We start from the raw sequence: 72,089 nt of genomic DNA, 5'->3' as shown, positions 1-72,089 counted from the left end.
AATGGAACACCGAAACCAGAGCAGCGCACAGAAGCGCCATTTACCTACCCGCCAGAGCGGTACCTATTTATCTACTTGCACTTTTTGGCATGCTTTCAAACTGCTAGGTTGGCAGGAACTGGGACCAAGTAGCGGGAGCTCACCCCGTCGCAGGGATTTGAACCGCCGACCTTCTGATTGGCAAGCCCAAGAGGCTCAGTGGTTTAGATGACAGCGCCACCCGTGTCCCGTCATCTGACAGTTTAATTGGGACTCAAATGCTGTTGTGGGACTGAATCACCCTGGGTGGGTGCAGAGCCTGGGGAAACCCAGAGGGCAGCTCCTACCATTTCCTCCCTGGGGGTGGGAGGAGACCAACAGTGCCTCCTATTTGCCGATAAGCCACTGAGGAAGCAGTGGGGGGGGGGCTGCTGAGGCAGATCTGAGAAACTGAGATAAACTGAAATAGACAGAACAAAATAAAATAAAAGATTCCTTCCAGTAGCACCTTAGAGACCATCTAAGTTTGTTCTTGGTATGAGCTTTCGTGTGCATGCACACTTCTTCAGGTATCTTCTTCAGGTATTTCGTGTGCATGCCCACTTCTTCAGATACCTGAAGAAGTGTGCATGCACACGAAAGCTCATACCAAGAACAAACTTAGTTGGTCTCTAAGGTGCTACTGGAAGGAATATTTTATTTTGTTTTGTTTTGACTATGGCAGACCAACACGGCTACCTACCTGTAACTGAAATAGACAGATTTACCCAGCCCTATATAAATGGTATTCATTGAACCTGGGTCTTTTGTATCCAAAGCAGCTGCTGCCTGACTGATCTATGCTCCATTCCTCACTCAAGACTGCAGTTCACTGAGGGAACCAGTCCAGAAGGCCATCATTATTCCACTGATATAGTCCAGCAATCTCAACAGACCAACATATTTAAGTTAAATCAGTTTATTCCATAAGTGGTTTACAAACAAACAAACCAACAAACCAACCCCAGCAACTCTGAAGCCCTCTGTTTTATTTTGATGGCTATTTAATTATAGGAAAGCCAGAAACAACCATTCGGTTAAAGCTGAGAAGGCTATTCATTCTCATAAAAGAAGGTTTGCTCATTATCAGCAGCACCATCATTGGGCAGCAAGTGAAAGGGAGCCCAGGAAGATAAAAACAAAACAAAACTGAGGCCATAAAAATGTTGATGATCATCTGACCCCAGTTGGGGCATTTCGGCTGCATCTGAATAGAAGTATTAAATCAGGCATAATGAGCTTTATTTTTGGGTCTGCTCACAAAGTCTGCAAATAGTGCTAGGGATTTATTTGCTTAATACTTACTGCCACTTATCTCAGTTTCGTTCTTCATAAAGAATTCATTTTTCAAGTTTGGGTTTCACAATGGTGGCCAGAGGGTGGGGAATCTTTCTGTAAATTCCAGTATCACAGTATTAAGGATTCATTTTTGACACAGTAGGAGCCACCAAACTGGTTATTTACTGTTCTACACTTAGTTTCCAGGTAAGAACTGAAAACAAAGGCACTTACTGCATGCTATACAGAAATTGATATAACCAACCCAGAACCAGAGTTGGGGGATCGGTGCCCACCACCAGATGATACTGGACTCCAACTTCCATCATCCCCAGCCAGTACGGCCAATGGTCACGGATGATGGGAGTTGTTGTCCAACAACATCTAGAAGACATGGAATTTGCTGATCCCGTTTTTGATCTAATAGAGCTTCAACATGGGTCTATAAACAGCTTTTAACCATGATAGCTTCCATATTGAGAGCTAATATGTCTTTGACTAGACAAACTGGGGATAAACAAGAGGAAAGATCTGCTGCCTTAATGTTTTGCCTGTGAAGTTCTCAGAGGATTTCTGAACAGCACTCCTAAAATAGAACTTTCATTTTCTGTTGTGTTGGATGGCTGTCCTTGATATTCTCTGTAGAAAGGCACAATAAATATCTTGAAAACAAACAGATCGTCAACAGATTTGAATGGTCAATTTGGGAAAGGAATTGTGTACTAGATAGTTATTTGATGTGAACCAGCTGAGTTCTTCTTTACTTTCTTTCGCATTTACCACCAAAGGACACGATCCTATGAGATGGAAGGAACAAAGTGGAGCTTGCTTAAACTTAGGATCATATCACGCAACTCTGTGCAGTTCCTGATTTGAAGAAATCAACTCACAAAGCACTAGAGTAAATGTTGTTTGTGGCAGCATGAGAGTGTGAGGCCTGAAACAGGAAACGGGATTAGAAGCTGTCAGTTTTGACATATAAACCCAACAGGTGGATCACACCATTATGAGTCGAACATTGCATCCTGAAAACATAATATCCTTCTTCTTCATGCATTCTTGTTTAAAGCTTGTGAAATTTCTCCCTCCCTTTCACCCCATTTTTAAAAGTGCTTCAGACTACCCTAGAGGTCACGTGACCCTGACAGCATGAATGAACCTAACCCAGAGTTGCTATCGCTTACAGGAGAAAGAATAAAGGGAAGAGGGCTGAGAGTTTGCCGCTTGTATTTGTGATGTTAAGTTTGCCGGGGATTAACTCATGCTATCGACTTTGTTCTAGCTCAATTCTCATTTTACATGCACAGGACTTTGACCCATGACATAATGTAGTGGCTCAGACCAAACAGGAGCCCTGGGAAACCGCAAGCGAAAGATGAAATCATATTGGAGAGAACGGCCATTTCTCAGATTATGTTAAGTATCTCAGGCTATAGTTTGTCTGCTTTTCATCTTCTTTCGAATTTCAATGAATGCTTTGCATAGATTTGAAGGGGCCTTGGTGAGAATATATAACATGAGTCCAAATTCTTCTTTGGAATGATCTTATTACAATAAAATAGCTGTCAGGTGAATAAATTCATTCTGAGTCAATTTTTTAAAATTAAACTTTTATTTTTATTTTTAAATTATTTTTATTATAATTTTACAAGAGGTTTTAGCATAATCAAAAATTCAAATTACATTTTACATTTTCAATTACCCCCCCCCCCCGACTTCCCTTTCTGGTTTATATATTCCAGATTACAAATTTGTTATAAATTTCTCTTTAAACTTTGACTTACCGCCTTTCCCTCCATGCTGTTCTTAATCTCATCCCATTTACATACTGCATTCTTATTTTACCTAAGACATGTTCTTCTGTTTCATATAATATCGTTTCGTATATTATCAATCTTCTACCGTTGCTCATATTTCGAATACTGCTTACAATTTCCTCTGATTATGGTATTTTTTCAGATACTCCAAAGAGGGATTCCATTGGGATGAATAAATACTTCAATAATAAGTCAACAAAATAGGCCAAATGCTACGCAATATAGTCTAATGTAAGTCAAATGTGTTTCGACACAACGGACTTCATCAGAGGTCCGTAGGGGCTGGGAGGGTTTGGGTTCACCCTGAATTTTGGAACAAACCTTCCCCCTTAGACACAAACATGGGTCGGAAAGGATTAAGTCGCATAGTCAGTGGACAACACATGGGTCCGTACTGTACTTGTGAGGTGGTCTGAGGTTTGATTCTTACTTCCTTTAACATTATACAGCTGCTTAGAGCAGCTGTGTGGCTGTGCAGTGTTGAAAATACGTGGAACCGTGCGGAGAAAAAGATGGCTGCCCTCATGTACATAAGGAGGCAACCAACTCCCCCTACCCAATAGGTAGGTACATAGGAACACCTTGTGATATGCAGTCACTTCCTGGGAGCATTTCAAAACAGATTCTTTTTCTTAACTGAGTGACCACAGAGCTGCTCCAAGCAGCTGTAAAATGTTAAAGGAAGAAAGAGGCAAACTTTGGACCACCTCAGAAGTACATTTTGTTTGTTGCAAAACTGGGTGGATCTTGTTAGTGTTTTTATTTTAAAAATCCACCCACAAATGGAATGAAACGGAACCAGTCTTGTAAACAAACAAAACCAGCACCTGAAATGTGTTCTCTCCGTTGACTTCAAGGCTCCTTAATAAACAGCCAGCTTGGACAAACATATTGTAATAATAATACTAATAATAATTTGATTTATATCCCAACCTTCCTCCCAAAGGAGACCAGAGCAGTAAACACAATGAAATAATTGAAACATTCTAGCACAGTTTTTTTTTTAAAAAAAATCACAACAACTATACATGAAATCATATAATAAAAGGCACATAAGAATGCTAAAATCAGAAACCAGCCAACTATTAAGGAAAGGTGTGTTTTTAATTGCTGGCATAAACCTGATAGAATAGAAAAGTTTTCAGCAGGCATTTCCAAGTCAAAAGAGAAGGTTCCCAAATCTCCGTTCCACAAGACTGGGTTAATGACACAAAAGGCTCAGCTCCTTGTTTTTGTCAAATGAGCCTTGGGGAGTGACTAACAATCTTTCAGATGATCTTTGTGATCCAGCTGGGATAGAAGGGTTCAGGCAGAACTGGCTAGCCATATTGGGACTCGTACAGCAACACAGACAGTTCTACACCTACAGTCTTGCAGCTCATACCAACCCGGGGGGAAGGTGTGGGTGGTGGTTAAGTGGGGGGGGGAATCCTCTTCACTATGCCATCTTCCAAGCGATCATGTGATGGTATCAGAGCCATCATAGGATGCAGCTGATCCTGTGCTGGCTAAAGCAAGCCCCCTTCATGCGGTTGTTAATGTTGCATATATGGGAAACAATAGGATGAATAGAAATATTTTATTTTTGAAATAAAAATTGTTCAGTCCAAAAATACGGTACCAAAGCTTTACTAACAAGACTTGCTCCAAAACAGACACAAAAAACAAATAATGTTATATCCAAAGAGTCATGTGCTTGTCCAAGCACAGGTACAGCGTCTTAGAAATATAAAATTACTTCAAACAAAACTCTGTCTCTCCACACAGCCTGCATTCATGCCTGAGGCTATGTTCTCTCAGAGAGAATCATTAGCACATGTCCTTTCTTCTATGGTGCTTGAAAGCAAACAAAATGCAGATTTGCAATACCCTTCTCATGTGATCTAATGTTAAACCGATGTAGCAGAGATACATTCTAAGTTAATTATCAACCTGTTAAACTCTCTGCAACATTTATGTTTAGCTACAGTCGAAGTTTCTATGCTATGCATTTAGCAGCACACATTCAGAGTTATTTTCCATTTCAATGTACAATTAAACAATTATATTTAATACTCTATGCCTCCCATATAGCTCCCTTTTGTGGTTCCTGCTGGCTGCGACTGGTAGCTTCTGTGCATGTGCCATTTGGTTGGTTCTCCTTGGGGCATTCCTCAGCAACAGGGCTTCCTCATTGACAGTGAAGCTCCCCACCAGAGCTGAATGGAGGAACACCTCTGGTCCACCCAAATTACTTCCATTGTGAATTTGGGTTGTTGTGCCTATATGGATCCAACCCAGTGATGCCTTATTCTCCCCCCCACCAGGGCCTTTGCACTTGCATTTTATATTTTCTCTGTCTGATTGGGTGACGTTGTTTCGGTTGCATCATTTCAATTTTAATTTGACCCCAATAGTTGCTATAAATCACCATGGTCTGCATATTGAACCCAAAGTGGCACAGAAAACGGTGGGGGGGGGAATGAAAATTAAAAATCCAAGCAGAAGTGAGCACCACTGATTCCAATGAGAGTTACACCCTGGTAAATAAGTACAGATTTACATCCTTGAGCATGTTGATAAATAAAATAAAATAAAATAAAATAAAATAAAATAATGTCCCGGTAGGCCTCTGTGGCTTCTTTCATAAGCTGGACTCCTGATTCCTTTCCCTATTAATAAATGCTGGAGCAGTAGCAGCAGGTCTTGTTTGTGGAGTAACACATGCTGATTGCCTGGTGCATAACCTAAGAAAGTGGAACATTAATTCAAATAGGGAGCTACACCGATCATGTTAAGATTTCTGAGATATGAATCATGTCTTGGTTTCCCCTATAAGTAGGAACATTATGTTAAGTCATTACTGAGCTGCTAAAGCCATAACTGCACTGCACTGTTTGGCTGGTTCTTTCCATCCTTTCTAATATGTGATTCAGCCATTTCATATTTCTCACCGGGGAGCAATGCTGGCACACAAATCAGTCATACATTAGGCAGTGGAGCCATGAATCCAGCAAGCCCATAAATTAAGCTGCTTTTCATTTCAGACGCATTACTAAAAGGTTCGTTTCTGCAGAGTTGGATGTGTCAAAGGTGGTGACCTGCTCTAATGAACTATTCTCTGCCTTGGAGTCTGTAGGGGTAAAGTAACTGACAGCAATATAAAGTTTTAGAGGCTTGGTTCCCCCCTCCCCCTGCCCCCATCTCCAGTTAAATGTTTCACAAACTTCCCTAAATAATGATTTTTATCAATTATCATAATTACAGGGACTCAAAACGCAAGGGAAAATATGTCTAACATCAAACTGGTATAAGGATGAAAGAGGTGTTTTAACCAAAAGCTAATTCTGGGTTTACTCATTGGTCTTGGCTGCTATTTGATGAAAATGTTTTGAATTAAGCAACTTTATATTTGCAAAGAATCTTGATTCTGGATGGCAGCTTTTTGATAAAATTTGTTCAGACACAAACCGCAGTTGGAGAAGCCAGTCCTAATGTTCTGCATTTCAAGATATGCACAGCATTACAAATAGGCAGCAGTGGCTTCTGTTTAAATAGAGGAATCTGAGGCCAGCCCTGCCATTAGGCAGGTGGTAGATGTGGAGGCTAGTGTCCCTCCCCAACCATTTATCCCAAGCCCCTCTCCCCAACCATTCACTTCCTCTTGAGCACAGATGCGGGAGAATTCAAACCAAAATGGAAACGGGAGCAGAAACCGGTGGCATCCACTTATTCAGCCCCTGTCTGGAATGGAAATCTATCAAGTGAATATGATCTATATTTGATCTTGTTGCTTTCAGTCCGCAAACGATATGTAACTGAGTACATTCTGACCCTCATTTGTGCATTGCATTTGCCTTGCATAAAATCAAAGGGGTGGAATAACCTAATGGCAATGTAATTTACTTAACTAATTCCAGAATTTATGTAAGTTTTGCAATTTCGCCACCGCGGACAGCAAGGCAAATAACGTAGTTTTCGGTGGGAGACAAACTGCAGCGGAACAGAAACAGTGCAATATGTGACAAATGCAGAGCAGAACAGAAAATGAATGCCTTTTCACGTCTCTCTAGTTTTGCTCTAGGATTCTTCCATTTGCTGCATTTTTTTCATGGAAAGCCACATGCTTGAGTAAGCAGAGAACAGCAGCTAGTCTCGCAATGCACTTCACAGGCATCACATGTATACATGCATCATTCAGCTCATGTGATGCACATTAGTGACTTATTATTATTATTATTATTATTATTATTATTAATTTCTTATACCCCGCTCATCTGACTGAGTTGCCCTAGCCACTCTGGGAGGCTTGCAATGAAAATACAAAAAACAACAACCCAAAAACAACAACCCAAAAACAACGCTCCCCCCAAACATTAAAAGCTTCCCCAAACAGGGTTTACTTCAGATGTCTATGAAAATTTATATAGCTGTTTAACTCTTTGAGATCAGCTGGGAGGGTGTTCCACAGGGACGGTGCGACTACTGAAACGGCACTCTGCCTGGTTCCCTGTATTTTCACTTCTTGCAGTGAGGGAGCCACCAGAAGGCCCTCGGATCTGGACCTCGGTGTCTGAGATGGACAATGGAGGTTGGCCTATAACTATGATCCAATAGGATGAAGCAGAATGTCCACTAACTAACCTATTGGAATTTACCAGCTGCTGAAGCTTTGGTTGTTGTGGCAGAAAAATCCTGCCTAGAACTATGGTTTGACACATTATATATCTGTATCTCTCTCTCTCTCTCTCTCTCTCTCTCTCTCTCTCTCTCTCCCTCCCTCCCTCCCTCCCTCCCTCCCCCTCCTCCTCCTCCTTCTTCTCTCTCTCTCTCTCTCTCTCTCTCTCTCTCTCTCTCTCTGTGTGTGTGTGTGTGTTCATTTGTGTGCAATGGTGTCCGCCTAAAAAATACGGTGAAGACTATTTGAAGAAAATGCTGGAAAGGGGAGAGGCTGAGGTGTGTGTGTGTGTACTGTGTGTATGAAATCTTTAAAGAAAAAAAAGTATTTTGAGAAATTTCAGCTCACCGCTAGTGGAAATGCAACTCCAACATTTCATAAATAAAGAATTTGCTAATGGACAAACATTTTTCAGTAAAGAGAACTGCAGCTAAAGTGGGGCAGTTCAACACCTGGACCTGGCGATAACTTTGTTTGCCATTAGTCTCTGGCTAAAATGACAGTACAAAAGCTTTTCTGTGGTTTCCCAAGACCTGATAAATCTTCCTTCTAACAGTTATCAGCAAGTCCACCTGGGTTCAAAACCATTTGAGCTATTTCCCAGGTCCCACTTGTTCACACAATATATGTGCTGTAGCACCAATTCTTGGCACAATTACATTGAAAGTAAATATTTGGAGACGTTAAGTGACTACGCTGAAAGAGACCCCTATCTTTATAAGCTAATATTGCCTAGGAATGAAATGTGTAAATTGCTTCAGGTTAGAGATATTCTTCTTTGCAAATATTTCCTCATAAATGGTAGTTTTGTAAGGTGGAAGCTGAAAGAAAGTTGGCAGTTGAGGGGGAAAACTCCCTGCTATTTTAAAGAAACATTATTTGCCACTGCATTATACATTGGAAGGAGGCTAATAGATGCTTTTTTTAAAGACACACACACACACACACACACACACACACAGTACCTAGCAGCACAGAATGGTCATAACTACGGATTAAATCTTCATCATGAAAGAACAAAGTAGTTCACTTCCTGTTATGGATGTTTCATGTGATACCAAAGCAATTTAAAGGATCTTAGCCAAATATTGACTGTCTGTGGAGCTGACATTACGACTTGAGCTCTCTGTGCAGAGATGTTTATTTAATACAGGTATGAGTAGCCCTACCTATAGCAATACAAAGCTTTAAGCAAAAGAAGGTGTGTCTGAATACCAGGTTTCAGACAGGCTGTCTCTGTGTTCCCTATTGATGAAAGGGGTGGGGTGCGGAGAGGGATTTAAACCTTCTGAACCAGGGGTTCTGTGATCAAACTTTGGAACATATCTTGATTCCATTTGTGCTCTTTAGCCACATGACAAGGCCAGGCTAGAACTGGAGGCAGCTTGGCCAAATGCTGGCCAGAAATGTGTGCTGCATATCCTCCAACACTTTGAAGGCCAAATCCGTAATGTCATCTTCCTGAACACCATCTTCCCAGTTTTTATCTTGAGAGCATAGTCACAAATGTGTATCCCACCCATATTTTGTATGACACCTCTTATTTCTGAATCAAACATTCAGTTAAAGGTAAAGGTAAATCGACCCCTGACCATTAAGACCAGTCGCGGACGACTCTGGGGTTGCGGCACTCATCTCGCTTTACTGGCCGAGGAAGCCGGCATTTGTCTGCAGACAGCTTCCGGGTTATGTGGCCAGAATGACTATGCCGCTTCTGGTGAACCAGAGCAGCGCACGGAAATGCCGTTTACCTTCCTGCCGGAGTGGTACCTATTTATCTACTTGCACTTTGACATGCTTTCGAACTGCTAAGTCGGCAGGAGCAGGGACCAAGCAATAGGAGCTCACCTTGTCACGGGGATTTGAACCACCGACATTCTGATTGGCAAGCCCTAGGCTCTGTGGTATAGACAACAGCGCCACCCGCATCCCTTAAAACATTCAGTTAGATAGGAGGAAATCATGATTTAATCTCAACTCAGCTTTCTGTAGAAACGCCACTGGGGTCCCATAACCCAATTCCCTTATTATTAAAATGATAAACAAATTTCACAATTCAATGCAGTCCTAGTTAGAATGTGTTGCAACACCAGAACCAGATTTGCCAAATAGAACCCATAACAAGCAGAACATTGTGCCAAAGCCTTTGTTGATGTTACTGTGATTGAGAGATTTCCAGACCAATGGCAATGTCAGAACAAATGAATTTAATGAATTACTAACACTGATCAAACATTATTTTTAATGATGGCAGTCAAAAACTCCTTAGCAATTGAGTTTGATGTTGCTGTGGTTTGACAAAGACATTACTGTTTGATGCAAGGTGGGTTTAAAGTTAAGCAGTGTAAATTTCAATCAAAACCCAGCTTTTTACTCAAGAACAAGGTGGGTTAGTTTAGAAATGAAGGAGGAGGTAGAAATTGCACTCCACATGCAGATCGGAGGAGAAATTCAATTCAGCTCACATTTCGAAGTGAACATAACTAATGCACACTTTCAACAACAACAACAAAAAGTGATCGAAACACAGCTGCTTCTCCAAATTTTGCAATGCAGTTCTCCAGACAAGAAATGTGTGGAAAAATGCACATCCAAGGATGCAATAGTGAAAATAACGTATAACGTACAAGAATGCATTGTTTTGGGGAACACTGCTTGCAGAAATGTGAGTACTGTATTAGGAGAAAATTGCACTAAAATGGTTACGAATTTTCATGTAGACTTAAAAAACATACACCTGCCATCTGATTTTGAAAAGAGGAGAACAGAACATAAGATTCAAAAATTTGGAAACTAGCAGAAACCCAAAATGATATACAGTGGTGCCCCGCTAGACGAATGCCTCGCTAGACAAAAAACTCACTAGACGAACGGCATTTGTCTAGCGGAAGCCGCCCCGCAAGGCGAAAAAGTCAATGGGGCTGCTTCACAAGACGAAAAATTTTCGTCTTTTTTTCGTTTAGCGGAGCGCGGCTGTCGTTGCCGCTTCGCTAGACGAAAAAACCGCTAGACAGAAAAATTCGTAGAATGAATTATTTTCGTCTAGCGGGGCACCACTGTACAGTCATACCTTGGAAGTTGAACGGAATCCGTTCCAGAAGTCCATTCGACTTCCAAAACGTTCGGAAACCAAAGCACAGCTTCTGGTTGACTGCAGGAAGTTCCTGCAGCCAATCAGAAGCTGCAGAAGCCCCATCAGACATCCGGGTTCCAAAGAACATTTGCAAACTGAAACATTCACTTCCAGTTTTACGGCGTTCGAGGCCAAAATGTCCAAGTACCAAGGCGTTCGGGATCCAAGGTACGACTGTATCCATTCATTTATGATATGTCACATCTCAGCTGATGGATGACACCAGAGTTCACATTGATTATACCATCTGTGAGACATGTATCTTCCATGATGTGGTGCTGAAAGGGGTTTGCCAAGTTGTTCGTGGTAAAAGAGAAAAGAGAGACCATCAGAAGGAGTCACTCTGCCAATGATTTAAAAGCAGAGCAAGAGAAGAAATGCAGACATCTGGCAAAAACAGGCTGGCAAATAAAAGCATTCCAGTGGTTTTTGTCACAGAGAAAGAAATATTGAAGGATTTGCCCTCCTTTTTGCTGAAGATTTAAGTTACAGATATAAACAATAGTATACACACACTGCCCTCTTACTTGCAAGCGAGTTCACATTCCAGCACAACTCCAGCTAGGGAGAACAAGAAAACTAGCCCACATTTCATACTTCTTTCCCAAGTCAGCTGCAACCATCTTATTAAACAATCTGCTACAAATGTTGGTTTCATTAGCCTATGATGAGGATAAATGCAAGGGTGTCCACAAAAACAATTCTTTTAGGAGGAAGGTCTATGACATGCAACTGCAGGTTGTTGACTTGAGTATTTGTAGTCTTTATACGACTGAACCTCATACACCATTGTTACATTGTGCTGAAGGGAAGTGGTGATATACAATGTTGGTGATTTACTGTATTTTTAAAAACTGTACGTGGCAAAATGTGCTTGGACCTGTACAGTCATTTCTGAAGCCAAAACTTTCTGTAGGGGTCCAGCGTTGTGTAGGCAGCTCAAGTTTCAACACAGAGGATTTGCTTTCAATATGTAGTGCCCTAAATCCAGCTTTTCCCTCTCCCAACCTTGCCCCACTCCCTGCATATGGAACTCTGATCGCAGCCCCAGAGTCTTGTATGCAGCTCATTCCTATTCCTCATATTCATTGCTTCCCTTGGGAGTCTGATCACTCTCTTTCCTAGTCAAGCTGTGCCTGTGCAAAGTTGTTGCTACGGCACTGTTAACAAGTGACAGCTCGGGAAAAATGAAGGCCTTTCTCTTTTCCCTCCCCTCCTCTTTTTTCTTTTCCAGCATTTGAAGACAAATGCTACTCGACTTCAATGTGCCTGCCTTTGGATCTCCATAAATCACACTGTTTTCTTCTGCAGCCTGAAAAGGAGAAATCTCTGTTTACAAGAAAGCCCGGCTCACAGAGTTGTTTCTTTTGTTTTCCTGGCTCGTTTGTCTTCCCACCTATCTTTTTATCTGGCTTCTTTACCCAGGACAGCCGAGGAGCTGGACTCTCTGCCATTCTCTGCCTGTCTCTGAGGTATTCAGAGCTCCCTCCGCTTGTCAAAGACAGAAGCCTGATGAACTCTGCTGGCTCAAACGTCGAACCGTCTCTCTCCCTTTCACACTGAGCTGGATGCAGACGAGTTAACCAATTCATGTTGAATGTGTGTAGTTCCCAAAGCTGTAGGAGATGGGGCTCAGTAGTAGAACATGCAGAAGGTCTCAGGTTCAATCCTCAGCATCTCCAGATAGGGAATGTCCCTCATCTGAAATCTTGGGTCACCACTGCCAGTCAGTGTAGAGAATACTAAATGGAATGGACCAATGGTCGGAGCTTCCTATGCTCCCAATGCACTTTGCAGCCATATCAACTGAAGGCCATTTATAGGGGAAATGGTCTCCAACAAGAGAGCTCTTCAGCTAGAGGACTGCTCTCTGCAAGGTAGGACACCTGGCCACCCTAGAGCCCAAGATTATAACAACAGCCAGCACAAGTAAATGGATGGTGCTGATGGAAAACTTACGTTGATGGAGCCGCATCCTTATGAAGAAAGGCTGCAGTGCTTGGGAACTTTGTAGTTACAGGTGGGTAGCCGTGTTGGTTTGCCATAGTCAAAACAAAATAGGAAATTCTTTCCAGTAGCACCTTAGAGACCAACTGAGTTTGTTCTTGGTATGAGCTTTCGTGTGCATGCACACTTCTTCAGATACACTGAAACAGAAGTCACCAGATCCTTAAATAAGGGAACTTTGTAGTTTAGAGAAAAGGCAACTACAATGATGGAAGTTTATAAAATTGTGAATGGCAAGGAGGAAGCGGAAAGCTTTTCTTCCTCTCTCATCATACTAGAACTCATGGACGTCCAATGAAGCTGAATGTTGGAAGATTCAGGACAGAGAAAAGAAAGGACTTCACAAAGAGCATAGGCAAACTATGGAACTTACTCCCACCTAGATGGCTTTAAAAGAGGATTATACAAATTCATGGAGGAGAGGTGTATCAACAGCTATTAGCCAGGATGGTTGAGCATTACCGCATCTGACCTCCACAGTCAGATGCGGTAATGTTTCTGGATAGCAGTTGCTAGAAACTGCAGGAGGGGAGAGTGTTCTTGTGCTCGGGTCCTGCTTGTGGGATTTCCACAGGTATATGATTGGTATATGAGACCAGGTATAGGAGATCAGGATACTGGAATGGATGGACCATTGGCTAATCCAGCAGCCTCTTCTTGTGTTCTTAGATCTGTGCCAATGCTATGTGTGACTTGGAAGTCCCAGCAACGATCCCTGGTAACAATTGGGGTCCTTCTAAGAGTCATGTAATTTTCAGGCCCCAAACAAGGGAACAACTTAAGCTGGTTACGTGGGTAGGTGCTCATATGCCCCGGGTCCGCTTTTCCTGCTAGCAGCTGCTTTTGGACAGAGAAGAGGTGAGTCTATAAACACACACGCACAAAAGCATTGAGCTGGGCTTGGGTTGGAGCCAAGCTGAAGTGGACATATCATGTGGTGAGGCCTGCTCAGTGGCCTGATACACCAGCCCAGGCTTGCTCTTTTCCACCATCTGTTTCGCATACCACCAAACGTCAACTTGCTTTTTTTAAAGCTTACTCATGCACCACAATGCAAAGGCTAACTACAAACTTGCATTGCCTTATTATAGGTTTCAAGCGCGCAAGGTATCATTTTCTTTATTGCATGATTCCCTTTAGTTATGCGACACTGTGAAAGTCAAACGGAGAGGCATTGTCCGTGGCCTGAAGCTGGTTCCCAGAGCTTGGATGCTAGCAGCGGTTTCACGGCCCTCATTCTCATGCCAGTGACCCAGAGCGATGTTCCAGATTGTGGCTGCGATCTGTGCTCAGAGCTGAATGTTTGGTGGCAGACACATGGCCCGGAGAGTCCCAATTATTGCAAGATAGGACTGGGATGACGTCGTTTGCAAGGAAGAAACGGCAAGTGGGGAGAGGCGCCCAAACTTTCTCCCATCTACTGACTTTCCCAGGGGTTGGAAGGGCCCTTGCTCCAGTGGTGCCTTGCATGCAGAAGGTTCCAGGTTTGATCCCTGGCATCTCCTGGTAGAACTAGGAATCTCCCCTCCTTGAAGCCATGGGAAGCCACTGCTAGTAAGCATAGTCAATCCTGAGCTAGACGGTCTAACTCTGTATAAGGCAGCTTCCTATATGCCTATGGTGTGACTAACATCATAGGGTTAGAATCATAGAATTGTAGAGTTGGAAGGGACAATGAGGGTCATCTAATCCAGTGTTTCCCAACCTGGGGCCTCCAGCTGCTTTTGGACTACAGCTCCCATCATCCCTAGCTAGCAAGGCGAGTGGTCAGGGGTGATGGGAGTTGTAGGCCAAAAACAGCTGGAGGCCCAAGGTTGGGGAACACTGATCTAATCTACCCCTCTGCAATGCAGGAAACATTTGCCCAATGTGAAGCTCGTAGCTACAACCCTGAGATTAAGAGTCTCATGCTCTATGGACTGAGCTATTGGGGGAGAAGAAACTGAGGAGTGGGTGGCAGGGGAGGAAGCAGTGTCCAGAGGAAATATGCCCAGCCCACCTGAGAGCCAGTGTGCTGTAGTGGTTAAGAGTGGTAGGCTCGTAATCTGGGGAACTGGGTTTGTGTCTCCACTCCTCCACATGCAGCTGCTGGGTGACCTTGGGCTAGTCACACTTCTCTGAAGTCTCTCAGCCCCACTCACCTCAAAGAGTGTTTGTTGTGGGGGAGGAAGGGAAAGGAGAATGTTAGCTGCTTTGAGACTCCTTCGGGTAGTGATAAAGCGGGATATCAAATCCAAACTCCTCCTCCTCCTCCTCCTCCTCCTCTTCTTCTTCTTTTCTCCACAGCAAGTTGACCAATTTCTTATTGTTTTGCAGCTGTTCACTAGAGGCCAGGTTATCAAACACGAGGTTCTAACAATGGACATGTTTTGAAAGTCCAAGTGGCAGCAGATACTCTCAACCTGTCCTGCCTTGAATGCTATCAGATATGTCCCTCCAATGTTGAGCATATCCTGTAGAACCATACCAGCTTGTCAAAATCATGGTGGCATTTTCTGCCTTCATGTCTACGTTACTTCTAATAGTGAACTCAGGCAGTCAGTGCCACTGGAAATGAAGCTGAAACAGGGTCAGTGAGAGACAAAATGGGACTTCTCAACATTGCTCATGGAGAAGTGGAAGTACCGAAAAACAAAATCAAAACCTAAACTACAAAACCTACTTACATAGATACATACATATTTTATTTGTATAGCTTACAACACGAACAACTACATAACTGTAACGTAATCAAAGCAGTCATTAGCTATAAATTAAATATTAAAGCATACCCAGCCAAACGGAACAATTTCCACATAAACCACAAGAAGATCTAAAAGAAAGATATCCCGCCCTCAAAAGACTCCAGCCCCCCCCCCCAACCCACAAGTCTCTTTAGCAGCCTCTGTCTTTGTAGTTGGAGTCAGTCAGGTCCCCACCCACCTGGGCCAGGTGGGAAAAGGCCTGCAAGGCAGGGAGCAGGTCTTCTAGGACTCACAGCCTAGATGGGACAGCATAACAGGGTGCCCGCCTGAAAATTATGAAGACTGAGCATGCTCAGTGGGCATGAAATCCAGAGCAACAGATGGAAATACCAGCTGCTGTGGCACACAAGGGAGAGTGATGATGTCCTCATGTTCTGCTTGTGGGTTTTCCTGAGGCATATGGAGGGGGACATTGTCAGACCAGGATGCTGGACTACATAGGACTTTGGTCTGATCCACTAGTCACTTTATTATGTCCAGATGTTCTTATATTGGCCTTCTGAAGAGGGTTCTCCAGAGCCTGGTTGCCACAGCTGAGAGGGTCTTCTTGTGCATAGCCACCAACCATATTTCAAGACAGTCATGAAATGAGCTCAGTGGACAGCCAGAAACTTGTGGAAGCTGCGTGCAAATCTTTGTGGGAACAGGGCAGCCCACTCTTGGAGCTATGGGTGTGCATAACAGCTCCCACATAGGGGCCAGAGTGAGGAAATTGGCACTGGGTCCCAACTTGAATTGGATGGTCCATGTGGCATCTGGCTGTGGTTTTGCATGCAGAGCATCCCAGATTCAATCCCCAGCATCTCCTGGTGGGGCCAGGAGAACTCCTTGCCTGAAACTCTGGATAACTGCTGCCAATCAGTGTAGATGGACCAAATTAGATGTACCAAGGGTTTGAGTCAATATAAGGTAGCTTCCCATGTTCCTGTGTAGCATTATCCTCCCAAAAGTATCTCTTTTGACATCCTTTCTTGCAGGATTTCCCCTCCAACTTTCACACACACTGCAAAGCAAGGAGTATTTACTGATGCAATTAGAGTTAAATAAATGTCTAGAGACCTCCTCTTGGGTCTAGCAATTAGTGGAAAGCCTGGTGTGCCATTGTGCTCGCCACTTACAAGGAGAATTGCTTGCTCCTCTGCACAAACTGCATACCAACAGAATCGCAGCCCTGTCAGAAAGGAGGCTTCAGCTGGGCACAGCTTCTCGCTCCCCCCCACCCCATTTCCCAACTGTTAATTAAAGAGAAAGTTGCCAGGATTAGCTAGCGGGGGCAGATCACTGAATAGGATAGCGTTTCACACTGATTATTAAACCGCTGCCTTTGTGAAACAAATCCCTACATTCAAAGACAACTTTGATATTTAAAGCTGCCTTGCTAACTTCAAAATCTGGGCCTGATTTTATAGAGACCTATAAATAGCCGTTTGACCAGTAACAGAAGAACCTTCAGCCTTTTCATTTCCTACTCCAAAGTTTACGACGTGTGAAACTCGCAGCGAGGACCAGGGACAAAAGATGCAAACGTGGACTTTGAAAGGAGGAAAAACAAAACAAAAAGTAAATAAAATTCTTCTGGGTAATGCTTTTCTTCTTCTTAAAACCTCAGAAGGGAAATGAACTCTGTCTGTGAAACACTTAGGGATTGGTAACTATACACTTTGATGAACAAATACAGCTACTTTGAGACCATTCTGATGGGCAAATACGACTTTGCCAGCATTATTGTTTGAATCACTACTGCTAAGTTGATGACAGAATTGTTTGTTTGCTGAATATATTTATTAGGGCTCTGCACAGCCACTCTGATCCACTCCATGGCCCTAATTCTGGAGACCCTAATCAGATCCATTCTGGGACAACCCAGGGACCATCCGGAATCCTGTCTCAAATTAGTTTCAGGAAGGGGCTAATGCCTAATTAGGTTGTTTTAAGAACATGAGAAGAGCCAGATGGATCAGGTCAATGACTCATCTAGTCCAGCATCCTGTTCTCACAATGGCCATGCATGTGGGAAACCCAGGAGCAGGATTCGAACCCTCCTCTGCTGCAGTTTCCAGCAACTGATTTTCAGAAGCATTCCTGCCTCCAACTGTGAAGGTAGAGCATAGATTCCATAGTTACTAGCCATCTAAAATCTGATGCTCCACGAAATTGTCTTTAAAATGTTCTGTCTTCTTCCCCACTCCCCTATCTGCAAAACAGACATTTGTATCTTATTGAAAGCTGAAGGGAAATAGACAACATATTCCCAGCACAGGAGAAGCTCAGTTGCCAGGGCACTTGAAATTAGAAGAGCAGAGGAGAGAGGCACAGTGCATAATACCAGGCTTAGGGGAAGTCTTGCCTCTTCCCCCTGCCCAGAATCCAGATCCTCCGAGTGTCCCTATTTTCCAGGGACAATCCTGGATTTACAGAAGCCGTCCCGGTTTCTGATTTGCCCCTGGATTGTCCCTTAGGATGTCCCTATTTTCATCAGATAAATGTTGGAAGGTATGGTGTTACTGGTATGTGACCCCTGAGCCAAGGCAGCTCTGTATAGGGGAGTTGTTTTTTTTAAACATTTTTATATATGTTGGAAGCCACCCAGAGTGGCTGGGGCTACCTCGTCAGATATAATATTACTGCTACTACTACTACTACTACTACTACTACTACTACTACTACTACTAAATAGGATGTCCCAGAGAAATGTTGGAGGGTATGAGAATCCACTTTTAGTGCAAGCATTGCTTGCACCAAGAGCAACTGTTACGGCAGTATGGGAACTGTTTCTCTAGCTACTATGCCATAAGGACACCTTGACTTTCCGAGCACAATTCAAAGTGTTGGTGCTGACCTTTAAAGCCTTAAATGGCTTCGGCCCACTATACCTGAAGGAGCATCTCCACCCCATCGTCCAGCCCAGACACTGAGGTGCAGCTCTGAGGGCCTTCTGGCGGTTCCCTCACTGTGAGAAGTGAGGTTACAGAGAAACAGGCAGAGGGCCTTCTCGGTGGCGGCGCCTGCCCTGTGGAATATCCCGTCAGATGTCAAGGAAATAAACAACTGCCTGACTTTTAGAGAACACCTGAAGGCAGTCCTGTTTAGGGAAGTTTTTAATGTTTGATGTTTTATTGTGTTTTTAATATTGTGTTGGGAGCCACCGAGAGTGGCCACAACTAGGAAAAAGTTTGTCACTGCACCAGAATTTAGGAATATAAGAAGCTCAGCTCAGGAATATAGCAAATCCCTCTCACCCCAGGATTTCAGGCATGCCTGGGTTCCAACATGGGACTTCCTGAATGCAAGGCAGATGCTCTGTCACTGAGCTATGGATCCTCTCTCTGGTAAATGTATCATTGTGGCTAAGTCATATGTCCGGATGACGCACACAGTGATTGCTGTGTTGTCCCCAGATAGTTATGTAGAGCATATTAGAGGCCAATATCAGAATAGAAAGAAACACATGGAACTGGATTAAGCTGAAGACACAAGTCCATGTTTTGATTTTGGAAACTCAAGTTTATTGAATAAGGAAAGGGAGGCTTAGAAAGACGTCAAGCTAATATTTTATTTTGAAGAATATAAAAATATGGTGTCATTGTTTTTGCTCAGATATTTTTGCTTCCCCGGGGAAGCAGGACTTTCCTTTCTGGTCCTAATTAAGCAAGTATGTCTGGGTAACAGAGGCAGTAATTGCAACCAGCTTTCATCAGCGGTGAGCCTGAATTTTGGCGACTTGTTGGAAAGTATATGCCTTCCTGCAACCAGTGACAGAGGTGGGTTTGCCAGGTATCAAACCTGTTTCTTCAGCAAAACCTACTGGGTTGCACTTTGACCACCCTTCCCCAACACTCTGATGGAGCTATGGAGTACTGTTTTAATTTCATTTACATCTGGATTTGCACGTTTCAGTCTAGTCTCTTCCATGCACCCACTCCTTGAACTATGCAACTGATTTGTCCAAATCTGGCACTGAATCAGACAAATTTGTACTGATTTTTGCTGAATCTGGATTAGGCTGGGGCTATCACGCAAGTACACAAAGAATTACAGGTGTTTTGGTTTCCTAACGCAAATGAATGGGTGGACAAGATTCACCTTTCTGGATTTGGGGCTGGATTGGATTCAGACTGATCTGAATCAGGGTCCAATCTGGATCACTGAATATGGCCAAAAGTGGGATCTATGGCCCTACTTTGCTTCCAGATCTGCTGGGACATGTCCCATTTCCTTCACATTGGGAAAAGCTTTGTGCAAGCAAACAGCATATCTGTAGAGGACAGAAGAATTTCTCTTCATTTGGGGTTTCATTTGTTCACTGGAACCTCCATGAAGCTATGACTTCAGCCGTTCAATATTTAGATGCTTTCCCTGGTACATGTATTATTGTGCCCATTGCCAGCTATGGCTGGTCCACTAGATACGGCCATTCCTGGACAGAAATAACCTGGCCACAGTGATGTTTTACAGTTTTATTGGAATTGGGTTGTGGGTTCAAGCCCCATGCTGAGGCGAAAGATTCCTGCATTGCAGGGGGTTGGACCAGATGACCCTCACAGTCCCTTCCAACTCTACAATTCTATGATTCAATTATAATTGCTGTGCCATTAGTTTTGATTTTATATTTGATGTACTGTGCACTTATTTGATGAAGGGCAGACTGAAAAGGAAATATATAAACGAAGGAATATGAATTTGCTCCTCAGCTCTTTCCTGCAGATTGTGACATACCATCTGATACGGTTTTGATATTGAATAGCCAGCTGCTTGATAGTGGCGTGTCAGTATTTGACATCCGCATGAATGAGATGATGACTTGTTTGCCACTAGCAGGACATTTTTACATAGCAGCTCTGACTTCAAAGGTATCTCTAGTGCCATGCAGGTATATCTGAAGCTCCTGGCTAGGACTAATTCTCAATCTCAGGGTGATGGTGCCACCTTCTTGTCAAGCATGATAGTAGCAATTTCTGGGGGGTGGGGAGAAGGAAAACCTCCTGAGGTCTCACAATGAACCCTTGTGTCTGCCTTTTTAGAGTTCTGCATCAATTTCTGGATGATATGACTGGAGTCAGTATAATCTAGACCATGAAGCTGATGTACATCGGTCTACATCCTAATGTTCCCTGGCTAGCTGATCTCCTTATGCATCCTGAGAAATAGCACAAAGAGGTATCTGTCTGCTTCTTTCAGTATTGATAATATTCCTGTTATCAGTTTCTCCTGCAGAGAAGGAGAGTACTTTAAACTCAAAGCTAATTCAACAATTCATGTCGCAGAATAACATGGTATCCCACCCCCTGGTTTCACATTCTCTACCTCTCCCACATCTGGGATCAGGAGTAAGAGTTTCTTGGCAACAGTCATTTCAGGCAAGTTTCTGCCCTGGGACATGTCATTTTAGAAATAAAGCCACTTCCATAGGCATCAGTGAGTAAAGAATAAAGCTTATCTTTCATATATTGGTGGAGATACATTTCAGGCCAATACATTAGCTGTTTTGATATTGCCTTAATGGCAACCTTCATTTCATTTTCATTTCCCAATTTGATTTCTTTTTAAAAATATAGGTGAAAAACTTTTCTGCATCTCATGGTCACAACCATCTCAACGAAGCATAAGCATGCATGATCGACGTGTTTCTTAACATCTGGTTCTCATTATGATAACAGGAAAATAGTCCAATTTCCACACACACAAAAAGGAGGATTCTGTCGCTATGTACTCAGCCTGTATCTATTACAGTCTTCACCAACCTGGTGCCCTCCAGATGTTTTGGGCTCCATCTCCCACCTGTGCCAGCTGGGGCAGATGGAAGTCAAAAGTCCTAAACATCTGGAGAACACCAGGTTGGTAAAGTCTGATGGATGAAGTGTCCACTTGGCAGCATTTTTTTTTTTTATAAGATTTTATTATTTTCCAATAAGACAAAGAAAAAATAAAATACAACATCAACACAAAACATAATAAACAATAAACATAATCAACATAAAAACAGTAACAACAATAAAGGCATAAAAAGAACACATACAAACCTTAACCTCTATCTATCTTTATACATTTCTTGTTTCTAACTTCTCTATTTGGGGACTTCCCCCGTTCCCTCCCCTGTCTTCAAAAAACAAATACTTCTTCAAGGTAGCTTTATATATTATTCAATTAACATTTACCCAAATTTTAATATACTTAGCTTTTACTTGGTCAAATATCTTAATAACTATATATCTTATCTTAACGACCTATCTTCACATATTTTGACACATACATCTTTCACATAACAAAAAATTCCTCTTACCATTTATATCTAACACCTATCTACCAAAGCCGATATTCTGTCTAATTCTGCTCAAATATTCAGTTTAACTGATTTAACTAAATAGTCTTTGAATTTTTTCCACTCCTGTGACACCTTCCCCTCCCTCTGGTCCCGGACTCTGGCGGTCAGTTCTGCGAGTTCCATATATTCCATCATCTTCATCTGCCATTCCTCCACCGTTGGTATCTCTTCTCCTTTCCAAGTTCTTGCCAATAGAATTCTAGCTGCTGTTGTGGCATACATGAAAAACACTCTATCTTGACTGGGTATCTCTTCATTGGTTATGCTCAGAAGAAATGCCTCTGGTTTCTTACAAAAGGTAACTTTCATTACCTTCTTGAGCTCATTATAAATCTTATCCCAGAAAGCACTTACCGCTGGGCACAACCACCACATATGAAAAAAGGTACCTTTCGCATGTTTACATTTCCAACATACATCTGACATTTTGGTATTTATCTTGGCAATCTTAACTGGTGTCAAATACCATCTATAAACCATTTTCATTATGTTTTCTCTTAAACCTTGACAAGCAGTGAATTTGATACCTTTCTGCCACAATCTCTCCCAGTCATCCATCATAATATTGTGTCCTACATCTTTTGCCCAGTCTATCATTGACGATTTAACCAATTCATCTTTTGTATGCCACTCTAGCAAAAGATTATACATTTTGGAAAGGTTTTTAAAGTTTGATTCTATCAGTTCTGTTTCCAGTTTTGATTTTTCTACTTGAAAACCAACTTTTTTGTCCATTTTGAATATTTCATGAACCTGGTGATAATGCAGCCAGTCGGGGACCTGACTTTTTACTTGATCATAGCTTTTTAACTTAAAAGAGTCCCCTTCCTGCTGCAATATGTCCATATATCTTAACCAGTTTGCAGACATATTCGGTCTCTTATATGCCTTGGCCTCCACTGGAGAGATCCATCTAGGAGTCTTTCTCTCAAGCAGGTCTTTGTATCTAGTCCAAACCTGATATAGGGATTTTCTAACTATATGAGACTTAAAAGTTCTGTGGATTTTAACCTTGTCATACCAAAGGTATGCATGCCAACCAAACATGTTGTCATGTCCCTCCAAGTCCAACACATCAACGTTCTCTAATTTAAACCAATCCTTTAACCAGCAAAAGGCCGCAGCTTCAAAATAAAGCCTTAAGTCCGGCAGGGCAAAGCCTCCTCTCTCTTTAGAGTCTGTTAAAATCTTAAATTTTATTCTTGGCTTTTTGCCCTGCCATATAAATTTCGATAGGTCCTTTTGCCATTTCTTAAAACAATCTAGTTTGTCCAAAACTGGTATGGCTTGGAATAAAAACAGCATCCTTGGTAGAACATTCATTTTAACCACTGCTATTCTTCCCATTAGCGACAGTTTAAGTCTTGTCCAAATCTCCATATCTTTTTTTATCTCCATCCACAATTTTTCGTAGTTATCCTTATACAGGTTCAGGTTCTTGTTTGTGAGATTGATACCTAGATATTTTACGGATTTAACAAAATTGAGGCCTGTGGCTTCTTGTATTCTTTGGATCTGTTCTGCACTCAAATTTTTACCTAAAACCTTGGTTTTCTGCTTATTTAATTTGAAGCCAGCTACAAGTCCAAATTGTTCAATTAATTCCAAAGCTCTGGGGACACTGCTTTCTGGTTCTTGCAGGGATAACATCAAATCGTCTGCGAAGGCGCGTAATTTGTATTCCTTCTCTCCCACTTTAATTCCTTTTGTCTGTTTATCTTTCCGAATCATATTTAGAAGGACTTCCAGGACCGTAATAAAAAGTAAGGGGGAGATAGGGCACCCTTGTCTAGTTCCTTTCTCTACTTCGATCTCCTCCGATATCACACTGTTTACAATGACTTTTGCTCTTTGTTCTGTATAGATGGCCTTAATGCCATTTAAAAATTTTTCTCCAACTCCCATCTTTTCCAAATTCTTTTTCATAAATGTCCAGGATACTTTATCAAAAGCTTTCTCTGCATCGACAAACAATAGTGCCGCATCTGTATTTATGTCTCTCTCCAGTTTTTCTAAAATGTCAACAATAATTCTCGTATTGTTGCTTATTTGTCTTCCTGGCAAGAAACCTGCTTGGTCTCTATGTATATAGTCTTTCAACACTCTTTTCAACCTTGTAGCCAAAACATTTGCAAAAATTTTATAATCCACATTCAAAAGGGAAATTGGACGATAGTTTTTCATTAGAGTCTTATCTGTATCTGGTTTTGGAATCAGTGTGATAAAGGCTTCTTTCCACGTCTCTGGTGCCCTATCTCCTTCTAGTATTCTATTGCAAACTTCTCTTAACGGCTGCGATAGCCAATCTTTCAGTGTCTTATAATATTTTGCTGTTAGTCCATCCGGTCCTGGAGCCTTCCCCAATTGCATATTGTTTATTGCATCTTCTATTTCTTGCGTCGATATTGGGTGGTTGAGAGTTATTAATTTTTCCTCTGGGACTTTTTGCAATCCATTCTTTTCCAGAAATCGGTCTATCTCTACTTCTTCTATCTTCTCCTCCTTGTACAGTTGCTTATAGAATCTCTGAAAACACCATCTGATTTCCTCCGGTTTCTCTACGTTTTTTCCATTTACTACCAATTTGCTGATGACATTCGCCTTTTGTCTTTTCTTTAATTGCCAAGCTAGTAGTTTTCCACATTTATTGGCAGATTCAAATGTTCTTTGTTTCATCATTTTCACTTTCCATTCAATATCTTGGTTCATAATATTCGCATATTGGGATTGCAAGTATTTGATTTCTTTTTGTATTTTGACACATCTGGGATGTCCTCTTAGTTCCTTTTCCTTTTCTTTGATTGATTTTAACAATCTCTCCATTTCTGCACTTTGTTGTTTCTTCTTTTTTGCCTTTTCACTAATGAGGAATCCTCTCATTACCGCTTTACTTGCATCCCAGGCAATCCTTTTCTCCACTTCTGAAGTCCAATTAATCTGAAAATATTCTTTCATCTTTTTCGCCGCTCTTTCTACTAGCTTGGTATCTCTCATCAATGCGTCATCCATTCTCCATCTAAAAGAGTCCTTGGAAATCATTTTTAGGTTTACCTGTACCGGATTATGGTCTGAAAGCGTTTTAGGGCCGATTTCTGCCTTTTGTAATTTTGGAGCCAATTCATTCGAGATCCAGATATAGTCTATCCTCGACCATGACTTCTGAGATTCGCTGAAATACGTTGCCTCTGTTTCTGTGGGATTTTTTAATCTCCATGAGTCCACCAAATTCAAATTGTCCACCATTTCAAAGAAAGTCTTTGGGAGTTTCCCATCATTTGTTAATTTTGTTCTTTGAGATCTATCCATTAATGTGGAAACTGCCCCATTAAAATCTCCAAGGCAAACTACCTTATAGTCCAAATAGTCCAGCAGCAAGTCATGTATTTTTTTGTAGAAAATCGACTTTCCATCATTTGGTGCATAAAGTCCCAGAATCAAAAATTTTTCGCCTTGTACGTTGATTTCAATTGCGATGTATCTCCCTTCTTCATCTTTAAATAGCTGTCTTGGGCTATATTTCTCCTTTGCATAAATCACTACTCCTCTCTTCTTGACCTTGTCCGATGATATGAACTCTTGGCCTAATTTTTTGTTCTGTAGTAGTCTTCTGTGACGCCGGACTATGTGGGTTTCCTGTAAACATATTATGTCCAAATTCTTCTTTTCTATGCTGTAAAATACTCTGCGTCTCTTTGGTCTCTGATTCAATCCCCGAACATTCCAAGTCATTAACTTGAGCGCCATTTCTTTGTTTATTCCTCTCCTCCAGTTGCCTGTCCTTTCTTATCTTGTTCTGGATCTTGGCTTGGTCCTGGTAATCCCGGCGGTGGTGGGAATACCTCTGGAAACTTGTAAAGCTGTGCTGGGTCCAATGGAGTTCCTTTAAAGAATTCCAGATGCTTGTCCAAGAACTTTTGCTTTTCCGCCAAGGACCTTATTCTTATCTTTTCCCCTTCAAACGTAAATGCCAGGCCTTCTGGAAATTCCCAACTGAAGGAGATTTTTCTTCTTCTTAGCTCCGTCACCAGGTCGTTATAAGGAGCTCTTTTATCTAAAAAGAATCTGGGGATATCCTTATAAAAAATTACTTTGTTCTGCTGTACCACCAGGTTGTTTCTGTAATGTAAATCCAGGAAATAGTCTCTGTCGTGTCTATCATGCAGCACAATCAAACAGTCGCTGACTGTTTTAGTGCTTTTCTTTCCTCTGGAGCCTCTTGGTCCAAATCTGAAGGCCTTCACTATGCGTGCTGAGACGTTTACCTCTTCTAACTCCCAAAAAGTTGAAAATAGTTCCACGATATAGGCTTTTAGGTCTTCCCCCTCCAATTCTGGAAGACCCCTTAGACGAAGGTTTCCTTCTCTCTGGTGTAGTTGCAGAAAGGCAAGAGACTCTTCCACAGTTCTCTGTCGTGTTCCAATATTTTCTATCTGCTCCAAATCTAGATTGTCCAATTTTTCCTCCACCTTTTTTATTTTTTCTCTGACCACTTTAATTTCCTCAGAGTCTTTTTTTAACGTAGTCACCTCCTGCCCAATTTTATTAATTTCTTCTCTGTTCTTTCTTACATTTTCCTCAATTTGACCAATTGATTTTTCTAAAGTCTGGGTGGAGGTTTTAATATCAGCCTTAATGTCCACTTGGAGTTTTTCTATTGCAGAATTAACTGTAGTATTCACTGATGCACCAATAGTGTTCACCGATTCTTGTGTTTGCTTCAACCCTTCGGTGACACTTTTCAAACCTGCTGCAATTTCTGCCACACTTGCAACCAATTTCTCCATTTGTTCCTGTAGAGTTAAGGAAACAGAGCCTTTCCTTTTTTCAGAGCCAGTTCCTTTAGATCTAGTTTCCATTCCCTGTGGGCTCTGCAGCTGTAATCTCAAGGTCACTCCAGTTGCTGTAGTAACTATCTCAGACATTCACAGCAGAAGACCAACAGTCCCAAAAGTAAACACCAGGTGGCCTGCAGCTAGCTTCTGAGAACAAAGAGGCTGCTGAGCCAGGAGTCCACAACAGTCCAGTAATCCAACTTTTAGGCAAGAGTTCGGATTTTTCAAAAATTATAAGTTCCTTAAAGCCAAGAAGAGTCTATTTTAAATAGCCCAAGTCAGTGTCTGTTTCTCACTTGCAATGTAACCACCAAGTCTATAAAATAGCTTGTATCTGGCTGCAAAAGAGTCAAAGTATCTCCACTGGTAAACAGTCACTGTAACACTGGAACACCAACAAAGAAAAAAAATGGCAACAATATATTGCAGCCCGCTACTGACCCGGAATCCTAGTCCAGAGGGGGAGCGGTGTCTTCTTTTGCCATATCAGCTGTTTTTAAGTCTTTAAACAACCTTTAAACAACTTTTAAGTAACTTTTAAAAAGTTTGGCAGAGTTCGCAAAACTTTCCCGTTAACCGCGGCTTTGATCTTTTAGCGCTACCAAGCTCACGCAAACAGTTCAAAGGGAACAGGCTTCCTTTTGAAGTTTCCTCTGCAAGCAGTGCTCTTTAAACTAGTAAAATAATCCAGTATTTTGACTTACAGAGTTTCTTTGGAAGTTTCTATGTAGGAAGTGCCGGGTGCTCAAGTCTGGCGGGATCGCTGCTTTGATCCTCCGCAGGCAGTCGCTTCTTCAGTCCCGTGCTGGGGCTCCGCTCGCCCGATTCTCCCCCTTACGAGGGTAAATCAGGAGCGGAGACAGCACGTCTGGGACCCACGAAGCCGTCGGTCCACGGGACGCTCTTCCCGTGGCTTTAAGGGACCCGTGGCGCAGGCACGGAGCTCCCTATCGCCTAACGAAGGACGGAGCCGTCGGACTCCCGTCCGCCATTGACTCGGCACCTAACCGGAAGTCCCACTTGGCAGCATTTTTATCTTGATTCTGCTTGTCTCTGAGAAATAAATCTACAAATGGTTGCTTCTCGGTGATATAAGCAAATAAGCCTATCTATAAATAAAGGCAGTACGTGGAAGTCCACTCTGTGCTCACACACACAGGGACTGCCTCGGAGGCCTCCTGTCACTCTGTGTTTCTGGCTACAGAACTAAAGAACATGTGAAACGGACTGTCCAGCTGATTCAAATATTTACATCCCGCCTCAAATGGCAGGAAGGATGGTTTATAGGAACCAAACTAAAAGCATCAATAAAACAACGTAATGAAAAATAAACAGCTAAAATGTTACCCAAAACAGTGTATCCATCAAAAGCATTTAAAAGCTTGATCATGACCTCCTAATCCGCTAAGACTCATGAAAACTGCACGTTTTGTAGAAGACAAACAGAGAAGAGTTCTACTCGGAGTCTTCCAGAAAACTGCCATTCCAAAGGTCATGTTAGTAATATGAGGAGGTGTTGCTTAGTATTTACCACACACACCAGTGGTTGTGTAATTGCACTGAAATATATATGTGTATGAAGTGTAGGTGGGCTCCCATGAGGCAAGACACAGTGACAACAGCAATAATCTTTATTGAACTAACAGAGCTAGACAACAGGGGAAAAGCAACTGCTTATAAAAATTTCTGAAGGCCTGGGCCACTCCCACTCCCAAAGTGATTGGCTGTCTAAACTTCCAAGCTGCGAATCATGACCCAGAGTTTAAGGGCCAATGGCAGAGGCCCACATCCTGAAATGTTCTGTGAGTGGAAATCATGTATCGAATCAGGACACAGGGCTCAGACTCTTTAGTCCAGACTCAAGCTCAGGCAAACACAGACCACTGAATATGTAACAGTGTACATATGCGTACCAAGATGAAAGGCTTGTGTGTTGAGTATGCTTCTTCATGGCAGTGAGTCATGCACAGTTTACAGCAATACCTCAATGCCTTCCACATTTACTGCATCAGGAGGATCTTGGGTATCACATGGCAGGGCAGAGTCTTAAAGAAAGATGTGCTCTCCCAGCCCCACATTCATAGCATGTTTGCACCCCTGCCTCAGTGATGTCTATGCTGGCTTGGTCATGTTCACAGAATGGAAGATGGCAAGATCCCAAAGGACATGCTCTATGAGGAGCTGGTTTCAGGCACCAGGCCCATTGCAAGACCAACTCTGCATTACAAAGATGTCTGCAAACATGACATGAAGGCTGGCAACATCAACCCCACCATGTAGGAATCCTTAGCAGATGACCACAGTTCCTGGAGACAGACAGACAGGTTGTGCATCCACAGCAGTGACCAGAGGAGGAATGCCCACTTGAAGGAGCATGAAGGAACACCATCTGCAGCAGCACAACCGGACACCTTCATCTGCCCTAACAGCCAATCAATTCATGCATGCAAATAATGTGGAGGGGGCTAGCCTGTTGTTAAAACCGTCCCTATTTATAGTTGCTTTATGCTGGTGTGTTTCCTTTTGTATGACAATAAATAACGTTTGTCCTTTCCATACCCAAAGATATCTTCCCACACCATTGCCAGGCTCAAACAATTGAACTTCGAAAAACATGAACTGCATGCTTGGAGGTGAGCTGGGATCTTTGATTGTTTGTCCATTTTTAAAGTCCCTCAACTTCCATTAGTCATCTAAAAATAGAAAGGCAAATGTTGAATTGGCTCAATCGCTTTTTCTTTAAACAGAAGAAATGTGTTCTATGCCTCTGGGAGTGAGGTGGGGGAGCCAAGGGTGTAACCTGGTGTACTGATTGATTCCTGTTCAAGATTTTTATTTATTAGTGTTGTGATTTAAAAAAAAAATGCACTCCATGTGGAAAAAGAGGAATTTTTGGAGTGCGGACTATTTCTCTTGAGTCTCCCTCATGAACAACTATTCAGATTATTAAACGATATGAATCTTTAGAGTATTACTGAATCACACTCTCTTAGTGTGGCCACTAAAACATCAGTTAAAAGAGAAAAAGGAAAGATAAGGAGGGAGGGAGTCAGATTTGAATAAAATTTGCACATGCTAATTATTATATATGGAGGCAAATTTAGAAATAGTCCCTTTATCTTAAACAGAAATGCAGTATATCACACCATAGTGGCAAAGACTGGGACAAGGTGACTGATGTCCCTGCTCATTCTGCTGCCAAAAGAACTTAAGAAGAGCCTGCTGGATCAGGCCAATGGCCCATCTAGTCCAGCATCCTGTTGGAGACAAGCACAAGAAAACTCCCCTCCTGTATTCCAATTTTGGATGTCCATGAGTTCTAATGTGATGAGAGAGAGAGAGAGAGAGCGCTTCTTTATATTCCCCTTTCTCTCTCTCTTGCCCCCCCCCCATAAATTTTATTGAATCTTTCCATCGTACAATGCAATGAAAAACAAACGAATCTAAATAAAAAGAAAAAAGAATGAGCTAAGAAAGTATAAAGCCCTCCCTCAAAGGTAGATCTTAATCCTCGTCTCACACAGAAGGAGGTGGACTCTCCCAGATCTCACCTGTGAGCCTCCCTTCCTTTTTCCAGCCTCCCACCCCGAGAGATCTTCCCTTCCCTGCCTCTCAATCCCTTTTCTCCATACCATATCCAGGTTGCCAACTGTTGATGGGCAACTTCAAGGCCCTTCTTCTTGCCTCCCTTCTTAGAGATCGTAATCTTTAAACCTAACTTGAACCAGATAGCCCTTCAGAAAAAGAGGACTGCCTTCTGTCAAGTAGGACACACACAGCCACCCGACATCGTATAACTGGAACTATGGGTGTATCTGGCAAGGGCTTTCAATGGGTGAGGGATACATTTACGCAACATGTCCAAACCCTGCTGTCCAACTTACTGTTCCTCGGCCTATGGAATAGATTCCAAGTGAAGAATGAGAAATACGACAGCAGCATGCTATTTCTTTAATAGCAAGGAGCTCATTAGCTATAAAAAGCAGAGAGCTAAGGGGAGAACTACATATTACATGTGATTTCCTTCTAAGCCCATTGGAAGGGTGGGGCACTCATACAGGGGAGAATCGAAAGGTGGGGAATGATGCTTGGACGCTTCCTCACTGGCTGATTCCCTCATCCCTGCAAATCCCTTGGATGTTTTAACCTCTCTCACCTGGATACCCATGCACCCACCAGGCTAGATCTGCCGCAGGGAGAATTGTGAGGGATAGGGAGGGCGAAGCACACAACTCATGCACCAATTCTCTCCTACAAGCCCCCCCCCCCTCACTTAGGCTCTCCATATGTGCTAACTCAGCAAATATGATGATTGTTTTTCTGTTTTATATAGTCCTTTTTTGCCACAACAACTCAAGGCAGCTTACAATGTTTTGTGCCAAAACCCCCACATACAGTACATACATTAAGAATGGCATTAAAAACAAAAACAAAACCACAGGGTTGGGACAAAATATTTTTTTTAAAAAAATCCTTCCAGTAGCACCTTAGAGACCAACTAAATTTGTTCTTGGTATGAGCTTTCGTGTGCATGCTTAGTTAGTGTGCATGATTTCGTGTGCATGCTTAGTGTGCATGCAAACTTAGTTGATCTCTAAGGTGCTACTGGAAGGAATTTTTTTTTTAATTTTTTTTTGATTATGGCAGACCAACACGGCTACCTACCTGTAACTGGAACCATGGGGTTGGGAATGTATGTTTGTGAAAACAGCATGTAGTTCTGAGGTAACATATTGCTCCTAATACTAGCAGAATGCTAGGGTAGTTTATCCTTTTTTTTTTGCATTTGTGCTGGTGTTTAAGCCAAGACCACCACCACCACCACCCCTCTCTCTCACACACACACAGTTCCAGAAAAGTCAGTCCTTCTCTTATCTTTCAAAATGGAGGCAAATGGTCTGAAGAGTGTTTGCCTGATGTACAATGATTTACAACCATTCGCAGTCCTGCCTGTTTACTGCCTCTGTCATGCTGCCACCAAGAGGCCAAAATGTATCAAAGCTGCTCATGTTGACAGGTTTAAAAGGAGAGAAGTACTGTCTCCCTGCACCCCACATTGTAACTCAACTTTGTAACTCAATTTACGCCATTATAGGTAGATTTAGAGGAGCTACTTGGTTGCCTCTTTGTGTTTATCTACTGCTTCTTTTCTAGCCAAACAGGACTGCCAGAGGATTACTATTCCAACTGGTTTTAATATGCCTGTAATAACTCCTGTTTTGGGTGGCGAGGGTGCAACGTTATCATAAATTTGGACCCTTTTCTTTAGTTTTCTTTGGTATTCAACTGAGTTTCACTCAGAGCAAACCTATTGAAATTAATGGACCCAAGTTACAATGCAATCCTATGCGTGTTTACTCAAAAGTAAGCGCCGTTGTGTTCAAATGTGAGTGAATAAAGGATTGCATCTTAGTAATGAATTTCACTGGGTCTACTCTGAATAAAACTTAGTTGAATTGCACCCTGATTAGAAAACATATATCAAACTGTGGTGGAAATGTGAAGAGCTGAACTGAAGACTTGAAAAATGAGAAACGGAAAGAAACTGAAACGGACAGATTTACCCATCTCTAGAGGGGTAATGGAGTATTCTGGTGGGGGGCATCTGAGACGCTGAACAAGAAACCTCAACAACAACAACAACAACAACAACAACAACAACAATAATATTTATTTATACCCCGCCCATCTGGCTGGGTTTCCCCAGCCACTCTGGGCAGCTGCCAACAGAATATTAAAAACACAATAAAAACATCAAACATTAAAAACTTCCCTAAACGGTGCTGCCTTCAGATGTCTTCTAAAAGTCAGATAGTTGTCTATTTCCTTGACATCTGATGGGAGGGCATTCCACAAGGAGGGTGCCACTACCGAGAAGGCCCTCTGCCTGGTTCCCTGTAACTTCACTTCTCGCAGTGAGGGAACCGCCAGAAGGCCCTCGGTGCTGGACCTCAGTGTCCAGGCTGAACAATGGGGGTGGATATGCTCCTTCAGGTATACTGGGCTTTAAAGGTCAGCACTAACACTTTGAATTGTTCTCTGAATCGTACTGAGAGCCAATGTAGGTCTTTTAGGACTGGTGTTATATGGTCTCAGCAGCCACTCCCAGTCACCAGTCTAGCTGCCACATTTGGGATTAATTGTAGCTTCCAGGTCACCTTCAAAGATAGCCCCATGTAGAGCGCATTGCATTAGTCCAAGCGGGAGATAACCAGAGCATGCACCACTCTGGCGAGACAGTCCACGGGCAGGTAGGGTCTCAGCCTGCGTACCAGATGGAGCTGGTAGACAGCTGCCCTGGACACAGAATGGACCTGCGCCTCCATGGACAGCTGTGAGTCCAAAATGACTCCCAGGCTGTGCACCTGGTCCTTCAGGGGAACTTGCTGTAAGTTCCATTTGTTTTCCACCAGGAATGCTGCAGTTGCATCCTGTATTGCAGTTCCTGCACTGAGCAAGGGGTTGGATTAGATCACAGATGATGAACTTACAGCCTTCCTGATTCTGTTGGACTACAACTCCCATCTTCCTTGACCATTGGCCATCCTTCCTGGGGCTGATGAGAGTCCAACAGCATCTGGAGGGCTGCAATTTACACCCACCCACCCTCCGACATAAAGGAATTTATATTTGCGCAGAGACTGTTCTATTTTTCCCCATTTTCATTTCCCTGTAAAATTTGCAATTATTTTTTTATTATTTTTAAAAAGTGTCTGTCCTTGGAGCCAGAGAAAATTCTTGAAGCCCGGTGACCTGTTTGTGTGGGAGAAGTTATGATTGTTCATGATAACACAGAGGGGGGAAAGTCTTGTAGCTTGTTGCCTTGGACAGACAAATAAAAATTCAGGTGCTTTCACAAACTGGGTCGCTGCACAAACTGTAATAAGCTGATTCGATCAGCAGCCGGAGAAGGCTGCAAATCTACACAACAATGCAAAGGGTCAGGAACAAAGACTACCCACTGATGCAATATTGTTGTTGGGGCATCCATTATTTTGAGATGTTGGCTACATGTTGTGTAGTTAACATCTTGAGCATCTACGTTCCCACTATGTACTCTGAAATACCAGGGAGGGACCAGTTCTACGTAGAACTAGACCAGGCTGTCAAGTGGGGCCCAGCCTGCAAACGCCTAGTCCTGCTGGGAACTTTCAATGGCAGAGTTGGGGGGTGATCATCACCCATGGGACAACTGCACAGGCCATTTTGCTACTGGCAGCATGAATGAAAATGGACAATGGCTGCTTGATCTGTGTTCGTATCACAGGCTCGGCATCACAAACACATTCTTCTCTCCCAAGGCAAAGCAGTGAGTGTCCTGGAGATATCCAAGGTCAGCCCCTGGCAACAGCTGGACTTGATTGCCACCAGGCAATTGGCACGGAACTGTGTTCATGCCGGCTGCGACATGGATCACTCCCTGGCACTGAGTAAGATCCTTCTCCGGCTAAAGAGGACCCATAGCACAAAGCAGAAAGTGTGACCATGAATCAACACTGCCAGAACAGCCATACCTGAAACAAGTTCTACTGAAATGCTCCAGAGACAGTGTCGAAGCAAAGTGGAAATACATCAAAGAGGCAACATGTAACACAGCTATGTCCTCCTTTGGCAAAAGACAGCAGCAGATCCCTGATGGGTTTGAAGCTCGCCTTAAGGACATGGAACTACCAGTGTGAGAAAACGCTTGCTGCCTCTGACCTCATCACCTGAAAAGGATTCTTCACACGGCTCAGTAAGACAGGATGCCTACCTAAGCAACACAAGATTATTATGTCCTTCCATGAGAACATGCACAGCAGCACCCAACAGGATGGCTCATCCTTGGACATCTTGTCTATAAAGAGTGGCGTGAAACAGGGCACTCTTCTCCCCACAACTCTCTTTGGCATATTATTCTCCCTGTAGCTCTCAAATGCCCTCAGTTTGACTAAAGATAGTCAAGGAGCAACGAGGGCCTGTTAAACCTGACACGTCTCCATGCCAAGACAAAAGTGTGATGTGTTATATCCGATAGATGCTGTTTGCAGATGACATAGCCTTGGCAACACACTCTGAGGAATTTCTACAGAGAATCATAGAATTGTAGAGTTGGAAGGGGCCATCTAGTCCAACCACCTGCAATGCAGGAATCTCAGCTGAAGCATCCATGACAGATGGCCCTCCAACCTCTGCTTACAAACCTCCAAGGAAGGAGAGCCCACCACCTCCCGAGGGAGAACGTTCCACTGTCAAACAGCTCTTACTGCCATATAGTTCATCCTGGTGTTTAGTTGGAATCTTCTTTCTTGTAACTTGAAGCCACTGGAGCAGTGTGCAGTCTTATTGATAGGCACATGCCAATCTGCATATTCATCCAGGTGTCTGGTGACTCAGGTCTGTCCACTGAACAAAATGTGGACTAAGCAAATTCCTCTTCCATCTCTAGGTATAAGTTTATCTATTATCTTCCAAGTTTAAGCCCCAGAGTGTTAGAGTGCTAAGTGTATATATCCAGATGTTTTCTCTCACTTCTGAGTCTCAAGACTATATGGTTTCCGTATTAGAAATATTTCCAAGTCTGAAAAATTGTGGTCATCTAAGTGGAACTGTCTGGCGGCAGATAGCTCTCCCTCCCTCCCTCTTTCTCTCTCCCTCTCTCATGATTTCTGAAATGTGTGAGAAGATTTGCAGTTTTCTTAACATGCTACATGTGGAATCCTGAGCATCTGCTTTCTATACCATATATGCAATTTCTTGATGGACAGGTAGGGCTGTTGTCAGGTTTGATCTCACCATAGTGAGAATATGTTTGCATATTTTGGGCAAGGAGTGCACATCATAGCTGTCAACCCTCCCAGCTGTTTCCCAATACTATAATAAGGGAATTTCCCACAAAAAAGGGAAAGGTTGACAGCTATGAGTGCACTGCTGGAAAGAGACGTGGTGGGTGAAGTGGCTGCATCAGTTGCCACCACCTTCAGTTCCCCAGAATTCCCTTGGGGTATGTGATTCAAGCAGAACCTAAGCACAACAGTATTTCCCCAATCTGTGACTCCCAGGATACCGCCATAGCCATTGGAGGTTGAACAAAGCCATCGTGGCTAGGAGCTATTGATAGCCTGATCTTCAAGACCCATTGGTTTCTATAGGACTGTTCTGAGTGAGACTAACATTGGCCATCAACCAATGATGCAATCCAGAACTGATGATAACAAGTTCTGGTTGAACTCTTGGCAACTGTTTCTGCAGAGACTGAAGGCTGGTGGAAAGCAGACTAGCTGATGGATTCTGCAGGGTAGGATGTTCCCTGAAACTGAGCCAGACCATTGGTCCATGTAGCTCACTACTGTCCACAATGACAGCTAGGAGCCGTCCTGGACTTCCGGCAGGGGACATGCCAAGCCCTACCTGGAGATGCCAGGGATCGAACCTGGGACCTTCTGCATGCAAAGCAGATGCACTGTCACTGAACTATGGCCCTTCCCCAAATATAAGATGATGTGAGTTTGCTATGTATGGGTAAAGGTAAAGGTACCCCTGACCGTTAGGTCCAGTTGCAGACTACTCTGGGGTAGTGGTGCTCATCTCGCTCTATAGGCTGAAGGAGCCAGCGTTTGTCCACAGACAGCTTCCAGGTCATGTGGCCAGCATGATTAAGCCACTTCTGGTGAACCAGAGCAGTGCACGGAAATGCCGTTTACCTTCCCACCAGAGAGGTACCTATTTATCTACTTGCACTTTGATGTGTTTTCAAACTGCTAGGTTGGCAGGAGCAGGGACCAAGCAATGGGAGCTCACCCCGTCGCAGGGATTCGAACCGCTGACCTTCTGATCGGCAAGCCCTAGGCTCTGTGGTTTAACTCACGGCGCCACCCAATTAAGGGTAGTTCCACTTAATTGTTAGATTCTGCATGGGAGCCTACCATAAAAGTATTTTCTGTTCTTTCTTAGTGACTCCCCTCTGGACATGCCACATGAATGTGATGCAGGACATTAGTGAGAATGATAGAGTCTGTGGAGAGGGTGGGTTTTTTGAAGTCTGAGGGCTCTTCTGGCCTGTCTTCACAGAGCATGTGAAGGCCCTTCCAAGTAAGCTCTCCCTTCTCACTGGACATTATAGGGTAGAGCCCTTTTCCTATCCATGCACCTACCCTGATGCCCTATTGAATGTATCTATAAGATGTTTGTTACTTCAGATGAAGCCAATGTGGTACCTTCTAGATGGTGTGGACTACAACACCCTGAGATCTACAGATGAAGGGCAGTATATAAATTCAATAAATTCTATTTCTACTACTACTACTACTACAACTCCCATCATGATCATAGGCCATGTTAGCTGCAACTGCTGGGAGATGTAATTCAAAACACCCAGAGAGTGCTGGCTTTGTACAGTTTGACAACAAGATGGAGAATGACCACATTCAGACTGAAGAGTACATCTTTGCTCCCAGAAGAGCAGATGCAAGGTTTCTTTTGCAGACCACTCCTTGCATTTGCAAAGACTGCATAACTTCTTAAAAATAGTTTGCTGACTGAGATGCAGGTTTATTTCTCGTGCTTGGATTAGACAAAAGTTCAGGCAGAGTTCCACCACTGCAATTAGTCAGCACGCTGTCACCGGGGCGAGGAAAAAGGGAAAGCAGGGTGATGCCCTTAGAACTTGTACATGAAATGCATTTCGAGAGAGATTTGTTTTTGCAGTCTGTTGGAAGGGCATGATGAATGTCGGGCTGCCTTTTCTGTAATGCGCACAAGACCGTTGAGCAGCTAGTTTGCCGGCCACCTGGATCACTTCTATCATCAGCAAATAATTCAAGGATTTCTTCCCGGGCAGGACTGCAAGCCACAGAACATCATATTGGGGGGCCAGTTCAGGGAGGTTGTAAATGTTAGGGCAGTGAACTCTGGAGTCTCATGGAAGGGGAGATTCTAAATGAAAACGGAAAGCATTCAGGCACCACAGCAGCCTCCAAGATCTCACAGTGACAGTTCTTAGGGCTAGGAGCTCACAAGCCTCGTGATAAGTTGTTTTCAATCATAATTTTAATTCAAGCATTCCTTATCATAAATGAAGAACTGGCAATTCTAACATGCACCTCTCTGGAGTTCAAATTTCAGTAGGAGGAATTTCAGCGCCTATGAGGAATAATAAACAAATATCTGTTCTTGTATATATTCACTTGGCAACCCCGTCATATTTTAAGAACAATACTTGTGATTATGTCCTTTGTTATAACTCAGATAATTGCAGCAGAAGACTCAAACAAGAGCCAATGTGGTGTAGCAGTTAGAGCGCTGGACTAGGACCTGGAAGGCCAGGGTTCAAATCCCCACATAGCCATGAAGCTCACTGGGTGACCTTTGGCCAGTCACCGCCTCTCAGCCTAACCTACCTCACAGGGTTGTTGTGAGGATAAAATGGGGAAGAGAAGTAAGCATGCCATCTTGAACTCTGCTGAGGAAAGGCGAGGTATAAATGTAATAAACAATCAAGGCCACACTTCACAAATATGCACGTGGATATGTGCACATAGATAGTTTGGGAAGAGGCCATTATCTCTGCGGAAGAGCAGGTGCCTTGTGTGCGAAAGGTTCCGGGTTCAATTCCTGACATCTCCTGCTACAATAGGACTTGGAAACATGAGTGGCCCTCAGAGATGGCGTTAGACTGCAACTCCCATCAGCCCCCACCCAGCATGGCCAAGGGTAAGGGGTGGGGGGAATTGGAGTCCAGCAACATCTGGAGGTCTGCTGGCTGCTCACATCTGACCTAAGACTTCATTGTTGCCTTATCCTTTATGTCATCATCTTCCCACACAGAAAGCTTTTTCAGAATCCTGTCGGCTCAAAGTAATGCACCTCACATGTATGGTCTACAGCATGGGTAGGCAAACAAAGGCCCGGGGGCCAGATCCAGCCCAATTGCCTTCTAAATCTGGCCCGCAGATGGTCCGGGAATCAGTGTGTTTTTACATGAGTAGAATGTGTCCTTTAATTTAAAATGCATCTCTGGGTTATTTGTGGGGCCTGCCTGGTGTTTTTACAAGAGAAGAATGTGTCCTTTTATTTAAAATGCATCTCTGGATTATTTGTGGGGAATAGGAATTCGTTCTTTTTTTCTTCTCCAAAATATAGTCCGGCCCCCCACAAGGTCTGAGGGACAGTGGACCGGCCCCCTGCTGAAAAGGTTTGCTGACCTCTGGTCTACAGGCTCCTCCCTCCTTCAACCAATCTTGAAAACTGAAGGAAATGCCCCTTTCTTTCTGTTTGGTTTTACAGTGGGGAAGAGGGGTGACAGCAGTCTTGGTGTCAGGGACAAATTCCGGGACAGAAATCCAGCCACCGCCATCCTTAAAAAAAGAAAAAAAGAGAGCAGTGCTGGTTTATATTTATTTATAAAAATATTTATACCCCACCTTTTTTGCACGTAGCCTGCAGCTCAAAGTATTGCAGTAGAAGCACAATAAATGCAAGGATCTAAAATAGTAAACATTCACAAAGGCAGCACCATCAACCATTATTTAAAAGGCCAGAGATTAAAGGATGACAAAGACTAGCAAAACAACTAAACAGAGCTGCATTTGGTAACCGAAACCTGTAAAGAAAAAATAGCATTGAGAGAAAGCAGTTAGAAAAAGATAGAACTTAAAAACCTGGTTGAAAGCCAACAGCATACAGACCATGCGTACCTCTGAGGGGGAGTGATATTGGGTGGAAATGACAATAAACCCTTTGCTGCCTTGTCTGTGCTTTTGGTGGACTGGAGCAATAATGCACAACCAAGCAAGCAATCTGTGAAGAAACAGAGTAACTATGCAGACAGTTGGAATTATTATTATTATTATTATTATTATTATTATTATTATTATTATTATTTTATTTGTACCCCACCCATCTGACTGGGTTGCCTCAGCCACTCTGGGCAGCTTCTAGCACATATAAAAACATAATAACTGGCATACCCAAATATGTCAGTGTTATGTCTCTATGCTGTTCAATCACTGCACCGACCTTCAATGGCAAGAAGGAAGTGGAACAAAATATTTACCACATTTTGGAAGAGGAACACAAATATTTGCCAAATTTTGTAGTAGTACACATTTCCATATACAGAGCACCACTCCCGTTCCTGCAAAAGCATTATGTCCAGAGTCTATAATTGTTTAACTGCACCATTGAAGGAGGGAGTGTGGCATGTGAGAGATGCTTCTCTTTCCAAATCCTACAACTAGGGGATAGAATGATAATAAAAGCCAAACTCATTTTTGCCCCCCTCTCTAGTACTTCCTAACTTCTTTCAGCTGTGTATTAAAAAGAAAACTTTTAAGTTTCATGAATTTTAGCTCTTCTGGTGCAACCTAATAGTGATTAACTTTTCCTGCAATCCAGGAAATAGCAAACGAGCGTGCCAAAATATTATATTATTTTCAGTGGAATTGCAGTAGCCAATATGCCAAGCATGTTGACTGCAGTGTTGATGTGTGTTTATTTTGACTGGGATTGGAAGAAGCAAAGATCATCGGCGTCAAAGCAATGATTCCTCAAAATCAACTTTGTTGGACTGGTCATGTTGTTCGGATGCCTGATTATTGTTTTCCAAAGCAGCTACTCTACTCTGAACTTAAAAATGGAAAGCGTGTAGCTGGTGGTCAACAACAGAGGTCTAAAGTCTCTCAGGGCAAATTTGAAAAAATGTAGTATAAACACCGACAACTGGGAAACATTGGCCTGCTAGCGCTCCAACTGGAGAACAGTCTTTACCAAAGGTGTCATAGACATTCGAACTCAGGACAAAAGGGAGAAAGGTGCTAAGAGGAAGGCACATAATCAACTCCCGCCTGGAAATCTATGTCCCCACTGTGTAAGAACATGTGGACAGCGGTGGAACAAGTCGATTGGGCAACTGGGACGGCACACATGCCCTGCGCCCAGTGGCGGGGCCAGCCATCCACGGGGCAGGACACTCCACAGGGTCTCCGAGGACTCTGCCTGCCTCCTCCTACTCTGCTGCCCTACAGCTGTCGGGGGGGGGGGGCGAGGCAGCGGGCAGACCGTTGGGGGCAGCGCGGAACCTGCGGGCGCCCAAGCCACCGCGTCACTCCCAGGAGAGACGCGTGGCTCAGGTGTGCTGCAGGCCCCGTGGTGAGTGCTGCCCAGCATTTTGTCACCCCCTCAGTGGTGACACCTGGGGCGCACCACCCCCACCATACCCCCTTCCTCCGCCCCTGCATGTGGATCCAGAATTGGCTTCCACGACCACTTATGGACTCACTATTAAGGCCATGTTCATAGAAAACAATCTGACTTGGTTACGAGTGATCGCCAAAGAGGAAGAAGACATGTGTATGCAGTGCCCTGGACAGAGATGTGGGAGGAATCCATTTTGAATGGATTGCCCTAGGCAAGATAGAACAACAAAAAAGTCAATAACGGATATTAATAATATAGAAAACTCAGCTGTGCATTGCATCACCTCTTACATAAAATGGCCACTTATGTCTGAGCTGCTTGGGCACTGCCGTTGTTGCTTTAAGTCTAAATTATATTAAAATTACATGCCAAATTATACACAAGTATTCTATGCAAACAATACATATAAAAGTGTCACACCCCATGTGGTACTATATTTGTGCAGCATAATTTTATAAGTATTAACACATAAGTATTTTTAGACAGCTGCATGGATTGGTGTGTGTATCTCTCGATATGCTGATTTCTTTAGGAAATTATACAGAATATTATACCTATTGTCAATCAATCAATCAATCAATCAATTAGAGTTCTATCCCACACTTCATCACAGGGATCATAGGGTAGCTTGCAAAATAAAAACAAAACATAGTAATAATGCAAATGATGTGCATGGTTTGTATTCTGCTCATGTGCTGGTCTTAAAAAAAGGAAACCTGGAATGCCTGTGCATATAATAGTGCATGCATGATAATACATATAATACGTAAGCATTGCTTTTATTTTTAGCAGAATCTTCAGTGGGGGAAACGTACACAACTAACTTCTCAAGATCAAGGAGCAAGAGGAGAATTAGAAATATGTGTGTGTGTGTCTGTCTCTGTGTGTGTGTGTATTAGCTCAACAGCTAGATTTTCAGAAAAATCCAAGCGCAGCTGCTGAATTGTAGAGTTCTAACACAGCATCTGGAAAAGAATGAAAACAATAACTTGGCACTCTGTACAGCTGAATAATAATCATTGTTATACTGCCCAAAAGACATTAAGACATACTTAACCCCACTGAAATCAATATGCTGAAGTCTGCTTGATCCAGAGTTAGACTGAATCCCAAAGGACATTGTACACATCTTTGTATGATACATTTAAACTGATGTTTATGCCAGTTTCTGTGTCATGACTCCTCCTATAGAATTGTGGGAGTTAGAATTATTGGTCTGACTCCACCCCTAGCCTCCTTTGCAGAACCTTAAAATTCTTAGAACAGTGTGAAGTTACTTTAAGACTCACTTTGTCTTGTCACACTTTGCTCCACTTCAATCAATATCTCCAGCATTTCATTGTCATAGCTTTCTCCCTCTCCCAGCCCCTCTGCCCTGTATGCATGTCATACTTCATGGAAGATCCCTGGGATGCACTCACGGGCAAATCTAAGTTTCTCCATATGGAAGTGCTTGAACAAAATATTTGAATGAGCTATTTTCCTTGCACAAGGTTCTACTGCAAGCTCCCTGTGTATGGAAGAACGGCAGCAACCCCTGGATCGTAGCTAATTAACTGAAAATAATGCATATTTTCCATGGGGCTCCTACCAAACAAGAGTAGAGGACTGCAGTCCAGTAGTAAGCTTCACCCTTGCAATATCTATTTTCATTTAGAAAGTAGCTGTACATTCATAATTTTTATTTTATTTTTTGCAAATTTGCATTGTGGGCCTTTGTCCCAAGTCTTTCAAGAAACAAATGATTCTTCTGCTTTCTTTTATGGCCATTCCATTGCAATCAAGGGTTTTTGTATCTTCCAAGACAATATGTTTAAGCTAAGTGCTCTAAATATCGAAGCTCAGACATTCACATCATGGGATATTCAACCTTGGCCTTGATGAGGCTTCATAAGATTCAGATTTTAATTCTGTGGCTCTTGTTTGGGTGTTACACAGTTGTAACTTTACTTCAACATAGGTTGATGTTAAGAAAATATTTAACATCTATTCCCTATGGGTTCATTAAGCAGGACAATTTAAACCTGTCTAAATCCTGAGAGTTTTACTGCTTGATTAAAAACATCTTCCCATTCCATATGCTGTTGGGAAACACATTTCTCCAAGGGTTAATTAACAGTCTTTACACGTTCTGTATTTAGCTCAGGGGTACAAAGCCAAAAACATAAATAATGTCTCGGGCGGAAACAGGAGGTGCAGATGGTTTTTAACTCTGGGTCTTAGTTCATTCAAATCAGCCAGAAATATGTATTGCATATAACTGAAAATATGTCTTCCTACCAAGAATGAAGTCAAAGTATGGTTCCATAAAAAGCCCTGTGTCCCTCTTGCAATAGTTTATTTAAACGTGAAGCGTTTCCGTGATAAATTCCATGATTAACTGAAAGTTAAGATAGGGCAGGCATGGGTTCTACTTTACAGAAGACAGTCCTTTATTTGAAGGGCTGTCCAGTTCAAGTCTATTTCGAAGATAAAAAGAAACATAAGAAGGGAGAGCAGGGCCCATCAGCAGCTAACACCTGGGCAACAGACTTGAGTGAGCACACAGATCACAATCTTCCCCATGGTGGTGAGATGTATTTTTATTATTATTATTTAAATCAAAATCATAGAATTGTAGAGTTGGAAGGGACCCTGAGGATCATCTAGTCGAAACATCTGCAATGTTGGACCATGTAGCTATATGGGGATCAAACCTGTGACCTTGATGTTATCAGCATCATGCTCTAACCAAAACAAAATAAAATAATTAAAATAATCCTTCCAGTAGCACCTTAGAGACCAACTAAGTTTGTTCTTGGTATGAGCTTTCGTGTGCATGCACACTTCTTCAGATACACTTTTTTATTTTTTATTTTGTTTTGATTATGGCAGACCAACACGGCTACCTACCTGTAATGTGCTCTAACCAACTGAGCTATCAGTGATGGCAATGATTTCTAAATTTGCACCCAAACATATACCTTCTTTTTGGGGGGGGGTTATCATAGGCACATTTTTGTGTGTGCAAATCTGCACACTCATTTCTGGTTTACCCAGTTTTTCAACCTTGGGTTTCCAGATGGTGTTGGATTTCAGTTGATGTCAACTGCAGTCCAGGATGCTTGCCTGTGAATCTGCATTTGTGGCCAATATCAGGTGGAAGACATTATATGCTCACTGTTAACCTGTCCTTTATTTAGTGAGCCAAGAGAGAGATTTCTGAAACCTTTGTTGACATATGGAAGCAGGAATACTTTGGCAGAAACAGTACTATTTCTGTTGAGTGACCCTTACAGCTTTGTGACACAAGTGGTGATTTTTGCACAGGCTGCAAAAAAGATTAGAAAGAGAGAGTTAAATAGCATTGCTCTGAAGACTCTGGAGTTTAACTGGGAGTTGAGTTAGCTGATGGTACTTCTGGTGTTTCTTCTTTTATAGTATTGATATTTTATTTATACTATGTTTCTATTTAGGGACACCTTAATGTAATCGCCATGACCTCTGCATGCAGTTCCTTTTTTATTTGTGGCTACCAAGAAATCCCTTGCAGATGACTGCAGTGCCTGGAGACAGAGTCAAGTCATGTATCCACAAAACTGACCAGAGGAGAAATGACCACTGGGAGGAGTGGAGAGAGAGGAAACACCATGGGACACCAGTAACAGTGAAATTGGACACTTTCATCTGCCGCAGCTGCAACATGTCTTGGTCTCTACAGCCACAGCAGGTGCTGTATCTCTCCAATGGTTTCACTTTACTCCCAATGGTGAAATCTTCCATTGTCTCTCAAGACAAATGGATGCCAGCAACCAGGGCGTTGCCTTGCCTGTTTATCTACATGGTCTTAAGTTCACTCTACATCAGGGATGGGGAACCTGGTGCCCTTCAGATGTTGCCAGACTCCATCCCCCATCGACTCCATCCAGCACTACCAATGGTCAGTTATGACAGGAGGCAAGTCACATCCGCACCATACATTTAAACCACCCTTATACCACTTTAATAGTCATATGTGTGTTTTCAACACATGATGTGGATGTTATCTACATTCCAGCAACATCTGGAGGGCCACAGATTCCCTAGCCTTGCTCTAGATATTGAACTAGCATCTAGATCAAGGGAAGTAATAGTACCACTGTATTCCGCTCTGGTCAGACCTCACCTGGAATACTGTGTCCAGTTCTGGGCACCACAGTTCAAGAAGGATACTGACAAGCTGGAACGTGTCCAGAAGAGGGCAACCAAAATGGTCAAAGGCCTGGAAACAATGTCTTATGAGGAACGGCTTAGGGAGCTGGGTATGTTTAGCCTGGAGAAGAGAAGGTTAAGGGGTGATCTGATAGCCATGTTCAAATATATCTAAGGATGTCATATAGAGGAGGGAGAAAGGTTGTTTTCTGCTGCTCCAGAGAAGCGGACACGGGGCAATGGATTCAAACTACAAGAAAGAAGATTCCACCTAAACATTAGGAAGAACTTCCTGACAGTAAGAGCTGTTTGACAGAGCAATTTGCTGCCAAGGAGTGTGGTGGAGTCTCCTTCTTTGGTGCTCTTTAAGCGGAGGCTTGACAGCCATCTGTCAGGAATGCTTTGATGGTGTTTCCTGCTTGGCAGGGGGTTGGACTGGACGGCCCTTGTGGTCTCTTCCAACTCTATGATTCTATGATTCTATGAACTGTAAATTCTAGTAGAAATACTCAGCTGTTTCACCTGGATTAAGATTCCAACCCCCAATTTCCCCCTTCATCACCCATCCTTGAATAAGCCCCAAATACAGCTTGTTTGCTTTTATTATCCCGCTCACTTTACTTTCTGATTTGCTGGTGGCCGTTCAGCTTTGCCCACGTTAGGATGTCTGACAGAGCCCTTCCAAGACAAATACATGGCATTTATTTGAGATAATCACATAGGCATTTCCACCAAGAAACACCCTTAATGTCAGGGTTTGCTAGTGCTAACCACCAAGCCTTGTTCAATAACCGAACCTTGTAAATAACAGCTTGTTCAAAGTGCTGTTTTAGAGGAAAAGCTGGAATTGCAAAATTACTAAGCAGGGTCAGCTTTAGGCTAAGGAACTGAAAACTGCTGATTTTCAATACTGTATTCTCTACATGACATGTAATTTAAACAGACAGCCTAATAATTGCTAACTTCTCACTATGAGTTGACCCAAGACATTTAAGTTTAAATATAGCATAATGCTGAGCACTGGTTTTCCATCTGATTTCTTTTATTTTCTTTTTGACACAACCGTTTTCTATATTTCTAGATCCATTATCTTTCCCTGCAACTCCCTTTTATCTAGTGGATCCGAAACTGCATTCTTTACTTCTTCTTTTTGTCATAGTAGCACACGTGACTGGCCATTTGAGACTTGAAATGACTGGGGAATTGTAAAATACCACTGAAGTGGTCTTTAGATTGTAGTGTTAATTCAGCGGTGGGGAACTTCCACCCTGCAGGGCTAACTAGGTTCACCAGGCCTCCACCATTTGGCTTACAAGGCCATTTTGGCTAAGCCAGGCCCACCTATTCTACCCTTGACAACATATGTCATGTCAGGAGTTCAGCAGGTAAAAGCATGACTGAGCCAAAGGGGACACTTGCAAAGCCCTGCAAAGGGGCACAAGGGTTTTCAAATACTGGCAATCAGCAGATGATAAGCCCTGATGACACACCCTCCAATGTTTCTCCGATGAAAATAGGGACGTCCTATTCATTAATCATAATCATAATCCTAATAATATTTTCGCTCCACCCATCTGACTGGGTAGCCCCATCCACTCTGCGTGGCTTCCAACATACATAAAAACATAAGAAAACATCAAACATTTTTTTTAAAAAAAACCTCCCTATACAGGGCTGGCTTCAGATGTCTTCTAAAGATTATATACAGGTGAAACTCGAAAAATTAGAATATCGTGGAAAGGTTCATTTCTTTCAGTAATTCAGCTTAAAAGGTGAAACTAATATATGAGAAAGACTCATGACATGCAAAGCGAGATGTGTGTCAAGCCTTTATTTGTTATAATTGTGATGATTATGGTGTACACCTGATGAGAACCCCAAATTCACAATTTCAACTTTGGGGTTTTCATCAGCTGTATGCCATAATCATCACAATTATAACAAGCAAAGGCTTGACATATCTCGCTTTGCATGTCATGAGTCTATCTCATATATTAAACTCCAGTAGCTAATGAAAGCAATTGCTTACATAAATGGACTTTTCCACAATATTCTAATTTTTCGAGTTTCACCTGTACTTATCTCCTTGGTTTGGGGTCACACAACTCCATACCCTCCAACATTTCACCAATGAAAATAGGGACATCCTAAGGAAAAGTGGGACATTTCTGGATCGAATCAGAAAATGGGACGCCTTCCGTAAATCTGGACCTGTCTCTGGAAAATAGGGACACTTGGAGAACCTGTGATGGTCAGTTGACTGCTAGGACTTCTTTGCACAGTGTGATGCAAAAACTAGTCAGGTGATAGGTAAGGAGACGTCACCACCCACCTGCCCAACTCAGACTGTGGGGGTGAGAGAGAGATGAGGATCCAAACAAGATTCAGTTTCCCATGCCTATGTCAAGGTAGGGATTTCTTTCTTTGCTTATTCCATTGCAGCTATTTGTCTGCAACTTACTAAAATCGCCACAAACGATATCAGAATATGCTGACCAGGATCAGGCTATCAGGATGCTTCCCACAATCCAGCTGTGAGTAGATCATCTGGTGGTGGTAGGAATGTACACATCAATTGGATTAGCCTTGATCTTTGCCTGCCTGCCTCTATCTCTCTCTCCTAGTATCCTTCTCATTCTGTAGACAGGATTTTGCTGTTTTCCCACAGCAAGTCTCTAGGTTATGCCATGAAACACAAGGGAAGCTGTCAATGTTGCAAATATCACCAATTTATATGACCACATGTGATTCCTACATTGCGGGAGGTTGGACTAGATCAGGGGTTGGCAACGTGCAGCCCATGGGCTGGATGCGGCCCACGAAGACCACTTTACCGGCCCACAAGCCGCCACCAAATCGAGCCGCCTTCTCAGCGAGTCCCCCATGCGCTGTACTAAATCAGTGTAGCGCGGCGCGGGGACTTGCCAAGCAGTGCCGGAAATTGCGTCTGCGCAGGCATGATTTCCGGCATCTGGGCATGCACAGATGTGATTTCCAGCATCGTGCTGCACCAGTCCTGCCCACGGATGATCTCCATGGGAGTGATCCAGCCCACGGCGGGTAAACTTTGCCGACCCCAGGACTAGATGATTCTTTGGGTCCCTTCCAACTCTACAATTCTATGATTCGATGTTATATGGTGAAAAGAGTGAGAGTATGCAAATCTAAGTGACTGGTGTGACCCAGTCTTGTTTGGGCTTCTGCCCCTTCACTTGTGTACCTGAGGGCATGTGTGGCACTGTATCTACTCACTGCACTTGGTTAGATCAAATAAACTGGACCCACAAGAGCTACAAAGATTAGAAGACTACTGGGATGTATGTTGGATCCAACTTTTTGTGATGTTAAATGCAGTCTGCTTCTTTTCTAACACAGGTGGAGGATCTGTGAGGCCAAATATTTTTCCTTCCCTACACGATTAATAGTTGTTGAGAACATTGTGCAATTTTCATCCCATGTCTTCACATGGGAGTCAAAACCCAAGCTTAATTCTAGCATAAGGAAATACTTTGTATGTGCATTTTTAAAGACAATGTTTGGGACATTGTGCAGTTGAACACTGGTGAAAAATGAATAAATAACATCTGCGGGGGGTGGGTGGGTGGGGTGGAAATATTATTTAAGCAAGCTTTTGGTCTGGACTCTTGGGATGAGACCCAAAAGAAAATAAGATTCTGCATCTGAGTTCTTAATTTTTAAAGTAATAATAATAATAATAATAATAATAATAATAATAATAATATTTTTTGGGGGGTGAAGCTTAGAACAGACCTTTCTATTCCTTGGCTTGCCAATGGAAAAATAAACAGAAAACAGCTCTTCCATTCAAGTGCCTATTATGCGCTCATCCTAACTTAATTTAGGTTTGCCAAGAACATTTCCTACTATTCAATCCTCTTACTATGTGTAACCATATTTTAGTTCTTCTATAAGTAGCACCACAGTTGGGACCAGGGACAATAGCCAAAAAAACAAAACAAAACAAAACAAAACAAAACAAAACAAAACAAAACACCCACAAATCAGCACTATGGCAAATACATTGATGCCAGCAGTATTGATGACTGGGAAATACAAGTATATTTGGAAAGACTGTGTTAGCATGATAAATAGCAAAATACATGGCTGTTTCCTAGAAAGGGGGAGGAAAGGTGCAACACCATACTCAGAAGTAGGGATAGAAGCAGGGCCTTTTTTCAGCCAGAACGTGGGCCCTGGAATTGGGAGGAGAGACCTGACCAGCTTCAGTATATGCGCCTCCGCTCATGAGAAGACCCTCCTCCGAGCCCGAAGCTCTCCTCACAAGCCAGAGGTGCAGTGGGGCTTTGCTGAGGTTCTTCAGTCTCCCAGCTAATAACTGGCATGTGGGAAAGCCGCACCTCAGCTGAACAAGTCCCAATGCTGCTCAGGGTCACATAAGCAGGGTGGGACCCTTTAAGCTGCTCAGCTGAGGCACAGAAGGCTCCTCTCGCCTCAACTGAGCAGCCTCAACAAGCAACTGGCTGGCAAGGAGACCACCACCCCTCAGACCGAAAGTTCTTTCTGATGTTTAGTCAGAATCTCCTTTCTTGTAACTTGAAGCCATCGGTTCAAGTCCTACCCTCCGGACTAGGAAAAAACAAGCTTGCTCCATCGTCCATGTGGCAGCCCTTGAATTATTTGAAGTTGGCTACCATATCTCCTCTCAGTCTCCTCTTTTCCAGGCTAAGCATACCCAGCTCCTTCAACTGTTCCTCATAAGGCTTGGTTTCCATGTGATTGAATACTTTCCCCGAAAGAATGATAAATCCCTGCACGTAGAAACCAGATGTTAGTAAGAAGTATGAGCTACTAGGAGTTTGAGGTGGGCCTTGAATCTTTTAAACTCCCTCCCCTCCTTGTGGTATCTAGTCTAAACAGAACCATGGGCTCATGTTTTATGAGTGAGTTCAGTTACACAAATCGTATGTCACATTTGGATGGCTGCATCACTTCTGAGTGTGGGAATGTTTTGGGATGCAGGAGAGGATATATTGTTTAAGATATCCTATTCCAACTTGTGTTTACAAGTCCCAGAAATTAGCAGAATTCTCATTCCCCCTTTTAAACACACACACAGCAGATAGCTTGCTCAGGTTTGTTAAAACCTTGTAATAAATGTCCTGGTATTTTCCCCATTAATCCCTCTCAAAATAAGACACTACACAGTCTTCTATAAAAGTACGTATACAACGTTTACTCACGAGAAATCATCTGTTCACAATTGGATCCCAGACAGCAGACTTAAACTTAGTAAAAGTAACATTTACTCAGGAGACTGTTCCGTAAGGGAAAAACAGCTCCTTTGTCCTCTATTGGCTGGAAGCCAAGAGAGCATCTTAGCAATACAGCTTGTTTGAGAGCATCGTCCAAAAGAGAAAGATGGAGCCTGGTCCCTGTGGTTTTGTATTAACCGCCCCAGGTGAGACCACACCCATCTCCAATTACATAGAGGAAGTCCATCCCAGCCCATAATAAACAGGAAGTTCCGGCTGGTGGACTAAGATGCCTTTTGTGTCCACTCTAGCAATGTTGTGTTTGACTGCACCTGTGTTTTACATCCCACACTGAGTAGGCCAAGTGGTCTGACTCCTCTTATTGTTATGGTGACAACATCCCTTCACCCATTGATAACAGGATTGCAGCTCACAGCTCTTGGCTTCCTTTCCACCACTTCTCCAGCAAACATATATACACAACAAGGAGTAGAATACCTGCAAAAATATATATAAAGGGGGGAAAGTTTTTTTTATATATAAATATTGCAATAAGGCACGCAGGAAGGGAATGTAATATTCATCCAGTATGTGCTCTTGATTTATGTAAAAGAATGTTTATTTGTTCCCACACTGATGTTCCCCACAGCCTTTAAACAGCCAGCATGTGAATGTTATGCAGAAGCCAGAAGTCAGGAGAATCAACACTAATACAAAAACATTCAGTAAGGATATGAGCAGAGCCTATAAAACAGCACTTTCATTTCCTGCACCTTCAAATGCTGTGCCTTATTTTCTGTCATCTTTAAAGCTTTTGTGGTCTCCCCCCCCCCCAAATGGGAGGGCACTTCCTTTGCTGAGGTCTAAAATGCTCAAGTCTAAAATGACAGGATAAAGCAGGGGTCAGCAAGCTTTTTCATCAGGGGGCCGGTCCATTGTCCCTTGGACCTTGTGGGGGGCCAGACTATATTTTGGGAAAAAAATAATGAACAAATTCCTATGCCCCACAAATAACCCAGAGATGCATTTTAAATAAAAGGACACATTCTACTCATATAAAAACATGCTGATTCCCGGACGGTCCGTGGGCCAGATTTAGAAGGTGATTGGGCCAGATCCGGTCCCCAGGCCTTAGTTTGCCTACCCATGGGATAAAGTATCACCTGCCAGCAGATAATCACATCAGTGATGGAACTTGGGTGGATTTAAAAGAGTGGACAGATTTGTGGAGGAAAAACCTTTCAACAGCTAACAGCCTTAATGGCTATACTCCACAGTTAGAGGCAGCAGTGCTTCTGAGTATCAGTTGCCGGAAACATGGGCGTACCCAGGGGGGCAGGTGGGGGCAGATGCCCCCCCTAGAAGCAAGCTACCCCCCCAGAAGCAAAAATGATTGGCGTCCATCTGGAGTAGACCGGGACTTCAGGGAAGAGCCAAGTAGACCGGGACTCCAGGGTAGAGTCGACAGCTGAACAGAGCTGGGAAATAGCCCTGCAGTTCCTGAAGCTGCCACTGGAAGCACAGGGAGTCCTCAGCCCCACCAGAGTCGGTGGAGAGCGGCGGACCTGTGGGATGTAAAAGGACAGGGGCAGTCAAACCCAACTTCCTTATATGGAACTCTACAGTTGGGGGTGAACTCTACAGTTGGGAGCTTCCAACTGTAGTGTATATGCCGAGTCTCCATGTCGCTGGTCAGTTGTCGTGTCTATCTCTAAGACAGTTTAAAAGCAGCATTATTAAAATGCACCGTTGGCACTAGGCCAAAAGTAAAAAGGGGGACTTTCTCTCAAAAGGAGAAAGTCACCATATGTATATTATTTAGTAACTTTTAAGCCTGCCTCTAGGATCCTTATGTGACTAGATGATGATTACTTGTAAGTAAACGTTATACACTTTATCAAACACTGTGAAGTGTCTTATTGAAAGAGGGATAAAAAGGGGAAGACACCAGGACAATATTTTTAATGACTCTAGCGAGTCTATGCAAACTATCTGCTGCGCATATGAAGTAAAAAGGGAATGTTAGCTCTGCTGATATTATCGAGCTTGTAAACGCAAGTTGGGATAGGATATCTAAAACAATATATCCTCTCCCACATCCCTCAACATTCCCACAAAGGGTTAGCGGGCCCAGAATTGCATATTTTTGTGTATTTTTAAAGGATTGCATCGGATTGCAATTTTGAGTTGAGTGGATTTTCCTGGTGAGCACAAGGCCTAAAGCATCCATTGTGCTGAAAAGGGGAATTAACTACCCCTCCCCTCCCTCAGTGTTCACAGTAATCCAAGGCAGTGAAGATTTGTTTAGAGATTTTTGCATTTTGAGATTTTTGAACATTTTTCAAAAATTTTGGATTTTAAGATGGCTAGTGCAAATTTTGATAGTGATACAAAACTAGGGATGATTGTGCTGAGTGAGAATAATTTTATGCACTGGAAGCAGCGCTTAATAGCATATCTAGATGCAAAGCATGTTTTGGAGGCTGTTGAAGATCCCATGCCTACTGGCACAAGTAGGGAGGATTTAGCCAAGATAGCAGCTTGGAAGCGCAAGAACAGTGAAGCTAGGCATATAATTCTATGTGCACTTCGCAATGAGCATCTATCATTAATAAATAGTAAAGATGATGCATCTCAGATCCTAAAAGACATTGAACGCATGTATGGAGAATCTTCCAGGAACTCCTACAGAAGCTTGATGTATAAATTAACCAGATTGAGAATGAATTCTAAAGGAGAATTCACAGCGCACATCAGCAAATTTACTGAGATTATTCAAAAGATTGACCTCACTCCTAAGCCTTTTGATGAAGAAACAAAGGTATCATTTTTGCTAGCATCCCTAGGACCGTGTTTTGATCCATTTGTCAGTCTAATGGACCATAGAGAAGGTCTAACTTTCAAAGACCTGACCAGTCATTTAAGAGAAGAGTGTAGAGAGAGAACAGAGTCTCCAGTAAGAAACGCCAGAAGCAAGGACAGTAATTATGCGTCCAGGCAATTTACAAAGTCCAGAGAAATGCCCAAGAAAATAATTTGCTACAATTGCAACAAGGAAGGCCATATTTCTAGGAACTGTAAAGCTCCTCCTAAAGCAAAGAATTCCCAAACCTCTCAGCCAAAATGGCAAAAGAAGGGGAAATTTGAACATACCATGCTACTTCAAGAAAGGAATTTAGCTGTTCATAACCGTGAAAATAAACGTAATATGTGGATTTTGGATTCAGGAGCCAGTTCACATTATTCATTTAAAAGAGAAAATTTTGATGAGATAAATGAAGATGAAGAATCTGAAATAGAGATAGCAGATGGCAGAGTTATTAAAGCAAAAGGTGCAGGTTCCATGGACTTGAAATTCAATATAAACAATGAACCTGTTAAGACCAAAGTGCTTAAAGTTTTGTACGTTCCAGAACTAAGTTGCAATTTACTCAGTGTGTCCAGTTTGGACAAGAAAGGTTTCCAAATCACATTTGGAAATGGAGAGTGTAATGTGACTAAAGATGGTGAACTGTATATTCAAGCAAAATTAATTAATGGTGTTTATGAGATTGATATTTCAGAGACCCAGTCTGCAAACGTCGCGCATTCTAGCCAGAAAGATGAAGCTGATATGCAACTATGGCATAGGAGACTAGGACACAGAGACACCACCACCATTATGAACCTACAAAAAGGTGATCTTGTAAGAGGTTTACAGGTAAAAGAAAGCAAAGAGGCTCTGACAAAATGCATAAGCTGCATTACTGAGAAGGCTGTGAAACCTTCTTTTCCACGTTGTGCAGAACAAAGAAGCACTAAAGTGCTTGATATCATATATTCGGATCTATGTGGTCCAATTAATGTTCCATCACTTGGCAACAACAAGTATATTCTAATTTTTATTGATGATTTTTCAAGATATTGTGTTGCATATTTCATCAGAGAGAAAAGTGAAACAGTGGAAATGTTCAAAGAATACATTGCCATGGTCAGAAACAAGTTCCAACGCGCTCCAGCTGTGTTGATGACTGACAATGGAGGTGAGTACTGCTCACGTGAAATGCAGACTCTCATGGCCAAGGAAGGAATTGTACACGTAACTACAATCGCTTTCACGCCACAGCAGAACTCCATTGCAGAGAGAAAATTTAGATCCATTATGGAAATGACAAGGTGCATGCTAAAGGAAGCATCCTTGCCACAGAAGCTGTGGGGAAATGCAGCTGACACAGCAGTTTATTTGCAGAATAGATTGCCAACAAAAGGAGCAGAGCGTACACCATTTGAACTTTGGCATGGCAAAGTGCCTAATTTGTCACACATTCGTGTGTTTGGAAGTCTGTGCTACTATCACGTGCCCAAAGAACACAGACAGAAGCTAGACTCCAGAGCACAAGCAGGTGTCTTTGTTGGATATGCATCTGGAGGGAAAGGCTACAGAGTAATGGACTTACAAAGTGGTAAAACCAGTGCGCACCATGCAATTTATTTTGATGAGCATGCGATGGTTAACACAAAGAATACAGTTATTGACTGTTCCAAGGAGTCAGAATGGACTCAAGAACTTATTGATTTTCCTTCTGAAACCCCAAGAAGTGCTAATCTGCGTTCTAATGTCATAGCACCTCCTACAGGGAATGCACCAGAACACGCAGAGGATCAAATTCCTACTGGCTTCAGAGATGAAGAGGACGACTTAGACATGCCACCATTGGAGGAGGATGAGGATGTTGATGCGGTTCCAGAACCAGAGATCAGACGCTCATCCAGAACCAACAGGGGTGTTCCAGCACCACGGCTGTCCTATTTTGCAGGGTCGGCATCTCCACAGGAACCTTCCACATGGGAAGAGATACAGAAAATGCCACCTAAGGAAGCTAATCTCTGGAGGAAAGCCACGCAGGACGAAATGGATGCATTGCATCAAAACAAGACTTGGACCCTCACGGAACTACCTCCGGGTAAGAAAGCCATTGGCTGTAAATGGGTTTTCAAGATTAAGAAGGGGTCAGAAGGGGAAGTTCAACGCTACAAAGCTAGACTTGTGGCACAAGGATTTTCACAGAAATATGGTGAAGATTATGATGAAACGTTTGCACCAACTGTAAGATACAGTAGCGTGAGAATGCTTTTAAGCATTGCAGCATCCAAGCAGCTGAATGTAAAGCACATCGATATTGCCACTGCGTTTTTGCATGGACAGATTTCCGAGGAAATTTATATGAGACAACCCAAAGGTTTTGTGAAACCACATGAGGAACATTTAGTGTGCAAGTTGCAGAAGGGACTGTATGGTTTGAGACAGGCTGCTAGAGCCTGGAACCAGAAATTGCACAAAATGTTAATGCAACTTGGCTACAAGCAAGGAAACGCTGACAAATGCTTGTACAGTAAGTCAGGTAATGGACAATTCTCATATATTTTGGCTTTCGTTGATGACTTGATTATTGCGACATCAAATAACAGAGAATATGAGCAGATTGTGAAACACCTCAGCAAAGAGGTGGGAGTCAAAGAACTAGGAGATGTCAAGTACTACCTAGGAATCCAGGTGGAAAGAGAGGAAGATGGATCGTTCCTTCTCAGCCAGCGACAGAAAATAAATGAACTGATTGAATGCATGCAGATGCAAGACGCAAACCCAGTTGCAACGCCCATGGCCACAGACTTTCTGAAGAATCAGCAGGATTCGAAGCTGTTGCCAGATAACAGTGAATATAGGTCGGTAATTGGTAAACTTTTGTATTTAGTTACCACATGTAGACCTGACATAGCCAATGCAGTGGGGATTCTTAGCAGGAAAGTGAGTTCTCCCACTGAGCATGATTGGGCTGGTGTGAAGAGGGTGGTGCGTTATCTGAAGGGTACAGTGAACTGTAAATTAAGGTTGCCAGCTGTCAGTGACCCTATGTTGGTGGGCTACACTGATGCAGATTGGGCTGGGGATAATGCTGACTATAAGTCAACAAGTGGTCATGTTTTTATGTTTGGGGATGGACCTGTTGTATGGGGCAGTTATAAACAGAACTGTGTAGCATTATCTTCCACAGAAGCTGAATATATTTCTGCATCGGAAGCGTGCCGAGAGATTGTCTGGCTCGATGAACTCATCAAGGACTTTGGTTTGTTGAGAAAGCAAGCTGTCAGTTTGCTGGAGGACAATCAGAGTTGCATAAAACTGACACAAAGTGAAAAGTTCCTTGCCAGGACAAAACCTATAGGTGTGAGATACCATTTTATACGTCAGGCAGTTCAGGATGGACTTGTGGAACTGTCGTACTGCTGCACCAATGAGATGGCTGCGGACATCCTGACAAAACCCTTGCCTAGAGAGAGTTTCCAGAATCTACGAGTCAAGCTGGGACTCTGGGTGGTTGAATAAAGTTGAATTTGCCTGAGAAGGGGTATGTGGGATGTAAAAGGACAGGGGCAGTCAAACCCAACTTCCTTATATGGAACTCTACAGTTGGGGGTGAACTCTACAGTTGGGAGCTTCCAACTGTAGTGTATATGCCGAGTCTCCATGTCGCTGGTCAGTTGTCGTGTCTATCTCTAAGACAGTTTAAAAGCAGCATTATTAAAATGCACCGTTGGCACTAGGCCAAAAGTAAAAAGGGGGACTTTCTCTCAAAAGGAGAAAGTCACCATATGTATATTATTTAGTAACTTTTAAGCCTGCCTCTAGGATCCTTATGTGACTAGATGATGATTACTTGTAAGTAAACGTTATACACTTTATCAAACACTGTGAAGTGTCTTATTGAAAGAGGGATAAAAAGGGGAAGACACCAGGACAATATTTTTAATGACTCTAGCGAGTCTATGCAAACTATCTGCTGCGCATATGAAGTAAAAAGGGAATGTTAGCTCTGCTGATATTATCGAGCTTGTAAACGCAAGTTGGGATAGGATATCTAAAACAATATATCCTCTCCCACATCCCTCAACATTCCCACAGGACCTGCTGCTGGAGGTCTCACCCGCTCGCCTCAGCCTTGGGGGAAGAAGGGCCCCCCGCGCTGGCTTCCTGGCCATGCCGGCTGCCGCCTCTTTTCCTCCCTCAGCCTTGGTTTCTAAGAGAGTTTGAGATCTCTCACACGGCAACCCGGGGGGGGGGGGACCCTTCCCCTAGCGCCTTTTTGTCCTCGACACCCCCAAGTCCTTGCCATGGGGCTCCCCATTTTGCAGACACAGTCACAGGCTTCCCCACCCCAGTTGAACTGCGTCCCCTCCCTCCCTATTTTTAAAAATATTTTTAAAGAGTCCTCTTCGGTGTCAAAATCAGTGCCCTCCTCTCCCGCCTTTATTTTTCAAATCGCTTCCTTAACACTGCGAGGCTGGCAAGGAATCTTAACCCCCCCCCCCCCAACACTGCAAGCTGCCACCTTTCCATTTAGGAGATTCTCTCGTATAATTGATCCTCGCACACTTTTTTTTTCTTATTTCATGCTGTCCTGAGAGCAGCTGGCTGCTCACATCGCAGCCATGTCGTCATACCTTCCAGTTTTTAAATTTGCTATTTGAGAGAGGAGAGATCTCCACTTTGCATGTAAAGAATTTCTCTGAAGGAGACAACTCCTGTTTCTAAAGTAAGTTCAGAAAGGAGAAGGGTAGCAGATAGGCTTTAAAGTGCAGAGACTGAAGGAATATAATCATAGAGTTGAAAGGGACCCCCAAGGGTCATCTAGTCCAACCCACCACAATGCTATCCTTAATGTTGTTTACATCTCCCCCCCCCTTCACATGGCTTAAAGTCACTTGTAATCAGATTTTGGGGTTGATCCACTGGGGTTGGATCAGTATAAATAGAAGAATGCAATTCTATATAAAGGAGAAATATTCCATGTAAATTGGCACACTTGAATTTAAGCACGCTTTACAGTCAAGGCTGTAGGAATAAACCAATTTAAATGCTGTGTAAAGTTGGGATTTTACCCTCAGGACTGGATTGAAATGAAAGTTTTGAACAAGTTTTCTTCAAACCCAAGAAAAATGATATTAGTATAAGACATGTAACTAGAATAAAAATTTATTTATTTTTCAAGCAAATCATTGTAATAACTATTGTAATAAAGCACTGCTATAATTATATATAATTTTCTTAAAATTTTGGTTTCATTCACCTTTTCCGTGCTGAAATGTCACAACCTGAGCGACCATGGCTTAAATTAAAATTAAAAATCCGTGCACAGAGAAACTGGATGTGAGGAAGAGACAACTTGCCTAACCTTAGTGCACTACCACTAAGCTATGGTGACTCCTCATGGAAAGTGACACAGCCCCTCGTAGGCAAAAAGGGTAAAGGACCCCTGGGTGGTTAAGTCCAGTCAAAGGTGACTATGGGGTTGTGGTGCTCATCTCTCTTTCAGGCCAAGGGAGCCGGCGTTTGTCCACAGACAGCTTTCTGGGTCATGTGGACAGCATGACTAAACCGCTTCTGGCGCAACATAACACCGAGATGGAAACCAGAGCGTACGGAAATGTTGTTTACCTTCCTGCCACAGTGGCACCTATTTATCTACTTGCACTGGTGTGCTTTCAAACTGCAAGGTTGGCAGGAGCAATGGGAGCTCACTCTGTAGGGGAGATTCAAACCGCTGACCTTCCGATCGGCAAGCCCAAGAAGCTCAGTGCTTTAGACCACAGTGGCACCCATGTCCCTTTTAGTCGCTCATACACTGGTTCATCACCTCACTGGGTGTTTATTGGAACAAAACCTATATCTGTGTATTGCTATGAGTATAAATATTACCCCTTATTTGTTAGCAGGCAAAATAAAGCCCCTGGGTTAAAACACTCCTGAACTACAGGTGTTAAATACCTGAAAGCACTATAATTTGTAGCTCAGGTTTCCCTATACAGAACTCAAACTAATTTGGCACACCTGAAATTGCTTTTGCGGTTGTCGGTCTCTGCTTTACTTCCTCCTTGATGGACCAACCAGCACTTATAAAAATTTAGTTGTCAAGGGTGGTGGAAATACCTTGACTTTATCCCAATTGACAATATTTATGGATGCATCTTTAAAAGGCCTTTTCAAAATAGAGGTAGCTTGCTTCCTTCCTTTTTCTTAACTGAATGCAAAATTGAGGCACAATTTTTGGAAACAGAAAAAAAAAACTAGTCAAGCAACCAGAACATGGAATGTGGCAGTAATTGCTACCTGCTACAGGTTTATTTGTGCTGAAAATAAGGCCAGAGCAACTGTTTCCTACAGTTCCTATCTTTGCCACTGTCTTTGGGTAATTGAGCAATTATGCAATAAGCTAGTAGTCAATAGGCAATAGGTTGTTACAATCTCCCATTATAAAATGGAATTGTGGTATCACTTAAGATAATGTAGAGGCATCTATTTTTTTCCTGCTAAGGCACAGAGTGGTGGGCAGATTTTTAACAGGTGAAATGTTTCCTATCTCTTGAAGCCTCCTAAAGGAAAAGCTTTACCTGCCAGACTTCTGCCTGTCGCACATCTGTTAAATCAAGGTGGGTTTTTGCTTTTCTTTGATATTAGGATCACATCCCAGAAGGAGTGACCTGTCAAAGTTGATATGCTGGCAGTGAATAGGGCCAGAACCGACTTCAGTCTTGCCTTTCCCTCTCTCTACTATTCCAAACAGATAGAGAGATGGGCGGAGGACGGGGAGCACCCTCTAAGCAATCAGTTCAGATCTCTGGATGGAGTTAGAGCCAGTATGGTGTGGTGGTCAGAGTATCAGACTAGGACCTGGGAGACCAGGGTTCAAATCCCCACTCAGTCATGAAGCTCACCTTGAGTCAGTCACTCCATCTCAGTCCATGTATGCCACCTTGAGCTTTTTAGAGGAAAGGTGGCATGTAAATGTGGAAGGAAGGAAGGAAGGAAGGAAGGGGAAGGAAGGAAGGAAGGAAGGAAGGAAGGAAGGAAGGAAGGAAGAGAAAGGAAGAAAGAGGAAGGAAGAAAGGAAGAAAGAGGAAGGAAGGAAGGAAGGAAGGAAGAAGAAAGAAAGAGTCATCAGGGAAAATGACACTATGAGGATCCCTGGTTATGATAGGAGCCGTAATTAGCCAAAAGTTTCAAATCTTGTTTTGCCAGAAACAAGACTAACCTTAACTTGGTATGCTCATCCATCCATACTCACCTGCATGTATTTGTTGCTCTAGAGCAGTTGTAAACAAAGACAAGGAAACATAAAATAGTAATGCAAAAACCATTCACTGACAAAGCTCAGCATTGGAGGGGCACTACTACTTCATTCCCCCCCCCCCCAAATGGCACCCAATTTTTAGAAAATGGTATGAGAAATAACATTAAATTGTTGTGTGCCTGTGCCATTTACAGTACCCAATTATTTCCATAAAGAAGGCATTGTGACTAGAAATGTAATTATTACCTGCCCAGGATACAAATTAGACATGCCAGCTTGCTTGACAGTGTTTGCTTTTGCAACCTGCTGGCAGTTGGCCATCGCCAATAAATACCAGTTTTCTAATTATTTATGGCATAATTTTGGCTACCCAGACACCTATGGAATGGCAGCTGCCATCCAGTAATAGTCCTCGGACTAAGAAACATCGGCAATCCCATTTTGAACTCAAGCACTTGCTAGCTTTATTGAATTTGAAGCTTTCCTAGCGTGGAAATTACAGTGGAGGAACATTTGCGCATACCTCCCGAAGCTCACCCACCCCTGGGATTGGGTAGGTGAAATGCTTACAGCTGAATTATGTGCCACAGTGTGAAAAATCAAATGTCAAGCCTCCGAATCTTTTCAGAAAGGTGTTTGAGTCAACTTCTGCTGTGTTTGGAAATTGTCGGCCATTTGTGGTTCACCACTAACTGAATCACTCTAGAGCTGTTTCATATGTTGTGAAGGAATGTTGTATGGTCAAATGAGTGGTTGGAAATAAATTTTGCTCTTCTGTATCTAGCAAACAAGGCCCACCAAACTTCTTCTCTGGCTTAGCTATGTTCCCTGTTGAAGCTTGCTAACTGAATCAAAGCTTTCCATGCATGTCATGACAACTTTACTGGTCTATTAACATGGTTCTACTGGCCTGCTGCAGAGGTTCTTCCTAGATCATAAGAAGAGAGGTGGGGGGGGGGAGGAAGCCTGTGTGGGAGTAGCTCACAGTTAATTCACTGAGCTTGCATGAGGCACATTAAAAAGGTAAAGGTAAAAGACCCCTGACAGTTAAGTCCAGTCGTGAATGACTCTGGGGTTGCGGCGCTCATCTCGCTTTACTGGCCGAGGGAGCCGACATTTGTCTGCAGACAGTTTTCCCAGGTCATGTGGCCAGCATGACTAAGACGCTTCTGGCGAAACCAGAGCAGTGCACGGAAATGCTGTTTACCTTCCCGCTGGAGTGGTACCTATTTATCTACTTGCACTTTGACGTGCTTCCAAACTGCTAGGTTGGCAGGAGCAGGGACCAAGCAACGAGAGCTCACATGAAAAAGTGGGGGGAATTAGATTTCCGGTATGATGTTTGAAATGAATTTAATAAGGATGTTAGGAAGAAATAATAAGATGTGACTGTGGAAATGAGGCTGCCAAAGTAGATAGGCAGCGAAATTCAGAAGGGGGAGATTGGGGGAAGTCACTCTTAAAATGTTAAGAAGAAACGTTAAGAAGATATAAAATTTTGTTTATGTTTTGTGTTTATAATGTTATTGTATATGTTTGTTGTGTTTTGTTTGTGTTATTGTTGAGAAAATGAATAAAATATAATATATAAAAAATGAAATAGTGGGGGGGCAGCCATCTGGATGTTCTCTAGTGGTCATTGGAATCTAGCGCCCAGCCAATATGATGATTGGTCAAGGATGTTGGGAACTGAAGTGCAACAAAATCTGGAGAGCCCCATGTTGGTTGCTTTGGAGCTAAAAGAACCACGGTGTTGTACAAGGGTGAGGAATCTATGGTCCTCCAACTTAGGAATGATGGGAGCTGAAGTCCCAAAACATCTGGAGGGCTATTTCCCCCTACAGAAGCTTTCAAACCCACTATTTCTCAGGACCTTTCCCTGCAGTCCAGAGAGCTGATGAGGGCTCTTTCGTGAGGCAAAAAGTGGAAAAATAAATGTGGTGCCTTATATCCTCTGAAATGCCAAGGTCTTGTAGATTGTCTGTTGCACTACGTACATGTTGGAGAATTGTGCTGAATCAGACAAAACATGTGCACTTTTTGTTAACATTGGCTCGACAACTGCATCAAATATCTGGAAGAGTGTGAATTTCAAAGGATGGGTGTGTTTTTGGTTCTCGTATTGTTTTGGGAAGTGCAAATTAGGGATGTCCGCCTCTAATTGCAAACTGAATCCAATTTATTCCCTGTCCTTAGCTGCAGCCCTTCAGCAGGCTTGTGGTCTGGAAGACATGCCACCCTTTTCAAGTATTTTTCATTCCTTCAAATGCATCAGGCTGACCCCTGTAACGTCACTGCCTGCGGAATGCGCATTCTGGCCGCCACCAACTCAAGTTACCTTTGACTTGTCCTCAAAGCTTGTGCTGTGCTCAGTCCTCTCCCCAGCATCGCCCATGGTTTCCACATTTGTGGGGTGCTTGGATTTGAGCAGCAGAGCGATCCAGGGAGGCTGCTGCCCATGCTGCAATACTCACTCTCCTGAAATAGCGAAGAGGAAGAAGAGAAAATAAATCAGTGTGAGAAGGAAAAGTGACTCAGAGGCAAATGTGTTTTCCTTTCCCAGCACCCTGTGGTCCTGGGCTCTGTGGATCAATGGAACGACAGAACCCTGAGAAATATCACGGCTAGTAGTAAAAGTTACACGTCTGGCATTTAGAAAGCTTTTTTTTTTTTTTAAGTGTTTGGCATGGGGTTCTCTCAAACAGGAGTCCTGGCCATAAGCACTTAGTTCCAGCTTGCCTGAAGAATCAGTCCTCCACTGCTTAAAGTATATTCTTTTTAATGACTCCCCCCCACCCTCCACTGTCCCTGCCCTGTTCGGCTCCTTATTTGCTATGTAATTATACATCCTAAGAATCTGTTAACACATTAAAAGCCTCTCCCTAAAACTTTATTGTTCAACAGATAGCTGAATTAACTCGGGATGTGAAGGGCATGTGGCAAATTCATAATATGCATTTTGACACCAAAGCATAGGGTAGGAAAAGGACCTCTGTTTGAAGTTGGGTCTGGCCAGCATTTTCCCTTTACCATTTCTGTTTGCATCTTGAGATCAGAACAACATGCAGTTATCATGGGCTAGAAGCAAAAGACACTTAACTGTTACCTGTTCATTCAGGGCAGAGGTCGGCAAAATGGCACCCATGGGTGCCAGTGCCTACCAGTTCTTCCCACGATGCCTGCAAAAGGTCTCAGTAAACATCCCCTCAAAAAAAAATCCACAATGCACAAGAGAGATGGTTTGCCCTGTCAGCTCCTTTCCTGTTTGCAGTGGCTCAGTTTCTCCTGCAGGGAACATGTCTCCTTGAATGTGGCTCATATCATTGGATGATGGGATTGGATGCCCACCCTCCCTTCCAAGGTGAACAAAGGGGGGGCACAAAGATCTTGCTGACCTTCTGTGAGGGAATGGGGTTGTGGCTGATTTAAGTGCAGTTCCTTTCAAAACCATGATGTAGTAGAAAGTCGATTTTAAAAAGCAGTTTGCTCCTAAAAGAGTCATGGAAGCATAGAATCATAGACTTGTAGAGTTGGAAAGGGACAATAGTACAACCCCCTGCAATGCAGGAATCTCAAGTGAAGTACCCATGACAGATGATAATCCAACTTCTGCTTCAAAACCTCCAAAGGAGAAGAGTCCACAACCTTCTGAGGGAGTCCATTCTATTGCCAAACAGCTCCTACTGTCAGAAAGTTCTTCCTGGTGTTTAGTCAGAATCTCCTTTCTTGTAACTTGATGCTATTGGTTCGAGTCCTACCCTCCAGAGCAAGAGAAAAAAGCTTGCTCCATCTTCCATCTTACAGCCCTTGAGATATCTGAAGATGGCTATCATATCTCCTCTCATCTTTTCCAAGCTAAACATACCTAACTCCCTCAGATGTTCCTCATAAGGCATGGTTTCCATACCCTCGATAATCTGGCCACCCTCCTCTGCACACGTTCCAGCTTGTCAACATCCTTCTTAAATTGTGGCAACAATTTTCCAGGTGTGGTCTGACCAAAGCAGAATAGTGCAGGACTATTACTTCCCTTGATCTGGAAGCATTTTCTCTTGTTATGAATCACATATGGCATTTGAGAAGTGGCTGGGATGTTGATTGTTTTTTTGTGGTGGTACTTAAGGTCTCTTGTTGAAACTTTCTGTGACATCTTCAAGGTTCTGGTGCACAAAGCCCTATACAGCTTGCAACCAGCATACCAACATCATTGTGTCACATACCCAACCAATCACTGCACTCTGCAAGAGACTCCTGCAGATACAATTTCATCAGGAGGTCTGTTCAAATTGGTGATTAATTGATTGATTAAATTTCTACCCTGCTCCACCCGCCCAAGGAGCCCAGGGCAGCAAAGGGCAAAACAATACAATTTTTAAAAAAATCAAAACCACATATTTAAAACAAAAACATGGTTGTTGTTTTTTTACAAAAACAAACAACTAAACATTTCTAGAAACATTTAAAAACAAGCACATATCCTCACAGTTAATCATTTCAAGATTTCCTTCAACCATCAAATGCCTGGGTAAGCAGGAATGTTTTTAAGTTCCTCCTAAAAGTTAATAATGGAGAATTCAGGACAGGAAAAAAAATAAAGTACTTCTTAATGAAGAACATAGTTAAACTATGGGACCTGCACTTGCTGGAAATAGTGATGGCCACCAACTTGGAAGGATTTAAAAGAGGATAAGACAAATTCAAGGAGGATAAGGTGATCACTACCCGTGATGGCTACAGTTACAGGTGGGTAGCCGTGTTGGTCTGCCATAGTCAAAACAAAATCGAAAATTCTTTCTAGTAGCACCTTAGAGACCAACTGAGTTTGTTCCTGGTATGAGCTTTCGTGTGCATGCACACTTCTTCAGATACCTTCAGTGATGGCTACGTTTCTGAGGGCTTCTCCACACTTTCTTCTGCTCTTTTCAGGCACAATCCATGCTTTAAATCTGCATGTCTGAGCACTCCCTCAATTTTGCTCCAGATCTTTCCCCACGAAAACCCACCCTTTAAAGCTCAGTCGGAGAAAACGGCAACCCGCAGAAAACCTGAACTGATGTTTGCTCTGATTCAGTGCTAAAGAGAGCGTTTCTGCAGGGAAAGCTCTGGGGCAAAAACAAAACTGCTCCGACATGAAGTTTTTAAGCATGGACGTGGGCCTGAAACTGCAACCTCATCCTTCATCTCCTCTTATCTAATCTATCTCCCACCACTCAATTCGGTTTCTCTCATTATCCAGCTGCTGTCTGGCTTCACAGTTTGTAATTAACAACAAACAGTTCATTGTTGTGACATATAAATACAAATGGAGACTTCCCACTTATAGAGATATGAAGGAAATACAGATCGACCCCCCTTTCACTTAGCATGTCTTCAAGAAAAGTCAAGGATTCCAGTTTGTGAAGGATCTTCCACATGCCTCTGACAAAATCCAAAGGCTTATAAAATGTTGGCTTCAATATTCCTGGGTGATAAAGGACATTACAGACAGAGATGCTGCTGTAGCCACAAACAAATCTGCCAGTTAATCTGATCTTGCATTAAGGTCAGTTGTTGGGAGGAGGGAATATTCCCAGGGTATGCTCTGAAGGCATGTAAGGCCACCACTAAAGATGGACAAATTTGCCAATGTTGGGTACCCCCAGTTTCTGATTTTTACAAACTTCAGTTCATGTTCCTTTCAAAGCAATTTGCAATTTCTCCTTTAAAAAGTGTGTGCATGAAAATTCCACACCCATTTCTCCTAATACGTGCATTTTTTGCATTTTAATTTTGCCTATTAACCGGATTTTGGCAAGCAATTTGTTCCAACATTATGTAGTTTTGTACATAGTTTTAACTTATATATGAATGTTTGTGAACCCTTTTTGGCTGTAGAGCTGCACCACCAAAGTTCAGAGGGGTGCACATTTTAAAGGATAGCTGTGTTTCAGTTCAGTTCAGTTATCGGGGAAGAGAAAATTAGGCAAGTCTGGAAATAATAATAATAATAATAATAATAATAATAATAATAATAATAATAGCTCCCTCATCCTTAGCCATTCTGTAGCTGAAGCTAAGCAGGTCTGGGAGACTTCCTGAGAACCACACCTTCATTTCCATGCTGAAAGGAAAGTGGGATGTAAATATAAATGAATGAGTGAATGATGTGATAGATGGATATCTTAGCAGGGTGTGTGTGAGAGAGGTGGAGGATTAATAGCACAGACACAGGGGTTTCCTACTGAGTGTTCAGCAGCAGCCTCTGGTGGCTGCCATTTTGTTTTCCAGAATGCCTCAGATGTTGTGTCATTCCAGGGCATTCCAGCAGCCTCTGGGAGGCTGCCACTGAAATAAGCTCCTCAGAGAAAGGTAATCCCACTAAAGGTGTTGAACAAACAGTGTTATGTATTGAAGTTCTCACCCTAGGCCACTAGGGGTGTGTGTATATAGTTCATTCTGCTGCAGTTTTCACTCAGGTCCGCACATGCAAATGAGGGATTGAAAGTGACGTTCAGGGATTGGGTAACTACAGAAAGTTGTTACTGTTGCTTTGTAGCTGAGTTCTATATAAGCAGGTTGCTGAGCCCTTCAGCTCACTTCTGTTCCAGCCTGAGAATAAACAAGAGCTGTTTGGAAATCACTGTGTTGTCTGCTGTGTCCACCCACAACTTAACACACAGGATAACGAAAAAGAACTTCTCTAGAGGTATCCATTGCTCGCTGTATTCACAAATGGCAGATGAGCCAAATGGAGCCCAAAATGAATGCACTCACCTGCACTTTAGCTGGGTCTTGGAACATGGAGTGATCACATAGCCTTACTTAAAATACAGCTCCTTTCCATTGTAATCCCTGCCTTCAAAATGTGTATGAACTAGAGACCTTCCCATAAATTCCCCTTGATTTACAGCTCCGTATCCACATGGAAATCCATAATTTAGAGAGATGTGTCATTGGAGTGTTGCCTGAAGGCTTGTTACATCTACCCAGATCTAACAGAGCATACTGGGATTGACTTTCTCTTCGTGTCTTGAAAAAGCTGGAATTCAGTCTATTAGCTGTTTTTGATGGGAAAGGTGTGTGTGTGGGGGACGACGACTGAATGTGGTTACCAGCTGCCACTAAAAGGTCTGATTGGTGGGATTCTTGTGTAGTCATTTTAAAGGGCTGTATGTACAGTCTCAACCATGGATCAGGTTGCATGCATACACAATTTCCCATCCATTTAGATATGTATCTGTAGGCAAGCTTTTTGCTGCATTGGTACCATTTTATGAAGACATAAGAAACTAGGAAGATTTGCTCTGGATCAGACCAAATGTCCATCTAGGGCAACAACCTATTCTCAGAGTGGCCAAATCAGATACCACTGGGAACCCGTTCAATATTGATAGCAGTCAGTAAGCATCCTCACACAGAATAACAAGGTGACTTAGGCTAATCGAGTGGTTAAACCATGATGTCAGTAGACCTATCCTGAGTTGTTTCAGGGCCACATGCTGCTCTGTCACTCTGTATTTTTCGCCCCTTATACTTCTATGGACTCAGCTACATTAGTCAAAAAAAGCCTTTTGAATGCATTATAAACATGAAACACCAGATGATGCTGTAGAGCACAAAACTTTTCTATGCAATTCTACATAGCGTTTCTTTTCTTTTGTTATGATGATTAAATGTATGGCTTATTTATAGCATCTCCCCCCATGTAGCTCCACCCCATGTTTTCCTACATAGCTCTATGTTTTTCCACGTTTATGAGATTTTGCCAGAAGTATGATGGATAGAGTTCTGGACTCTAAGTCTCCAGGGAGATCACTCATCTATGAAGCACAGTGGGTGACCTATCTCTCAGCCTAACCTACCTCACAGGGTTGCTGTGAGGATAAAATGGAGAGTGAGAAAAGTATGTATGCTGCCTTGAGCTCCTTTTGAGAATGGGTGGGATATAAATGTAATAATAAAATAAATGGCTCACGAAGCACTGAAGAGTTCAGGGTTTGTTTTTGCTAAAGCAGAGGATTATTTAAAAAGAACTTAAAAGTTAAATTCATTTTTTTTAAAATCCTACCTTGTTCTACTCTAATGGGTGTTGTAAAACAGCATAAGCTTATGAAGCGACAATGGTTTTTTTTTTTTTTAAGAATTACAAGCAAGAATATTGCAATGCTTGATACTATTTGAAAATACAATAATCTTTTTTAAAAAAAGAAATCAAAAAAGTCACTTCAATTTAGGGGACTGTACATTCTGGACATGGTATACCAGATTTTCCTCCTACAGTCCCTTACTGATTGCATTTTTTTTAAAAAAAAATCCTCGTATGTTGCTAATCTAATTCTAGCATCAATTAATAACTTTCCTACAACTCATTCATTTCCTCATTCCCCCCACCCCACCCCTGGAAATTGTTTAAAGAATAATTGCCTGGGGGAAGGAGTGCATATCGAGGCTAGGAGGCAATTAATGGAATAATCATTTTCTACGGTTTGATTTGAATTGACCTTTCTTTTGTTTTATTGAAGGAAATAACTTGAAGGAATGGGAGGTTTCTGCTTTCGATGTACTTTCCACAAAGGAAGAGTGTCATTAAAGCAAAATTGTTATTGCTGTCTGGAATCGTTCTGGAAGGTGCATCAATTGCTTTTAATATGATAATACCAGGGTAAGGTATTGTTTCTCCTTTAGATTTCCACTGACATTGAAAATGACAGAAAGGGTAGCAAACTCACTCTGTCCTGTGCAGTGTCTGGACTAAGTTCTGCAGCTTTTTCTGAAGAGAAGAGAAGAGAAGAGAAGATCACTGTGAGCTGGTGAGATGGTCAGATAGCTCCGCACCCTGGAGGGACAGTGGGATCACACCTTCCTTGATGGTGCTCATTTTTGCCATGCTCCTGGTAGCTATGTGCTGGGCATCAGATAAAGGCACACAGATAAAGACTCTTCCATTTGAAAAGGAATCTTGCATATTGGCAATGCAAGGTTACATCATGCTTAAGGATTCATGACCAACAGGGGGCGTAACCAACATCAATATGGGGCAGGCTCTGATCTTCTTCTGAAGAGAAGAGGAGGAGGAGGAGGAGGAGGAGGAGGAGGAGGAGGAGTTTGGATTTAATATCCCGCTTTATCACTACCCGAAGGAGTCTCATAGCGGCTAACAATCTCCTTCCCCTTCCCCTCCCACAACAAACACTCTGTGAGGTGAGTGAGGCTGAGAGATTTCAGAGAAGTGTGACTAGCCCAAGGTCACCCAGCAGCTGCATGTGGAGGAGCGGGGAAGTGAACCCGGTTCACCAGATTACGAGTCCACCGCTCCTAATGACTACACCACACTGGCTCCCAACACCAGCACCATCATTGCTGCATCGGACTTGGCTTCAAGGGCAACAACAGCCTTCATAGGCAATTCTTAATAGTGACATTCAACTAAGTCACATTGGAGCAGACACATCAAAATCAATGGGCCTACTCTGAGCATTACTATCTCGGCTATCAGACAGATTATGAATAACAACAGAAATAGTTACTGATCACCAAATAGGCTATAATTAAGGGCGATTTGTGGGTGGGGAAAAATACACTTTAGTGTTTTATTGTGATAATTTTGCATTTTAACCTGCCTTCCCCACCATAGTGCCCTCTAGATTCTTGGGACAATAACTCCCACCAGCCCCAGCCAGCATGGCCAATGAACAGGCATGATGGGGGCTGTAGTACATCAGCATATGTTGATGACCTTTCATGTTGAGGAAAGCTGGATTAGACAATGAGGTCTGGGCAGTCATCCTCTGCTGTCAACAAGTCGTAGTTAAGACAATCAATATGTTGTGGATTTTGCATTCATAACCGGCTTCTTTGTCAGGTAGATTACCCCTTATGGATGGAAAGCGATGGCTTTTTCCTCACTCCCCTGCCCAATGAAGAAACTGGCTTCCTTTCCATATTACAAACATACCTTCTGAGCTAAGTATCTGGCCAAATGTCACTGGCTATATCACCAAGACGCTCGTGACTGTTTAAGTTGAGCCAGCCAATGGTCATGACTTTCAGTTCACAGTTTATTCATTAAGTTCCAATCCCCTGAAAACACTGACACCAATAAGGAGGTGCCACATAGAAGTCACGTCTAGAAGAATTTGTGCTCTGGCCCTTCATCTCAGCTCACCACAGGCAAGCAGTCATGGAGAGAGCTGGCTTGGGGTTCTGGAATGATGTTTGTTTTTTGCCCTTGAGGTCTCCGCAGTTGTTTTCGTTCAGCCATTTTTCATCCCACTCTTTCAAAGACTGATCTTTTTCTACCTGGGTGTGCTTCATATATTTACACTCCTATAGATCTTTCCTCTCTGTTGCGGTCGTAATTCCTTTTCCCAAGCAGAAATGTATTAGTGGTTGGGGAGTAGAATTGCCAGATTCTAGAGTAAGACAAAGACTTTGGCTTCCAGCTCTGACTGTTTCTTTTATCCCTGCCCTCCTTTCCTGCAAAGTTTTCATGAATAAAAGAACCATATGTGATTTATTCCATAATGTGTAAACCAGCTGTTTCGGAGTAGCTGTCTTCATTGCAATAGCCTTACTCCAGGGGTAAGTGTTTTGAGGGCTGTGGTTGTGGTCTGAAACACGATACCATATCATGGAGCGGGGCGGGAGGGAGGATAGAAAGACCAGAGGGGAAAGACAAAAACAAGCACATGCTTATTCTCTTAAAACCATATATGTATGACTTCTGCAAGGAAAGAAAAAAAAGAACTTTCTGTAGTGGTTGAATTAGCCTCAACCTCATTTCTAAGTCAATAAAATTGCAATTGAAGCTGTCTTTGAAATGAAACTCTTTTTAGATTTAAGCTCCACAAAGTGGGGGGATGGAAGGAAAGGAAGTGGTTTCCAAATTTTGCAAAGAGTTCATCTTATGCTTATGCATAACTCTGCACATATGAGATTGTGGTTTATCCAAGCTGTGTGATTATTAAGGGAATGGCTTGAAGAAGGGTTTTTTTTTTTTTAATGCTTACTTTTTTCTGACTTTTTTCTTTTCTTTTAGTGCCTGTTTGTTTCAGCCAAGAAGCGGTGCTGAGGGAATGACAGAGAGAACTGTGTGAGAGCCTGTTCTCACGGTCCTTTCAAGCTGGCAGGAAGAACCGACCGCTGTAAATATCATAAGAACATCTGATCTTACAACTTTCCAGCTCAATTTCCAAACCAAAGTGGTTTGGTAGAGAATACAGACTTTTGGATGGTAGTTATGGTTGAACAGCATCCGAAACTTTAGAGGCTCAAGAGTTTTGACATTGGTTGGAGGAGTTGATGGCATCTCAGCGAGGTTTATTCGTCTTCAGCCTTCTTCTTTTTTGCCAGTCTTGGAAGGTGGCATCAGACAGCCAGATCAGTTTGGACCAGCACTGTGTTAGGAAGATGAGATGCCAACAGTTGTAAACAGTCATCATGGGAGTACAGCATTTATTTAAGGGCAGGGACCAAAAACCCAACAACCTATCTTTGCATCTTTAAACATCAGCTGCTTTCACTCTTGTTCAAGCAAACACAAGAAATAAACTTGTTCCTTCTTCTGCCTCCCCCCATCTTCATTCAAACCTCCTGTTTCTAGCACCTTCCAGTTCAT

The sequence above is a fragment of the Lacerta agilis genome, chromosome 3, assembly GCF_009819535.1.
Source record: "Lacerta agilis isolate rLacAgi1 chromosome 3, rLacAgi1.pri, whole genome shotgun sequence".
NCBI classification, from domain to species: domain Eukaryota; kingdom Metazoa; phylum Chordata; class Lepidosauria; order Squamata; family Lacertidae; genus Lacerta; species Lacerta agilis.
The sequence above is the reverse complement of the archived record's forward strand: the minus strand, read 5'-3'. Positions refer to the sequence as shown.